The sequence below is a fragment of the Schistocerca cancellata genome, chromosome 3 (assembly GCF_023864275.1).
Source record: "Schistocerca cancellata isolate TAMUIC-IGC-003103 chromosome 3, iqSchCanc2.1, whole genome shotgun sequence".
NCBI classification, from domain to species: domain Eukaryota; kingdom Metazoa; phylum Arthropoda; class Insecta; order Orthoptera; family Acrididae; genus Schistocerca; species Schistocerca cancellata.
Window position 1 is genome coordinate 536,385,043 of NC_064628.1, and position 72,089 is coordinate 536,457,131.

A 72,089-nucleotide genomic window follows, 5' to 3' on the forward strand; every position below is an offset into this window, starting at 1 on the left:
TGTTGCGAGACGACGTGGGATGGAGCCGACTAATGCCTGCAGTAGTGATGGAAGGTAATTGAAGCCATGAATGCTGCAGGGCTGTCCACAAATCCGTTAGAGCACAAAGGAGGGGGCTGGGGGTGGGGGAGGAGGACAGAGATCTCTTCTGAACAGCACGTTCCAAGGCATCCTAGATATGCTCAATAATGTTAATGTCTAGGATTTGGTAGCCAGCGGGAGTGTTTAAACACGTAAGAGTGTTCCTGGAGCGACTCTGTAGCAATTCTGGACCGGTGGGGTGTCGCATTATCTTGCTGGAACTGACCAAGTCCGTCTAAATGCACAATGGACACGAATGTTTCAAATGGTTCAAATGACTCTAAGCACTATGGGCTTAACATCTGAGGTCATCAGTCCCCTAGACTTAGAACTACTTAAACCTAACTAATCTAAGGACATCATACACATCCATGGTCGAGGCAGGATTTTAACCTGCGACCGTCGCAGCAGCGCGGTTCCGGAATGGAGCGCCTAGAACCGCTCGGCCACATCGGCCAGCGGACACGAATGGATGCGGGTGATCCGACAGGATCCTCACGTACAGGTGACTTATCAGAGTCGCATGTCACGCCAACTGCACACGCCCCATACCATTACAGTGCCTTCACCAGGTTGTACAATCCCCAACTAACACGCAGGTTTCATGGATTCATGACGTTGTCTACATACCCGTACACGTCCATTTGCTCGATACAATCCCAAACGAGACTGGTTCGACCAGGCAACACGTTTCCAGTCATCAACAGTCCAATGGCGTTGACGGGGCCAGGAGAGCGTACAGCTTTGTATCGTGCAGTCATTAGGGGTACACGGGTGGGCCTTCGGCTCCGAAAAACCCATATAGATTATGTTTCGTTGAATGGTTCAGACGCTGATAGTTGTTTATGACCCAGCAATGAAATATTCAGAAATTTGCTGAAAAGTCACACTTTTGTCTCGTTGAATGGTTCTCTTCAAGTTGTCGTTGGTCCCGTTCCTGCAGGATCTTTTTTCTGGCCGTAGCGATGTCGGAGATTTGATGTTTTGACGGATTCTTGATATTCACGGTACACTTGGGATGGTCGTACGGGGAAATCCCCACTTCATCTCTACCTCGGAAACGCTGTGTCCTATCACTCGTGCCGCGACTGTAACACGACATTCAACCCACTTACATCTTGATAACCTGCCATTGTAGCAAATCTAACAACTGCGCCAAACACTTGTTGTCTTGTGTAGGTGTTGCCGACCGCAGGGCCGTATTCTGTCTGTTTACATATCTCTGTATTTGAATAAGCATGCCTATATCAGTTTCTTTGGCGCTTCAATGTATATGCTGCAACTTATCTTGTCACCTCTACTTCGCGTTTAACGTTTTTGTTCTTAAATTATATATGTGGGTCTCGAAATAGTCTTCTAGTTATGTAGTTTCTACGAATTATGTAGGGCGGTTTTCGAAGAACTTGGGATAAACAAGGACCGTGATAATATTAATATTATTCAGAAATACTTAGGCAACCAGGATCTCTGCTTCATAATTTAAGCTGCATATATTGTTTCACTGCAGGAGGCAACACCATACAGAAAGTATTGGATAAATCACTGATATAAGTAGACCGACCCAACTTCAACAGGTAATCACAATAAATTTTCATTTGGTGCAAGGTATGCAACCATCGCCGTCGCTGTGCACGATTATCTGTCTCAAATCTCATCGAAAATCTGTAAACGAGTGATACAATTGTTTTAACTGTTCCATAATAGTTTCCGTATGCTTTGTTAATACTGTGAAACGTATTATACGCCCATGTGCTACTGGCTTCGAGAGAAACCTATGTGGTTAACTGATATGAACTGACCAATCTCAAAGTCGCAATGCAGTGAGTGTAGAGAATAAATGCCTGAAGTCTTCGATATAGGGCATGTTATGCTCAACAAAATCAGAAAAAGAAGCCTTGGTATAAATTTTCATTCGTCGCCTTAGTCTGCGTATATACATAATGGAGATTTGAGGCTTGAAAGATCTTTAGAACCATACAGTTTAATTTAAAAAAAGAGTTTCATGGGAGGAGCTTCCCAGTGGAAGCGTCAAGGGCAGTAGATACCATGTAGTTATTCTCTTGCAATCTTCAAGATACGAGCCACAAGTAAGACTTCCGGTGCTTCGTGATTAAAACCGACAGCGGGCGAAACTGTGCCTGCACAGACCTCGGAGTAGATACAATAACTGTTTTCGCCTTGTAAGCACGGTCACCGTCAGGTGGCGACTAGAACGAGAAATTAAAACAACCAACGATTTTCATGTGGCAACAATTTGCTCTGAGGCAGAGATTGCCTCTATTGTTTCAATGAAGAGAGAGATGGGTCCCATACAGAATTTAAGCGCAACCCTCTGTCGCTTTTTTCTATTCTCACAGCACTTACACAACGAGCAAAAAAGCTTACAAACGTCAGCTTATGAAAGAACATTCCCATTGTGGCTACAGCTTTAATCAGATGGTCAAAACCGTGGGATGTTCTCAAGTGAGAAGCGACCGGGGCATACATTCTGTCATCAGTTTGAACACTGTTGTACTGGCTCCAACAATCAGCCTTGAAGGAGAAGACCTCATTTCCATATTTTAACCCAAGGCTGTCCCCATCACATGCTACTAACGTAAGTATATATTTTATGCTAGGATGATGCTCGTATGTTAACGACTGAATGTTGATTAAGCTCATGTATCCAAACGCATCGCGGTAATCAGATTAAGAAATTCAGCAAATTTGAGATAGAAACAGCATGAAAAAAATTCCAATTAATTAAAAAAATAGTCTTTGATAAAAACATTAAATAAGCCTTTACAACGTGGAATCAACGAAAGGATTAAACATGAGTATCAATTGTTTAACAACTTAATTAAATGCACTGCATGCTGGCTTTGATACATAAGGAGATGAGGTATACGCAGTTGGAATTTGCTCATCGGATTAATGACAGAAGGGCAAGAAAGAAAGAAAGAAAGAAGGGAAAGCAGAAAGGTGGAAGGAGTATATAGAGGGTCTATACAAGCGTGATGTACTTGAGGACAATATTATGGAAATGGAAGAGGATGTAGATGAAGATGAAATGGGAGATACGATACTGCGTGAAGAGTTTGACAGAGCACTGAAAGACCTGAGTCGAAACAAGGCCCCAGGAGTAGACAACATTCCATTGGAACTACTGACGGCCTTGGGAGAGCCAGTCCTGACAAAACTCTACCATCTGGTGAGCAAGATGTATGAAACAGGCGAAATACCCTCAGACTTCCAGAAGAATATAATAATTCCAATCCCAAAGAAAGCAGGTGTTGACAGATGTGAAAATTACCGAACAATCAGTTTAATAAGCCACAGCTGCAAAATACTAACACGAATTCTTTACAGACGAATGGGAAAACTAGTAGAAGCTGACCTCGGGGATGATCAGTTTGGATTCCGTAGAAATGTTGGAACACGTGAGGCAATACTGACCTTACGACTTATCTTAAAAGAAAGATTAAGGAAAGGCAAACCTACGTTTCTAGCATTTGTAGACATAGAGAAAGATTTTGACAATGTTGACTGGAATACTCTCTTTCAAATTCTAAAGGTGGCAGGGGTAAAATACAGGGAGCGAAAGGCTATTTACAATTTGTACAGAAACCAGATGGCAGTTATAAGAGTCGAGGGACATGAAAGGGAAGCAGTAGTTGGGAAGGGAGTAAGACAGGGTTGTAGCCTATCCCCGATGTTATTCAATCTGTATATTGAGCAAGCAGTAAAGGAAACAAAAGAAAAATTCGGAGTAGGTATTAAAATCCATGGAGAAGAAATAAAAACTTTGAGGTTCGCCGATGACATTGTAATTCTATCAGAGACAGCAAAGGACTTGGAAGAGCAGTTGAACGGAATGGATGGTGTCTTGAAGGGAGGATATAAGATGAACATCAACAAAACCAAAACGAGGATAATGGAATGTAGTCGAATTAAGTCGGGTGACGTTGAGGGTATTAGATTAGGAAATGAGACACTTAAAGTAGTAAAGGAGTTTTGCTATTGGGGAGCAAAATAACCGATGATGGTCGAAGTAGAGAGGATATAAAATGCAGACTGGCAATGGCAAGGAAGGCGTTTCTGAAGAAGAGAAATTTGTTAACATCGAGTATAGATTTAAGTGTCAGGAAGTCGTTTCTGAAAATATTTGTATGGAGTGTAGCCATGTATGGAAGTGAAACATGGACGGTAAATAGTTTGGACAAGAAGAGAATAGAAGCTTTCGAAATGTGGTGCTACAAAAGAATGCTGAAGATTAAATGGGTAGACCAAATAACTAATGAGGAAGTATTGAATAGGATTGGGGAGAAGAGACGTTTGTGGCACAATTTGACCAGAAGAAGGGATCGGTTGGTAGGACATGTCTGAGGCATCAAGGGATCACCAATTTAGTATTGGAGGGCAGCGTGGAGGGTAAAAATCGTAGGGGGAGACCAAGAGATGATTACACTAAGCAGATTCAGAAGGATGTAGGTTGCAGTAGGTACTGGGAGTTGAAGAGTCTTGCACAGGATAGAATAGCATGGAGAGCTGCATCAAACCAGTCTCAGGACTGAGGACGAAACAACAACAACATTAATGACAGTTAGTGCCATGCGTAGGACAGCGTAAGAGTAGTATAGGTATAGGGCTTCCAAATCATTTCGTCCTTAAATGACACTGAAAAGTGCAAAATATGCCAGTCTGTTCATACCATCAGGGTCCATGGCCCTTCGCCCTCCCCTTTCCCCCTATCCCTCCCCCTCCTCCATATCTCCAGACAATCGTAGAGCAGTACTAAAAATGAAACAGCCAAATAAAAAAATCCAAGATGGTGGAACTAGCCCAATTGTACTACTGGGAAGTTAAAAAATCTCTCTGCCTCCCTCCTCCTCCACTTTCTCTTCCGTCAATCGTAGTGCTGAACTAAAATAAAACAATAAATTAAAAAAATATCTGAAACTTCCTGGCAGATTAAAACTGTGTTCCAGACCGGGACTGTGTACCTTTCGTGTGCCTTTCGTGGGCAAGTGATTCACCGACCCAGGCACAAGTCATGGCCCGTCTTCACAACTTTGCTTCCGCCAGTACCTCATCTCTCATGTCCGAAATTCAAAGAAATTCTCCTACGGATCTTGCAGGGCGAGTGCACCTGGAAAAAAAGGATATTCTGGAGACATGGCTTAGCCACAGCCTGAGGGATGTTTCCAGAATAAACCTTCACTCAGAAGCAGAGTGTGTGCTGAACTTCAACATCCCGGCTGATTCAGATTGCGTGCGGGACCGGGACTCGAAGACTCGAACCCGGGATCTTTGCCACTCATATACTTCCAGAAAAGTTAATACACTGGCCTCGGGACATTAGCACACTGAAAAAACGATGACTCTAAACAAATTAAATACCTGTAAATAATGTAAATACTTGAAAAAGTATAATGTGAATATTATAAATAATTGTAAAAAATTAAATTGTGTAAATGTATGAATAAATATTGAACATAAAATTATTATATGAAAAACAATTTTTAGAACACATTTTTTATGTAACTTGTTTTTTGTGTTTTCTTTTTCCTTGCTACTCCCTTTTAGTTTGAGTTCTTCACGCAACACACAACGTTTCCGAGTGTCTCTGTCCCTCAGCTGATCTGTGTCTGATCAGTATAGCTGAGATGTCCAGAACGTATTTCTCCCTCTCTTTCTGTCTGACTCGTAGCAGCAAGTGAATACGTGCACAGAAGCTCCCTAACATACACTATGTGGTTAAAATTATCCAGACACCCCGAAAAACATACGTTTTTCATATTTGGTGCATTGTGCGGCCATCTACTGCCAGGTACTACATATCAGCGACCTCAGTAGTCATTATACATCGTCAGAGAGCAGAATGGGGCGCTCCGAGGAACTCATGGACTTCGAACGTGATCAGGTGACCGGGTGTCACCTGTGTCATACGTCTGTACGCGAGATTTCCAACATCCCTAGGTACACCGATTCCGATGTGATATTGAAGTGGAAGGGACCCGAACAACACAAATGCGTACAGGCACATCTCGTCTGTTGGCTGACAGAGACCACCGACAGTTGAAGAGGGTCGTAATCTATCCAGACCACCAAACATAAATTCCAAACTGCATCAGGATCCACTGCAAGTACTATGACAGTTAGGTGGGAGGTGAGAAAACTTGGACTTCATGGTCGAGCGGCTGTTCAGAAGCCACACATCACGACGTCAAATGCCAAACGACGCCTCGTTTGGTGTAAGGAGAGTAAGCATTGGACGATTGAACAGTGAAAAAATGTTGTGTGAAGTGACGAATCATGGTACACAATTTGGTGATTCGATGGCAGGGTGTGGGTATGGCGAATGCCCGGTGAACGTCATCTGCCGGCTTGTGCAGTGGCAACGGTAAAATTCGGAGGCAGTGGTGCTATGGGGTGGTCGACTTTTTCATGGAGGGGCATGCAACCCGTGTTGTTTTGCGTGGCACTGTCACAGCACAGTCCTACATTGATGTTTTAAGCACCTTCTTGCTTCCCACTGTCGAAGAGCGGGAATGACGACAGCATCTTTCAACACGATCGTGCACCTGTTCATAATGCACGGCCTGTGACGGAATGGTTACACGACAGTAACATGCCTGTAATGGACTGGCCTGCACAGAGCCCTGACCTGAATCCTTAAGAGCACCTTTGGGATGTTTTGGAACGCCGACTTCGTGCCAACGCGCAAACATTTTAGTTCAAATAACGAGACAGTACGGAGATAATCTTTTGGGGATAGGGGCATTAAGTTGATACAGTTTGAGTGGTATAATCTGATACAGGTTTGGTGTGCTTGAGTGTGTGGGAGGGAAGAAATGATTACATTGTATGAGACGCGTCACGTGTATGTAGTGGGTTCAGTATGTATGAAATGTGAAATACATAAATGTGTATGTGTGTGTGTGTGTGTGTGTGTGAAGAGAGAGAGAGAGAGAGAGACAGAGAGAGAGAGAGAGAGAGAGAGAGAGAGAGAGAGAGAGAGAGAAAGAGGGTGAAGGACGGATCCATTAGAGGGATGAAAAGTGTATTTAAGAACTATTGTTTTTTTGACGTAAGAAATACAGAGAGAAATTATTACTTTGATTGAGAGAGGTTTTAAGGAGTACAGCGTTCGACATATAAAATACAGAGGAATCACATAGTTGCGAGGAGTACAGAATTTGTCATATCAAGTACACAGATAACTGTGTGCGCCATTTTACGTACATAATGCATATTTTTGACCTTGGAATCATTTTAGTATTACGCCAGAGCTAAGTATCTTGTGCACAGTCATCTTCGACTTTCAGGGAAGTAGTCTAACTTGACGCAATTTTTGCACATAGTAATAATAATAGTATTACACTGATTTAATACATATGTGTGTAGATATCTTTTGGAAATTATAAATGTCTTTCACTTTCTTGTAAACACTGTGTATCTTTGAATTTCAAGTTGAGGTTATGTGGTGAAATTTTTACATATCATTTTAAAACTACCCTCTGATTGGTTGAAACGAGAAGAGGGAGGGGATATAAAACACAACTGGTCTACTCCCATAACACAGAATTTTTTGATTGGTTCGAGATACAGAGGAGGGGAGGAGGAATGGTTTAGATTGATGTGGACGTAGAACGTCTTCCTGAAATAATGTAACCCGACATCATTTCTGATAGTCATTTTAATACCGTTATCTGAGTGGTAGGAAAGAAGAGGAGCTTCTAAATTTATCACTAACACAAATGGGATACGTCCAGTACCTTGGTAATACTGTGCTGTGATTGGCTGGAGGTAAGGAGGACGTGAGGGAGGAAGTTTTTAGTTTCCTAACAGCACAACTGATTTATAGGGTGGTTATATTTAAACTTCGCTACTTGAGAGGGCCCTCATTAAAAACGAGTAATGGTGGGACAAGTAAACCTTTTGGAAACTTTTGTAATGAGATGCGGAAGTTCAATACGAATAAGACATTAAAGGAAACACGTTTTAGTTCCCACATGGGAGGGTAATTCTTGTTAATTGCGTACCATGTTTACGTTCAGTGTTACAAACGTTGTTGAATGTGACGACTGTCTGTATTCATGACAACCTGGACTTGCCCTAGAGATTGCTCCACTGCTGCCGATACACCTCAGGTGGACCGTGGAATGCTTAGCTGTTGTGACACAGCTCATGCACTGCTTCAAGTCACACATTCCGTCAAACATTCTCAGCCATGGCAGCAGTAACTTCTTCAAAAATTTGTGGCGCAATTGGCCATGGGCCCCTCCCACGAACAGTTCCCGAATCTTCAATTAATTGTAACTTCCAAATCGTGTTCTGCAAAACAGGCGTGGAAAGAGAATCTCCCCGTATCCCTTTAATGTGTCGATACTCGTAAAGAGTAACAGCACTGTCTGCAAATGTAATACATACTGATGCTCGTGTTTCATTCAAACACTGATACTCTTTGCGAGTATCGACACATTAAACGGATACGTCGCCGTACCAGTACCCACGCCTAACGGCTATTCATTACGCTAACACTGCTAACAACAAAAATTATGTGGCACACAATCTGAATATCATACTTATTAATTTGGGTACCCATACGGGAAATATTTTTCCATCTACCATGTAGATAGATCAAGTAGCGATAGTTTATTTATAGCCACCCTGTAGTGGCACTACCATGGAATCTTTTATTGGTTTTTTCATGTTTAATACTGCAATATGACTGACTGGAAATAGGGTGAATGGGAAAGGGAAGGGTATGATTACGTCATGAGGTTACGGTCGAGGTCAAAGGTCACTGAACATGATTCTATGAGGAACCTGGTACACTGCACTTTTCAAGGCCATTTAAGTGCAAAGTGGCCTAGAGACCCTATACCTATACCACATCTAAGAGCAGATTTTAAATAATGTGAGCATTCCTCAACGCAAATACAAGGTTCGTTTCAGAAGCTGTAACATGGTAACGAATGGAACAGTGACCTGAAAATGAGGAATAAATTTCTTTTGTTTCACGTCTATGGTCACAAATTTGTGGGTCATCAGACTACCGGTTTGTGTTTGGCATTTGACGATGCCACTATGGATCCAGTATATGAGGACATGTTTCTATTAAACAGATCTGAAGACGATCATTGCTGACCGAAAGCGGTAGTCTGAGGACCAACACGTTTGTGACCATAGACGTGAAATAAAAGAAATTTATTCTACAAGGCTGGTTCCCCGTCTACACCTGAGGGAGATAAGATATGAACATTTGAAACACGATTACAAACGGAAGAAAATTTAAATTATCTACTGACAGATGTCTTTTATAACATTCGTGCCTTGTGATAACTGAAGTTTGTGGAGACAAGGCGGCGTGACTGGGCCTCGAACTGGAAACCTCACCAACCGAGGGCAACACTGTTGCTACCTGATCTATGCAGACCGACACACTACCAGTTCTTGTAGCCTCAATTCAACCAGTACCTCTCTCCTACATTGGAAACGTCATAAAGCTCTGCTTCATACCTTACTGGACTAGCATTCTTGGAAGAAAGGATGCTGCGTAGGAATGACTTGGTTCAGGCATAGGGGTTTGTTTCCAGAGCGTACCTTCAATCCTGCAGCGGTGTGTGTCCTGAAAGGCCTGCAGGTATGCAGGAAATATTCTGTGATGTTTGGGAAACAGAGGAGAGGTACTGATGGAATTGAAGCTGGGAGGACAAGTAGTTAGTTGTCTTAGAATAATTCAGTGGTTAAGATCGCTAGGCAACGTTAGCGTCCTAGTTCAGCGCATAGTTCCAGTAGGGCTGGCCGATCTAGTGCTGCCGATATGTCACCTCAGCGTGTTCGATGAGAGGCTGGCCACCCAATGTATTTTTAAAAACGTGAAACTCTCAGCTACGGCATTTAAGAAACGTTATCCGACATCCGAACAGAACTTTTGAAGGAAAAAAAAACCAAGAAATAGATCGAAATAAAGAAGACGGGAAAAAAAGTGGTAAAGTACGAGCATGGAGACAAGAAGGTCGCGGGGTCGAATCCTGGTCAGATCTTCCCAACTTTTCATTCAGGCTTTACGCTAGCCTTCAAAGTGGTCGGGTTCCGCGTTAAAGAGTAGATCCTCTTTCTCAGGTACGATCACGCGTTATATTAGGGTCGCGCAAGCTGCCGTAGTGGCGGACAGTTGTAACAGACTGTCCGTCTTGAGGGACTCCAAGTCAGTCATGCCATACGAATTTACCTTTTCTTTTTTACAGACACACATAATCGAAAACTTCACTCTTTTATTTTGAAACTCCCTGCAGAAAACAGAAACTGTATCTGAAGCATGTGTATACAATCATTTGCAATATGTTCCGGTAATCAGATTTAAAAAAAAAAAACTTTTTAACGACAAAATCGCTTATTTTCCATTTTTTCCGTAGCACTCCTGAGCAACGTGAGGATGAAGGCACGAATGCGCAGTGACATACCATCCATCAGATCGTGAAGAAAGCCCTGATCCAGTTTCTCACACTCTTTAATGACGATTCAGCGTTAGTCGCACTGAGTACGTGGTCACCGTCAACGTCAAAATAACAGCTGTTTCGATCCATCCTACACATGTTCGACAGGGTTCCCTGTCCGGAGAATAGGCAGGCCACTCCGTTCTGGTAACCTTAGCTTGCTGAAGGTATGTGTTCACGAGAATAGCATAAGAAACACGCGACCTGTTATCCATCAAGATGAAATGGTCGCTATAATGTTGGTTATATGGTGACACTAGTGGTTGCAGACTCTCGTCTGTGTACCAGAGAGCAGCGAGATTGTCCTCAACAATCACGAGAGGTGTACAGTGGCCCCATCTAATGCTACTCCGGAACCACTCCACAACCATCTTGTTGATTATCTGGGACACAGTGCTGGAGGCGTTCAACGTTACCGGATTGTCCGAAACATGTTGTCTGCGTTTATCATGGTACAAAAAGATTCGGGTTTCGTCTGTAAATAACACCCGACGGAAATACTGGGGCGTTCATTCTCCATGAATTCTTGCCCTTCTGTAGCGGAGTCCATGGTGTTGTGGTACGTAAAGTAATGCTCGCCATCGTCGTCCATAATGGAGATTCACATCACACAACCGTCTCCTAATAGTTTCGTGCGATACATGACGTCCTGTAGCCTTTTCGAACGTCGAATTCAACTCTGGAACACTCAGCTTACGGATCCTTTGACTCAAAAGTCGTAGATATCAATCATCCTGTGCACCTGTTGAAAGTAGACTACCTGTGCGGTATAAGTTCTCAATATTGCCACTCAATTCAACAGATTCCATGTCCGCACCAGGTCCTTCCTGTGCACACGTCGAGCAACTTCCCTGGTTGACAAGTCTTCTGCGTGTTACGTGATTACGCGGGTACGTATATTTGCAGCGATAGTCCTTCGAAGCATGATGGATGTTTATTCTCGTGACCCAGAGACGTCTCTGATGTGTACGTACTGGTGGTTTACTTCCAACCGAAATGCTGCAGTTCTACCGACAGGTAGCACTCATTGTAACTGTGTGTATGTTTGCAACGGCGGGGGCGACTCTCCGATAAGTACAGGAACAGTTAAAACAGCAATACACTTTCATGTCATATCGTGTTGATGCCACACTTTTGTTGATGTGTGTAGGTCTAATCTTCCAGGAAGTTTCAAAGTAAAGTCAACTGTCAAATAATGTTAGAGTGCTTGCTCAATATTAGCTGAGCGTTTCACAGACGAAACGGAGAAGATTGCGTTTCATACTTCTGAGAGCTGTACGAATTGAACCATCTAAGAATACCACCACTTGCAAAGTAGGTTAGAAATCAGATTAATAATGTTGCTCACGCAGTATATGTTCGCTTTATCGGGCAATAACAAAGTTATTGACTGTGGATGATATCGTCAGAATGAAAATAATGAAGTCACTGTAAAAAAGTCATTGATTTTGACACTTATCTTGAATGGATTCCCACGTAGATTTCGTCGAAGTTGTTATGGCTCATCTTGTTGATTCTAGGGTGATTCCACTTTGACTGCTAGAAGGTCCAGATCTGTATTTTAGCAATATTTGAAGACCTAAAAAATGCATTTTTCAGGAAATTCTTAATGATCAAACAATCCCAGATGACAACAATGGTATGGTATAAATAATTTTTGACTCTGTGTTTACGATCCACATTTTTATTAAACTTCTTGTAAATTCATCTATACTTCTTCTTAATTGTCACATCATCAAGAAAACAATTTTGTATCAATATTCACACATTTAATTCCCACTTTAACCAATCACAAGACTTGACTGTTCTTTTACAAAGCGAAATAACAACCTGACTTCTGCAACGTGAAACAAAGACTGCTCTGTGCGCATTCGCACAAAAACGGTTACAAGTAAGTCAAAGATTATGACAGTCTCACAGATATTAATACGCACAAGAACCATATCACTGTAATATATCGATACATCGGGGTACCTGTACATTAATAAAACCAAATGTGAATATTGTCACAAAAATATGTATGTTGCTTCGCAGAAAAGTAGTACGATATTACTGGTATCGAGAACTAGGGTTGGAGTGCCATAATGATCACGTAAACAAAGAACCCTTACAACCACCACAGTGGAATGTCCTTGTCTCGATCTCTGGCAAGCTACAAGTTTAACCAAGCTCCACTTTCTTTTTGTTCCGTATGTCTGTTCAGTCAAGCCTCTTAGCGAATGGATTAGTTGCTACTTCGCAGGGTAAGCTGGAGGTTGGCTGCTACCTACCATTGACCTAAAACTTTCTCCTCGGAGGTATACACAACTGTAAGAATGACATTCTAGGTCCGTTTGCTTACTTCGAATCACAGAAGTGAAACAACCGGTTTACTGTAGTTGGCTCTTTCGACTAAGATTTGAATAAAATCTCCGAAATGGGCTACAGCTCTTTATGAAATATTTTCTTCCTGAGCAAAGCTATTCTATTTTCCGACAGTTTGCACCTCATATTAAGGACACACAAGTAGACATTTTCACATGGCTTATCTTAGCCGAGCTTAAGAGCCGTGTTTGTGGTTTCTGGTTTCGGTGGCAACATCTTACACACAAAAGTGTTCGTTGGAATAGAGACGCGCGACCACAGGATTAGCGCGTTCAATGAGACGCGAGCTCGAAGCAAGCCAGGCGTGGCAGATGCTTCTGCTCCGCGGGCAGTCCTCATTGGAGCGTCACTGGGCCGCCCGACTAGTGACACGTCTCGGGAAAGCACAAAGCTCGAGGGTCCGCGAGTTCTGAATCAAACCCCCCATTGCTGCCGCCGTGACAGCTTCAAGGCCCCGCAGTACAATGCCGCGCAACCCTTCTTCTTCGGAACTGGGGCAAACAACCTCTTTCCCAGCGCCTCAGTCCGACGGGCCGCGGCAGCTCGCAGAATGTCATCGTCCGATGATGCGTATCGTGTCCCCCCAAGGAATAGTGCTGTGGGATGTCTCATCCGGTTCGAAGCATCTCGCTAACCTACGGCTTTTGTGGAATTTATAATCCATCATATCGTAGAGAATCCCCTTGACAGTGCACATACGGGATAGTAACGCGCCACGAAATCATCTCAGATGGCATTAATCTCTCTACCCAGTAGGGAAGAAGAGCCTTAAATGTTTTCTAAGGTTAAAAATAAATGTCACGAGATTGATGGTACCGCATATGAGACTCACAGTATGGAAAATACAGTGACGGGGGAGAAAAAGGCCGCAGCAGCAAGGATGAGTTGAGCGACATAAACGGAAGTTGGTAAGCGCGTTTAAACACCTGAAAGATGAAGTCTATTCAAATTTCGCGGCAGCCACGTAAGAGTAGGGTTAGTAGCGCCACTATAAGTTTCAAATGGCTCTCAGCACTATGGGACTTAACATCTGTGGTCATCAGTCCCCTAGAACTTAGAACTACTTAAACCTAACTAACCTAAGGACATCACACACATCCATGCCCGAGGCAGGATTCGAACCTGCGACCGTAGCAGTCGCGCGGTTCCGGACTGCGCGCCTAGAACCGCTAGACCACCGCGGCCGGCCCACTATAAGGATGCAAATCTCTAATGGTCGTGAGCTTTAGTTACTTTTGAGATTGAACGTGGTGAGTTGATGCCAGTCAACAACGCCTTTAAGGTGACTGAGACACCATTACCAACACCTCACTGAGTGTGAATGAAGTCGAATAATAGAGCTGCGAAAAGCTAGATGTTTCTTCAGTCATAATGCTGAAAGACTAAGGAATGTAGCCACGTGACACTACCGACCATCTTGTTTGGTGTATAACTCTGGCAGCAATCTGAGCAGCACTTGGAACCACAGTGATACAACGAACTGTTACAAATGCGTTGCTTCAAGGAGAGCATCGAGACACACGCCCTGTAACGTGCATTCTATTGATCCCAAATCACCACTATTTGTGACTTTTGTGGTGTCAGGCGAGAGCTCGTTGGAAGACAGGATGGAGGTCTGTACTGGTTTCTGATGAAAGCTGTTTCTGTCTCTGTGCCACTAATGACCGAGGGTTGGTTAGAAGGAGGCCAGTTGTGGGCCTGTACGGAGTGGCCGCGTGGTTTGAGGCGCCATGTCACGGATAGCGCGGCCCCTCCCACCGGAGGTTCGACTCCTCCCTCTGGCATTGATGTATGTCTTGTTCTTAGCATAAGTTAGTTTAAGTAGTGTGTTAGTCTAGGGACCGATGTCCACAGCAGTTCCCTTACGAATTCACACACATTTGTGGGCCTGTAACCAATCTGTCTGCGTACTAGACACACTGGACCTACACCTGGAGCTACGATCCGTCCTGCGATTCCGTATGACAGAAAGAGTGCTCTCGTGGCTATTCCACACACTCTGACTGCAAATTTGTACGTCAGTCTCGTGATTCGACCTATTATGCTGTCATGCATGAACAATGAGGGGATGTTTCCAACAGGATAATGCTCGCCCGCATACTCTGCATAGTGTCGACATGTTGCCTTGGCCTGATCGATCACCAGATCTGTTCAAATCAGGTATATTTGGGACATCATAGGACGACAACTCCAGCGACATCGACAACCAGCATTAACCGTCCTTGTATTGACCGAGCAAGTGCAACGGATATGAAACTCCCTCCCACAAACTAACATCCGCCACCTGTACAACATAACGCATAGGAGTTTGCAGGTTTGTATACAATTTTATGGCACTTACAGCTGTTTTTAGTGTACCAGTATTTCACATTTCCAATGGCTTTTCTCGTGCTTGTGTTTACTTGTGGACTTGTAATGTCAGTACTTAAATACGAGGACTATCCACAAAGTACATTACGTTTTGGAATTAAAAATAAATAAAGTATTGGAATTTTTTTTATTATATACAGATGAAAGCCACACTTAAATACTACTTTTCTACATAGTTGCCATTTAAATTAAGACACTTATCGTAGCGATGGACGAGCTTGGAAATTCCTTCGTCGTAAAATTCGGCCGCCTGCACCTTCAACCACGTGGTTACCTCTTCTTGAAGCTGTGCGTCGTCATCAAAACGCTGCATAGCCAACCACTTCTTCATTGCTGGGAATAAGTGAAAGTCGCTCGGTGCCAGGTTGGGACTGTGCGGCGGATGAAGAAACAACTCCCACTTAAAAGATTAGAGAACTTCACGAGTGGCATTTGCTGTGTGGGCCCGGGTGTTGTCGTGAATCAGCAAGATCTTTGAGCCCAACTTTCCCCTGCGCTTGTTTTGTATTGCTCTTCTGAGGTTGTGCAGAGTTTCACAATACCTTTGAGAGTTTATTGTAGTGCCTCTTTCCAGGAAGTCCACAAAAATAACATCTTTTCTGTCCCAAAATAAGAGGTAACCACGTGGTTGAAGGCGCAGGTGGCCGAATTTTACGACGAAGGAATTTCCAAGCTCGTCCATCGCTACGATAAGTGCCTTAATTTAAATGGCAACTATGTAGAAATTTCATTATTCTACATTAATTATTTTTTGGTGTTGCGATTTTTTTCCCGTCAGAGTAGATCGGCACATCCTTTTTTTTTTTTTTTTTTCTTATTTCCGACTTGCGGTAAGCAGTCACACATTTATAGTTGAGCGTATTAGTAGTGTTATTGTATAGTCCACTTGTCTGACAAAATCTGTCATGAAGTTAGTGAGGGTGAAATCAAGACCGCAAAGACAGTGCCATATGGAGAAATGAGAAGATGACGCAACCACATAATTATTCACGTTAATGAGTAGTAACAATAGCAGATAAATGCGAAAATCTTAACAGCCCATACATCCAAGATGCTGATAAGAATAACACGTAAGAGAACTGGAAAAATATCCAAGTTCCATAAGACGACGACCAGGAAAGTTAAAGGAACCTGACGCTGAGCTTGATACTGCAAGTAAGGCTTAAGAAAAAGCATGACGTCTTAATAGGATTTGTAAATGCGTAAAAACACTCACCAACTTAACATGGTGCTAAATAATCGAAATTGCCAGATTAAGAGGTATAAGTGTAGGGAAATAAGTTTAATATGCAGTGTGTACAAATATTAACAGGGAACAATAAGAGTGAAAGACCAAGGCAGAAATGCTCGGATTAAAAGGCCTTAAGGCAAGGATTCAGTCTTTCTCAGCTTCTGTTCAGTCTATGCAGCGAAGACGCAGCGATAGATATAAAGGTTCCTGAGTGGGGTTGATATTCAGGATCAAAAGCTGCCTATGCTAAGGTTCGCTGTTGTCAACGGCTGTCCTCAGTCAAAGTGAGGAAGTATTACAAGACCTGTTGACGGAACAAAAAGACTGATGATGATTTTTCTTAGTTGGTTACAACATTCATACACTTTATAAATGAAATCATTGCCGTAATTTGACTACACGTTATTTTATTTATTTACAATACTATCGTGATTTCGGCTGTAGGGACATTTTCAAGTACAGGGTGAGAACTGAAACCAATAAAAAGTATGAATAACAAAGTGCAAGGCATACTGCGACAGCATTTGATGAAACACAATTTATAGAGCAATAATTGCAAAGTCAATAAATATTAGACATCTCTGAATAACATTTCTGCCACGAAATATTACAGTACATAATATGTGGACACATTACCAATCGTCTCATCATAAGATCTTAATGCGAATTGTTAACAGTGATTATAGCTACCATTACGCAAGTACTATGATAACACTAACCAACACAGTGTTTGCTAAGCACGGACCATGTCCAAACATGAACTAACACGGAAATTCGTCAGTACAGTTTCAGAGATTATTATTTGGGCAACCGCTGAGCTAAGTCACCTTTGGAATACCAGTGCTACTACAATGAGGAAGAACAACAAGTTGTTTATTCCGCCTAGCGCTCACACACTCTTTCGAATTTATAATCATGTAAGTATCTCACAGAAACTTTTAGCTATCACTGTATATGTATGTATTGCTTGTTCCGTAATGTCATGCAATCTTGTGGTTATGTAAATTTCCATGAGGCACCACAATTTCTATTTCTATTTTACATATTAAGAGTGCATGAGTGCAGATGAGAGTAACATAGCAATACATTCCAAAGTCCAGTACTATTTACTAATGTTGTTTAGGGTCTTCAACTGCTTATATAGGGTACTGTAAACAAGTGCATTAATTCACTGTTTTTAAGACCATGTACAGAACGCATATATACCGAGTTTTTTAGCACAGCGGTTACAGATTTTCAGGAGATATAGAATACACATAGGCGATGGAAAATCGCATAGCAGTGCATCGTCCGAAACGCTTTTCTGGTGCGCTGTTGATGACAAAAACCACAAGAAGGCTAGGACACGAACAGGGTGAGAAAACATACTCGTATGCTTCGCACAGCAGAAGCCAAGGAATAAGAACAAAGATCGTCATCAAAGGAAGTGTTGGAAATTACGAGCCCGTATTCAGTACTCACAGGTCTGGTGCATGGACTTACTTAAACTTAACGTTCTTATCGCCATCACTGTCATCGCAGAAGAAGCTTTGACCTCTTCAGTTCATGACGTGATTCTCTTTGGGTACATATTTCGTGATTTAAATATAAAGGGCAGTCACATGAAAACGAGACATATGGAAAGAAAGTAACTACACTGTTTATCATTCCAAAGACAATCGCCGTAACTGTTAATCCATTTCTCCCATTGCGAGACGAGATAGTCAGTGCGTTCTTGAAAGAAAAAAGAAATATTTGCGATTGCCTACGAAGCCAAGATTGACCCCAGGCGTGCAGCTCTTGGTTCGATACAATGCCATGGCTACGAAAGCCTTCCTTCATGGCTCAAAAAATATGTAAATCACACTGGGAGAGATCGGGACTATATGGAGGATGTGTAACAGCTCCCCAGCCGAACTTCTGCAGTAAAGTAGAAACAACCATGGCAGCTTGTGGGTCACTTGCTTCGAGTTCGCTACAGAAGTTTCGCCAGAAAGATCTTACACATCCTCCATACAGTCCTTTAGACCATCGCAACTATTTTTCCATGAAGGCAACGAGCTTCTTGTCTCACAGCGAGAGAGGTGTATTAACAGTTATGACGATTACTTTTGAAATAATAAACTGTGTACTTACTTTTCTCCATTTGCCTAGTTTTCATTTCAGTTTCAGAAAAAGGGATGTTGTTTTCATCAACTGCCTGCAGATAGAATAAACCCTTGCCTGTGTGTGCACATAATTTAGCTTTTCGCAAAGTGTTACTTGAAATAAAGACGGGGAAACAATTCGATGTGAACATAAAGTGAAGCAGAGCATCTGAGATGAAAGCTCTTCAGCACTGTAATTAGTACAAGGCGAGTTTTTTTAAGTAAGTACCGTTTTGAAATTACAAGAAGACGTGCTAAGATATCTCAATAATTTTATTTTTACATGAAAGCCTGTACCCTAATCTATTTTTCTACATAATTTCCGTCAATATTGAGGCACTTGTCATAACGTTGTACTGGTTTTTGAGTACTCTCCTAATAGAAGTCTGCCGCCTGACTTGTTAACCATTGCATCACCACTGTTTTGACTTCGTCATCGTCCTGAAGACGTTGACCGCCCAGGTGTTTCTTCAAGTGCAGGAACAGATGGTAGTCACTGAGCGCAAGATCGGGGCTGTACGGAGGATGATCTAGAGTTTCCCATTGAAAAGATGTGATGAGATCTTTGGTCTGATTCGCCACATGCGAACGGGTATTGTCTTGCACCAAAACGATGCCTTTGCTCAACTTCCATGGACTGTTGAATAGATTCTGGTGTGACGTAGGGAAAAAAAGGGTTCAAATGGAGCACTATGCGACTTAACTTCTGAGGTCATCAGTCGCAGAACTTTGAACTAATTAAACCTAACTAACATAAGGACATCACACACATCCATGCCCAAGGCAGGATTTGAACCTGCGACCGTAGCGGTCTCTCGGCTCCAGACTGCAGCGCCTAGAACAGCCGGCAGCCCGTAACAATCTGGCTTAAGAAATCATCACAGTCGTTATGGTAACGCTCGAGGAAAGTCAATGCACTGTCTAAACGTTTGGTTTTGTGCACATCCGTCAACATTTTTGGTACCCAACGTGCGCACAATTTTCCGTAGTTCAAGTTCTCGGTCTCAGTGCCATACAAAACAGTACGAGAAACATTAGGAAAGTCATCCCGCAAAGGGTAAATCGTAAAGCGTCTGTTTTATCTCATCTTATTGTCCATTTCCGGCACCAAACTTTCATTAACGACCGAAGGACGCCCACTCCGTTGTTCATCATGCACATTTGTGCCGCCATCTTTAAATGCTCTCACCCGCTTTCTTACCATTCCATCACTCATAATGTTTTCTCCGTAAACTGCACAGATCTCACGATGAATATCGATCGCTTTTAGGCCTTTAGCACTAAGAAATCTTATACCAGCCCGTACTTCACAGTCGGCGGGACTCACGATTATCGGAGGCATCTTAAACACTCAGTACACAACTAAAACAAGGAAGAATCAGACAGTAATGGCGTCAGTGCGTAGATTAGGGCACAGGCTTTCATGTAAAAACAAAATTATTGAGATATCTTAGTACGTCATTTTTTTTAAATTTCAAAACCCCTCGTATTTTAGAGAAACATGCTCGTCATTTTCTCTTGATGTCACCAGATGTTCTCCAGTACCTACATCTATGCTTCGTAAGCCACCTTACGGTGTATCGTTGTTAGCGGAACCTGTGCTGGTCCCTAGAAAGGATATCTGCAGTCTCCAGAATGTTCTTAATTCGTTAGCACAAAATCCGTTGAAATATGCTAAAGCAGATGTCGGTCAACTCGTACTGGAAGCAACGACTGTGACGTTGTAACTGGTGTGGGATGTACGGAGAATTACAAGGTAGAGAATTCTGTCTGCCTTGCGGTGGAGTGTACGGCACTAATAGAGTGATGCTGTTCCATGAGGTATTAGCTGAATTTTTCGCAGGTCCCGTTATGCGCCACTGGGACCAGCCCTCCGCGGCCACACGGACAGTGAAGGGGAGGGGCAGCTGTGGCGGAGAAGCCGGCCATTCGCACCGCCCCCGAGTAAACGGAAGCTGAACGCCGGTCGCGGTTCCCACGGGAACCTGTCCGACGTCGCGGAAGTGACAATGAGCGCCTCGCGATTTCGGCTTCGCTATTCGCAGCGCCTAAAGTCACACGAATCCCAGCACGTCTCTGTAGGGTGCGTCTACCAATCACAGCTTGCAGGATCGTCGCACACGGTGGTCGAGGTACGAAATCGAAGTCAAATAATTAAAGCTGTTTTTCAATAAACTTTTTATTGGGAGTACCAACATTTTAATGGATCTCATTTCTCTACACAATCTCCCTCACCCTCTATGCATTTAATACGTCCCTTGGCAAGCTTCCCCATTCCGTCCTGGCAGAAGATTTGCGGCATCGTGCACATTCACTCTTGCAACGCCTCCATCACTTCGTGATACGACGAAATCAAGAATTTTAAAGTTACATGGAGCTAAATCTGGAGTGACAATGGAAGCTCCAGTAACTCTAACCCGACATGTTGAAGGCACTGGATCCTTTTCCCAGCTGTAGGGTTGTGGGAATTATCCTGAAGCAAAATGACATCTTCTGAGAGCTTCCCTTTCCTCTTCACTCTGATTTTGGATTTCAAATCTTCCAGTTGCTCGTAGTGCCTGTCACTGCTCACTGTTTGATATTTGGAATGTGGTCAATCAGCAGTGGACCTTTCACATCCGAAAACACAGTCACCATTAAGTTTTCTGCAGAATCTTCGCTTCTGAACTTTTTTGCTGTAGGTGGAGATGGATATTTTGGAGCCATGTTCGTCCGCTTACTGTGTATTTCGTAGTAAAGGACCCACGTCTTATCAACGGACGCTATGAAAATCAGAAAGTCCTCTTTGGTGTCATTACAACGTCTTGAACATGATTTCGACGTTTCTAATCGTTATTCTCTATTTCCGGAACGAATTTTTACTCTTCGGTGGAGTGCGTGACGATTTGAAACTTCTTGGCAGTTTAAAACTATGTTCTTAGAATTTTAAAATGATCACACAGTCCACTGAAGAGTGCACATTCATTCAGGAAAGGATATCTTAGGTTGTAGCTATGCCATCTCTTCGCAATATGATTCCAGCAATTATAGTTCCACAACACATGTAACAGATGTTCCGCGAAGTCTGGCAAATCACAGAGACTTACTGAGGAAGTGATATGAGTCGTGAGTTGTGCCAGGTTGGCTCAGTGGTAGGAGCATTGTCCGTAAAAGCGAAAAGCACTGGGTTCGAGACCTGGTTCGGCACACAGTCTTAATCTGCCAGGACGTTCCGCTTTGTGACTCTCCGTCTCTTAACGTAGCATCCAATGAGCACGAACTTTGGAATAGTTTAGAGGCTCATGGACGGCTGCAAATTCTAAGTACTGGCTAATGTTCAACTCATTATCAATATTAATTCTAGCATGACGATCGTCAAGAATCTTTCGCTCAGTTGTCTCGATGCTACTGTCCGCCTTCGAAGCGAATGGCCTATCCAGATGCTCTCCGTGGCAGAAAATACTGTTAAAAAATTTATCCACTCTAAATTTTTCTTTCACATAGCTGATAATCTTCATACAGCAGCTGCATTCTACGAAATGCAAGGCATAATGCGAATCATCTCCAGTCCTTTAGCCATTTTCAGAATGTAGAAAACGAACCACTCCTCTCAATTCTAGCTTGGTGCGCACGGACGAGGGACACTCATAGAATGTATGAAGATGGCACCTGTTCTTTCGGACATGTCCGAAAGAACAGGTACCATCATCATATAGTTAAGGCTAACCGGCATTGACCTTCTACTGTGAGGATGCACACGCATTGCCCGAACTCTTACGGCACTCGGTAAAATTGTTTGCCACGAGTAATGAGTATAATGGGCAGGGGCACTACGAATATAGTGTGTGGACATTAAGTTGGGAATGTGGGTCTCACGGGGAGCGTGCAAGGGATAAATCCCTGCAGTCGCAGTATCCTCTGTGCCCTCTGTGGCTCAGGTGGATAGTGCGTCTGCCATGCAAGCAGGAGATCCCTGTTTCGAGTCCCGGTGGGGGCACACATTTTCAACTGCCCCGTTGACGTATATCAACGCCCGTCGGCAGCTTAGCGTCTTTATTTAATTATCATTTCACTCACAGAATGCTTTGACATCGCTATCGATAGAGCTACTCACTAAGCCGAAGGAGCTAACTCATAATAAAAGCAAGGTCTTTTAAGCCTGGTATATTGAATCACTGCTATCAACCTATGAAGCAAAAAATTATTTTCCTTTACTTACTGCCCTGCTCTAGTATACAGGATATTTCTGATTAATGCTTAAAAACCTCCGAAGCTACGTAGATGACACTGAGACAAGTAATTTAATGTAAGACGCAGGGGGACCGCAAATGTAGGGAAATGCCCCAAAAGTGGATGACAAATGTTGAACATGGACCCCAAAGGAATGCGTACTAAAATAAGGAGATACGTAAACAGGCAGAATACGGCGCTGCGGTCGACAGGGCTTATAAATGTTCACATGTGTGTGAATTCCTAAGGGACCAAACTGCTAAGGTTGTCGGTCCCGAGACTACCAAACTAACTACTTAAACTAATGCTAAGAACAACACACACATCCATGCCCGAAGGAGGACTCGAACCTCCGGCGGGAGGGGCCGCACCATCAGTGACATGAGGCCTCTAATCGCGCGCACACTCGGCGCGGCGTATGGCCTATATAGGACAACAAGAGTGGGGCGCAGTTGTTAGATCGGTTACTGCTGCTAAAATGGAAGGTTATCAAGATTTACGTGTGTTTGAACGTGGTGTTATAGTCGGCGCACTAGCGATGTGACACACTCTCTCCGAGGTAGCGATGAAGTCGAGAACTTTTCCGTACGAGCATGTCACGAGTGTTCCGTGAATATCAGGAATCTGGTAAAAAATCAATATCCGACATCGCTGCGGCCAGAAAAAGATCCTGCAAGAACAGGACGACAGAAGAGAATCGCTCAGCGTGACAGAAGTGAAACCTTTCCGCACATTCCTGCAGATTTCAACAAGCGTGCGAACTATTCAACGAAACATCATCGATATGGACTTCGGCTCCGAAGGCCAACTCGTGTACCCTTGACAACTGCACGACACAAAGATTTACGCCTCGCCCTGGCCCGTCAACACCAACGTTGGATTATTGATGACTGGAAACATGTTGCCTGGTCGTAGAAGTCTCGTTCCAAATTGTATCGACCGGATGAACGTGTACGGGTATGGAGACAGTCTCATGAACTCATGGACCCTGCATGTCAGCAGGGGACTATTCAAGCTGGTAGAGCCTTGTCCTGCAAGATTCAAGATGTAAATTCCCCCTCTCCATTTCAGACGTTAGTCCAGTCCATGGGACGTCGTATTGCGGCACTTGTGCGTGTTCTCAGGGGCTCTACACGATAGGGTTGAGCTGTAACAGTGTCTTTGGCTCTTCAGTATATCAAGTTACCAGATGACATGTCTCGCCGCACTTGCAGCTGTTGGGCCTGTCGGTCTGTCGCACCTGATCATCAAAACCCAGGTATTCACGATGGTGTGGCGCCGACCTTCGTGCGCGATTTTACCGGTAGGAACTTAGGGATCGAGTCCTCAGCCTGACAGGCAGTATTTATTTGCCTTGTGAGCGACAATTATGTGCTTACTTTAGGGTAACTTCTATAATTTTATTTACAAGTCTCACTAACTCCGCTGGTTTATTGCAAAGTACAGTACAACAAAGACCTACCGTATCGCCTCACAAATAAATGGATGTAAACTTCCGCATTCCGTCGTTAACCGTAAATGACCAACGTTTTCTTGACTAAGTATTGACTGTAAATAATAAAAGAAGGGACAAAAGGATAGAAAATAGCACTTGCTTTGTTACAGTGAGGACAATAATTTTGTAACTCCTACGTGTACAAGAGATCACATTTACCGGAGGTGTTCGAAATTCGCACCGTTTGCCTGATTGCAAGTACTACATCGCTCAGTCATCCCTTCACCCGCATGCTCGAAAATACCCACCACAGCGGCAACAGCTACTTGGGCTGTGAGGTCCTTTTGTGACTCTAGCTCCTTCATAGGACCCAACAGTAAAAAATACCAGTGCGTTTAAGTCCGGGAATTCTGGACAAAAAGTTGTCCAAGTTGCCCAACCCATCTATAGGGATACATCTGATTTAAATAATTCCTCGTTGTGGTAGGATAGTGCCGCAGATCTACATCCTGCTGTAGCTACATGTTTGCTCTTACTCTTAGAGGAACATCTTCCAGCAGCTCTGGCAGAACCTCCATCAAAAAGATTGAGTAATTACGGCCGGTTAAATTATCAGGTAAAATGTACGGTCCTGTTATTTAGTTGCTTAAAATTCCCACCCTTTCATTAACCTAAAATATGTCTTCGCGGCCATGCTCGTACATTTGATGTGGGTTAGCACCGTCCCAGTAAATGTTACTTTTGATGTTGAAGATTCCTTCTTCATTAAATGTTGCTTCATCTGTAAACATAACCACGGAAGCAAAATTAATGTCCTATTGCTAAATCGCCCTGAACAAACAGGAGGAGGAGATTACTGTTTAAAGTCTCGGAGGTAACGAGGTCATTAGAGACGGAGCACAAGCTCTGATTACGGAAGGATGGAGAAGGAAAACGGCCGTGCCCTTTCGAATGAATGGTCCCCGTATTTGCCTTAAGCGACTTAGCGAAATTACGGAAAACATAAATCAGTATTGCCGGGCGCGACTTTGAACCGTCAACCTCCGGAATGGGAGGCCAATGTGCTAACGACTGCGCTTCCCCACTCGGTCGCACGAAACAATTCACAAAATTCCATACGAGTTGCGGAATCTCTTCCGTCCAACTAGTCCACCTTAGCCACTTTAAGGCCTTCTCCGTTCCATACACGCCATATATTTGACTGCGAGACACCCAATTGGCTCGTAATTTGTCGTGTACTCGTTTCATGGTTTTGTTGTACTTGCACCACAGCAGTTTCCTCCATTCGATCTCTTACACGCGGACTGGGCTCAACATTACCGGCACATGTGAGACGGTAGAAGGTTGAAGCTAATGATAAAGATCCAGATGCGACGGGAAACATCGATTTAAAAAACAATACTTTAAGCTACGGTATTCATTTACAAAACATAATTTTTAAGCGTTCACATAAAAACCTATGAATAAATTTCCTTTACTTCACGTCTATGATGACAAATTTTCATGTCATCAGGCATCTGTTTCAGTCTATAATCCCATCTTCAGATCTGTTTTGACGATGCCACTATGGCTTCAGAATATTAGGACATGCTTTTATGAAATAGATCTGAAGATGGTCATTATAGACCGAAACCGGTAGTCTGATGGCATAAAAATTTGTGACCATAGACGAGAAGTAAAGGAAATTTATTCTTTTTTTTTTGGGAGGGTCACTGTTCATTCCGGGACCATGTTGTAGCTTGTGAAAGACCTATGACGCAAACAGAAACAAAGTTGAAATAATTTCGTATGTTGGATCTTGTCTGATAATAATTAAACTTGATGTCACAACACTGCATGTCTGACAGCTGTGTTACCTACCCTCAATACGATTATTTGCATTACGCGCAGGGTCCTTGTTTCAAGCATTCGACGACCGACAGTAGCAAACGATATGTGACATCGCAAACCTGCGTAAATACGTTTTGGTGTAAGCGCCTTGGCATTAGCACCACTATAACACATATGCAAGTCTGTAAGCTCGTTAAATGTAAACCGATTCATCGTAGTCTTGTGCTGCCATTACCACTAGCACTACTGTATCACATCAGATAAGGCAGGAAGGGAAACAGTTTAGCCTAGCACAACAATGAGTAGCACTGCTTCCTATCGGCGAAGGTAGGATCGGTAAGCGCAACCACTGCACGTACAACAGTGTGCGTCATCCTGTGACGTCACATGTTCAACATTTGTCATTCACTTTTGTTGTATTTCCCGACATTTGCGGCCCCATGTGTCTTATATTAAATAACTTATCTCAGTCTCATCTACTTCACTTCGTCGGTTTTGAAACGTTTATAATAATCACCCAGTATACCGTAATATTGCCAAGGATGACATGTTGAATGTGGTATAATACTTGTTTGAAGATGTTGTATCTGACGCAGCCATCTCTCCCACCGTCGATGTAGAGTTTTCTCAAGTTCGGGGTAGAATATGTCCATTCTTTAAGCGTTACTTACCATGCAACGGTACGAACTGATTTATTAACCGACCGCTGAAATGTGCAGTAAATCGAATTTAAATGCGCACATGTACTCGAGAAGAGTATGGAACTGCATCCCAATGGCTCGTCGAGAACGGAAGGGATGCATCTAAATTCAAATATTATAAAAATCTAAATGTACAACGGGAAAAGCCTCGCAATTTGACGAAGCAGTAATTTACATTGCCTCCCGGTAACTACATACTTTCCGCTTGAGATGATGCATTGAAGATAGACACGGCAATGCACTGATACACACTACAGATCGTTTGTGTACAACGGTCTGCTGTTTTGCTCTTTTAGCAACGCGTGACGCTATCTGGTCTTCAAACTAACACTTTTTTTCTAATTCGTAGGTATCTCTTTACACACTATATAGGTCAGTGACGGTATATCCAACAGAACAGCAAAGTCATTATTCTGAAGCGTGGTGGACGAACCACAACGAGGATTACAAACAATATGAGACCCAGTAGCTAGAGAATAACAAGAAACTGTGATGTAGTAACAAATATGGAATTGTTATACAACGCAATTATTGTATACAAAAATAAACAAGTTTTACAGACCACTGAAGATGCTTCTCAAATAAAATGAACGAACTGCTTGTGGCACTATACATACAGCATCTCATGTATTTGATTTAGACTAACACATATCCAAGAACAAAGTCAACAGTGCAACTGACACAGCAATGGAATACGTAATACTCACTATACGCGTGGTTCTTGCTCTATGGGAAATTCTGTGTCAATAAAAACAATGACGTGCTTCCTATTAATTTTAAAGATCAGCACTGTCAGCTTGTGTTTTTGGGAATCTTCCTAAAACACCAGTGAAACACCCGTGAGAGTTCACCTCAAAAATTTAAAAATAATATCCGATAATGGATCGTCAGCCTCTAACAGTGAAGAAGTTGTTTGCAGGCATCACCAAATATATTAAAATGCGAATGAAAGCTGTAGTGGGACAATAACTCACAAAAACACCCTTTTTGGTTCTCAAGTCGTATGGCATGAATAACTGAGAGATCCCTAAGTGCAGGTTCAGCCACTAATCGAAAAGGTTTTTCCTATCGGTCCACCCTTTCCTTGGCGAATTATGAGAGCTGCTTGTGGAAATGTATCTGTTAAGTGTAGATGAACGTAATGTATGTGTGTGTGAGTGAGTGTGTGTGTCTGTGTTTGTGTGTAGCGTAGTGTCATATTCGGGTTGAAGATGATAAGGGAAGAGTGAAGGTGAAGCCTGGTGCCGGCAAATAGCCTACTCCTCTCTGAGAGCACCAGAGGGGCCGCCGGGATTAACGTCCCCAACCGACGGATGGATCACCGTCAGTGGTGTCGCATGCCTTATTTCACGAGACATCGTGGAGATGTTTGGGCCTTAAAGACACTGGCACAGAGTCTGGTGATCAGGAAATTTACGCCAACTTCTTTCCTGTGCCCTTTGCATTAAAGGAAAAGGGAAAATGGTTGACAGCACACGGCGTATACAGACGCTCACTCGCCCAAATACTGCCATAACTTTTGTGATGTTACGGGAATAGGTGTGTGCAGTTCGGCAGGGTGGTTGACATTTATTTGTTTCTCGTCTGCTCCTGCTGATGAGGTAAGGCCGAGGCAAACGAGCTGGAGGTATCTGTCGACATTATCCAGAAGTAGCAAAACCCAGTCAAACAAGTGTGACGTTTTTTCCAATGTCCGAGTGGAGACTAAGAACCGTCAGTATCGTGGTGGAATTGGATGATGGGAGCTTTCTCAGCCCTCGTTTATCGACCCACACCACACCATATGCAGCGTCACACGGTAATTGTTTCCGGCCAGTTCATCCATGCACTTCCACAGTCGGCTCTAGACTGACTCTGCTACAAACAGCAGAAAATGCTGCTTACGTCTGGACATCTACCATGAAATTAACATTTCCTTTATCTGCCTTCCACTGCCACCTACCAGGGATATCCGCAAAGTATTTATCATCACCTCAAATAGATCAACAGGGAACACGAAGCTTGGCGGTGATGTTATCTCTTCCTTACACATTAACCCCTTAGGGTAACACGTCTTTCCCACCGATGGGCAATTTGGTCGAGTTTGTGTTGTGGTTGTTCATAAAATGTTCCACATGGAAAATAACTACGTTGTTAATCCTGGAAATGCTGTACTCGTAATGGAGGAAGCAGTTACTGCATGCCTCGTCAGTAGACGATGCGTGGGGGTAAGCGGAAGGGGGGAGGGAGGCGAGCCGGGCAGTAGGGATGACAGTAGGGAGGAGGATGCAAAATTTACCCCAATGGAGCATCTGTGACCATGCCTCAAGCAGAATGAGCTGGGGCTTTATCATGGAGGATAACACCTTGACAGCCTCGAGCAGCCTCGCCGTTTTCGGTGTTCCACTGCCGCGTTGTACGGTACAGCGTAGTATACAATTATAAATTACAAAATCTCTGATGTAGCAATGGGTCACAGTACAGCACAGCAGCAACATGTGTCCTCTGGATTCCGGTTGAGCATATATCTGTCTGCTAGATGGCCAAGGGTAGTATGTAGATAATTTTGAGATGTTCCTTTCATTTTTATTTTCCTTAAACCCCTTAATCCTGAACTGCACGAGGCCCAGTCATGTTAATCTGACCAATGCTCACGCTGCACGTCAACAGGCAATAACCACTCACCGATGGTTGTTGGCAGGACTAGGTGGAGGGTATAGAAAGCGTGTCGTGGAACGCGAAAAACAGTGCAGACGTTATTTTAATACAGAAACAGAGTGATTTATCTGACGTCCAAAAAGGCATGGTCTTTTGCTTTCGGTCCAAGGGTGGAAGCATTTCTAAAACAGCTTAAGTTCGTAAACTGTTCACGTGCCGCCGTGGTCATAGTACAGTGAGATAACAAAAGTCATGGGATAGTGACATTCACATATAAAGATGGTGGTAGTATCGCGTACGCAAGGTATAAAAGGGCAGTGACATCGCGGAGCTGTCATTTGTACTGAGGTGATCTATGAGCAAATGGTTTCGACGTGATTATGGGCACAAGATGGGAATTAACGGTATCTCAACATGGAATAATAGTTGGAGCTAGACGCACGAGACATTCCAGTTCGGAAATCGTTAGGGAATTCAGTTTACCGAGATCCACAGCGTCAAGAGTATGCCGAGAAAACCCAATTTATGCATCACCTCTCACTACGGTCAAAGCAGTGGCCGTTAGCCTTCACCTATCGACCTTGAGCATTGACATGTGCGAAGAGCTGTCAGTGCTAACAGACAAGTAACATAGCGTCAAATAACCTCAGAAATCAGTGTAGGACGTACGACGAACGTATACGTTAGGACTGGGCGGGGAAATTTGGCGTCAGTGTTCTATGACAGCAGACGACCGACGCGAGTGCCTTTGCTAACAGCACAACGTTGCCTGCAGCACCTGGCGTGGGCTCGTGACTGTATCGGTTGGACCCTAGGGGACTTGAAAAACTTGGCCTGGTCAAGTGAGTCCATATTTCAGTCGGTAAGACCTGATGGTAGGGTACGGGTGTGGCACAGACCCCACGAGGCTATGGACTCAGGTTGTCGACAAGGCACTGTGTAAGCTGGTGGTGACTCCATAACGGTGTGGCCTGTGTTTACATGGTATGCACTGGGTCCTCTGGTCGAACATAACTGATCATTGACTGTAAATGGTTCTGTTCGGGTATTTAGAGATAATTCTCAGTCTTTCATGGACTTTATGTTCCCAAACAACGAAGCGGGTTTTTATGGATGACAATGCGCCGTGTCACCAGGTCACAATTGTTCGAGATTGTTTTGAAGAACGTTCTGGACTATTCGAGCATATGATTTGGCCAGCCACATCGACCGACATGAATATCATCGAACATTTGTGGAACACAATCGTGTGGTTTGTCAGTTCGTGCACAAAATTCTGCACCGTGAACACATTCGCTGTTATGGACGGCTACAGAGGCAACGTGGCTCAATATTTCTGCTGGGGACTTCTAACTACTTGTAGAGCCGCTGCCCTACGCAGGACAAAAACGAGATCCCACGCAGTGTTAGGAGCTACCTCATGGCTTGCTTCACCGCAGTGTTTCCTGTCCACGGCGCTATCCAAAACTGACACCTATGTAACGGTGGTGCACCACGGCCCATAGATGACAAGGGTGGAGGACGTCTGCGGATATGTGTACAGGCGACTAGGCGTGCAACTGTTGAGCAGGTGATCGCCTAGATGAACTAAGGCGCTACCAACATGGTTTCCTCAACGAGTGTTCATCGAACGTTGCTGTATATGGGCCTCTTTAGCAGGTGCATGGTTCATGCACCAGTGCTGACTGCTCTTCGTCGGTGACGAAGGCTGGAATTTGCACACCAGTACCGCAACTGTACGTTCACTGAGAGCTGAAAGATTGCCTTTTCAGATGAATCACGTTTTATGTTCCATCAGGCAGATGGCTGTTGGTTTGCATAGCGTGAAATATTTGAAACAACCGCCGACAAGGTCTAGTCCGGAGAGCATTCCCTGGGTGATCCCGTGGTTTCGGAAGGCACGATGAATCAACACACGTATACATTTATCCTTGAGAACCATGTCCACCCTTATGTGCAGCTTGTTTTTCCTCGGCACGATGGCATGCCTCTACTAGCAGGACATTGCAACGTGTCACACGTGCGTGGTTCGAAGAGCACCAGGATGAATTTAACGTATTTGCGTTTCCACTAAATTTGAACCCCACCATTCCAAATAGGAACCACTACGCCACTTCGCTCGCTTAAAAGTTGGTCGAAACTCCATATGATTGCATCCAGGGCGCAAGGTGGATTCCTCCGACAATACAGTGTAAAACTGGGCCTAAGCTTGCATAATCGAGTTCATGTCAGATACCTCAGGCCATGCTATTCGGTTGATTACCTTGGCTCCCTGAAAAAGACGCCAGTGAGGTGGCTCGAGCACTATCTTCTTGAAGGCCTTCCAGTTAAAGAAATATTGACAGTAGTACCAGGAAATTGTTTGGAGAATTCTGTCCCGACAATAATCAGCCCTCAAATTACACTCGACAGTAACGACGAACGTCCGATGTACAGGTTGCCTATTCGAGCTTCATTTCGTGTAAATTTTCTAAGGAAGATTTAGCTAAATCTCCTTATTTGCTTTGCCGAGCATGTTTGAGCAGATTAGACAGAAGAAACATTGTGAGTTAGCTCCAGTTCGAATAATTATGGACATTAGCGTGTTCCATTATAGAACGCTAGAAACAGTCAGAAAACTAACGTTTGGAGCATCTATTCAGGGTTTCTCTTTAATGTGTCTAAATATAAATAACTATGGCGACTCATCGGTATATGCATGATATTGGCCCCTGTTACGCAGGATGTCTCAGGGATATGACGGGAGCGATGGTTGGAAGCTAAACTCAGTTATATGCTCAGCAGTGACGTACTGCTCGGAAACATGGAGCGTGACTAAAAGAGAAAAGTAAAAGCTATTAAAATTTGAAAGAAAATATGAGGAAAATAGGGGGCCTGTTTTAGATAAAGGAGAGTGGAGAAGGAGCAAGAATGAGGAAATCAACGTCTTGAAGCAACAACCAAAAATACTACAGGATTTGAAGAGGTAAAGAATCCACTGGGCGGGCCATATAGCCTGTATGCCAGAAAGAAATAGGTGAAGAAAGCACTTGAGGAGAAATCAAACTCCAGACGCCCCATGGAACGACCAGGGCAGCGCTGGATGGACGACTCGGTGAAAGGACTCGATAGCCCTGGGGATTGAAGACACCTGGAGGAACCGAGCACAAAACAGAAAGGAATGGAGGCAGCACTTGGTCTGCAGGTCCTGTAATCGCTGGATATGTAGGCCTATGTACACATGTATGTATGTTATTCATATTTGCAAGCTGAGAGCGACAGTGAGCACTTTAGTTTCAAATAAAAAGAAGAAGTAAGTGAAGCTGTCATCAACCTGAAGGTTGGTTTGATCACCAAAACGTTTTGCTAGGCGTTGTTCTATTGGAGGTGGTACGCCTTTACCTTTCTCCGAGCTTTAACCTGACTTCTTCGAAGGCTAATTGGAAAGTAAGATCCGATCGATAACGAAATGGAAACTATTGTGAAAACCAAAAATATTTTATTTGCAACAGTTATCAACACCTTCCAGTTATTTCTCTGCACAGTTGCCTCTCCGATTTTGATATTTGTCTTAGCATTGTACCAAATTTCCAATACCCTCATCGTAGAAGGCAGCTGCATGTGTTTTCCGACAATTCTGTACGCTGGTCTTCAGCTCGTTGTCTGTGCCAAAAGGCTGTCTTCGTAGCCATCACTTCATGTCAGCACCGACGCGAGAGCCTTTGCTAACAGCACAACGTTGCCTGCAGCACCTGGCGTGGGCTCGTGACTGTATCGGTTGGACCCTAGGGGACTTGAAAAACTTGGCCTGGTCAAGTGAGTCCATATTTCAGTCGGTAAGACCTGATGGTAGGGTACGGGTGTGGCACAGACCCCACGAGGCTATGGACTCAGGTTGTCGACAAGGCACTGTGTAAGCTGGTGGTGACTCCATAACGGTGTGGCCTGTGTTTACATGGTATGCACTGGGTCCTCTGGTCGAACATAACTGATCATTGACTGTAAATGGTTCTGTTCGGGTATTTAGAGATAATTTTCAGTCTTTCATGGACTTTATGTTCCCAAACAACGAAGCGGGTTTTATGGATGACAATGCGCCGTGTCACCAGGTCACAATTGTTCGAGATTGTTTTGAAGAACGTTCTGGACTATTCGAGCATATGATTTGGCCAGCCACATCGACCGACATGAATCTGATCGAACATTTATGGAACACAGTCAGTTCGTGCACAAAATTCTACACCGTGAACACATTCGCTGTTATGGACGTGCATTGTCCTGTTGGAACAGCAAGTTCCCTTGCCGGTCTAGGAATGGTAGAACGATGGGTTCGATGACGGTTTGGATGTACCGTGCACTATTCAGTGTCCCCTCGACGATCACCAGTGGTGTACGGTCAGTGTAGGAGATCGCTCCCCACACCATGATGCCGGGTGTTGGCCCTGTGTGCCTCGGTCGTATGCAGTCCTGATTGTGGCGCTCACCTGCACGGCGCCAAACACGCATACGACCATCATTGGCACCAAGGCAGAAGCGACTCTCATCGCTGAAGACGACACGTCTCCATTCGTCCCTCCATTCACGCCTGTCGCGACACCACTGGAGGCGGGCTGCACGATGTTGGGGCGTGAGCGGAAGACGGCCTAACGGTGTGCGGGACCGTAGCCCAGCTTCATGGAGACGGTTGCGAATGGTCCTCGCCGATACCCCAGGAGCAACAGTGTCCCTAATTTGCTGGGAAGTGGCGGTGCGGTCCCCTACGGCACTGCGTAGGATCCTAAGGTCTTGGCGTGCATCCGTGCGGCGACAACATCGATGTACTGTGGAGACCTCACGCCCCACGTGTTGAGCAATTCGGCGGTACTTCCACCCGGCCTCCCGCATGCCCACTATACGCCCTCGCTCAAAGTCCGTCAACTGCACATACGGTTCACGTCCACGCTGTCGCGGCATGCTACCAGTGTTAAAGACTGCGATGGAGCTCCGTATGCCACGGCAAACTGGCTTACACTGACGGCGGCGGTGCACAAATGCTGCGCAGCTAGCGCCATTCGACGGCCAACACCGCGGTTCCTGGTGTGTCCGCTGTGCCGTGCGTGTGATCATTGCTTGTACAGCCCTCTCGCAGTGTCCGGAGCAAGTATGGTAGGTCTGACACACCGGTGTCAATGTGTTCTTTTTTCCATTTCCAGGAGTGTATAAAGTCAGTTAATGCTCACATAAATTATTTAGTGATTATCGACCGTTCCTGCGTCTTAACTTGGATCAGTTAATGCTCGAAATGTATTCGCAGTTGCGATTACAAACAACTATCATCTGTATAACAGAATAACGACAGTGAAAATTTGTGCCGGACCGGTACTCAAACCCGGATTTCCTGAGTTACGCGAAAAGTCACCTTAACCTCTTTTATGGATGTCAGAAGGAACATTGCATCGTTCTTATTAACAACATAGGCACTCCAGTATAGTACACTCCGCAAGGATCATTCCGATCAGTGTCTTATAATTCCCACTGCGCCAAACATTGTCTGGTAACAACGTGAACATAAACAGCCAATGCCTCGCCCGACCCGCACCAAATTGCTATTTTTTTCCCTAAACGATTGACCATCTGGAGCTTCCATTCCCGTCACTTCTATTTCTGACCACGACCTGTGTACTATAAATTTGGACCAAACCGGTGATGACGATAGGCACGGTCCTTTTGTAAGATTTCATATGATCTCTGATTACTCTGACAAACCTTTGGAGGCTCTTTACCGCATGTGGTAATCGTTCGCATTACGGTCGAGTGGACCGATGGCTGTGTCAGCGCATGCTAGGATTGAAAAATGGATCTTGAGTGTTCCATGTAGGTCCTCCAAAAAAGTAAGTTACACATGTCACACGAAGACTAACTCCATCGAACAACGTAAGTGGTGGATTGTCAGAAGAGAGTGCATGTTCCGTGTTTCCTGCAGAGACTGTTCTGCTGCGGTACGGAGAACAGTTGCATCACAGTGTGCGATTGTAACATCGTGGTAACTGAAAACGTACTCCAAAGCTGAAGTACTCGGGACGCCAGGATTCTTGTATGAAAAATATCTAAAGTGCATTCAGATTCATCGATAAATCCTGGTGGTATATGGGCCAAATAAAATACCGCGTCCAGCCGTAGTGAAATGGTGCTAACAATTTGACCCAGGCCGCACAGATGTGTGAAATGCTGATCGTGGAGTCCGGATCTTGTACCATACGATTTCATCTGCTCGGCAAGCTGAAAGAACAGCTGAGGGAAAGAGGACGTTCAGACAGCGGTTCTCGAATAGATTTGTGGCCAGGGAGAGGGTTTCTATCGTCGAGAATAGAACGAACCAGTCCTAGTTTACAGAGACTTGGTGAGTATTTTGAAAAGTATTGTCATATATCTGTGTCCCTTTAAAGTGTTGTGCAACATTTAATGAAACTTATATGGCTTTCCACAATAACGTGTTACTTGCAAGGGGCGTCCAATATGTTGCGGAACCCATTATTTTCCACTGCCAATTTTGGTTGAAAAAATGTTTAATTCGTCGTGGGACATGGTGGAATATTCCCGCTTCAGCCCCTATAGTTTCGTGAAGTTCCTATTGGCGCGTCTATACATAGCCTTGAAAATGCGTCCATAACGGAGGTGCGTCGGAAGGAGACAGCTGTCACTGAGTTTCTTTAGGCGGAAAACCGGAGCATCGCAGATATTCATAGGCGTTTGCAAAATGTCTACAGAGGCCTAACAGTGAACGAAACCACGGTCAGTCGCAATAAGCTCGCTCAAACCCGTCCGATCTCCCTCGAGCATATCTGCCCTACACAGCTGTGAAATTGAAGAAATGACTTTAGCGTGTTCGTCACCACAAAAATTCAAGCGAACTTCTCCTTCTCCTTGACAATGTGACGCCTCAAACAAGTCAGCGAATCGGAGAGGAGCTCGCAATGCCTCATTGGATTGTTCTTCCCCATCCACCCTACTGCCTGGATCTCGCACCTTCCGACTTCTATCATTGCGGCTCAATGAGAGACACATACGCGGGAACCATTACATGTATGATGGAGAGGTTATTGATGCAGCAAGACATTGTCTCCGACTTCAAAATGGTTCAAATGGCTCTGAGCACTATGGGACTTAACTACTGAGTCCTCAGTCCCCTAGAACTTAGAACTACTTAATCCTAACTAACCTAAGGACATCACACACATCCATGCCCGAGGCAGGATTCGAACCTGCGACCGTAGCGGTCGCGCGGTTCCATACTGTAGCGCCCAAAACCGCTCGGCCACCCCGGCCGGTTCTCCGACTTCGATCAGTGGAGTGGTACCATATGGGCAAACAGATCTCTACAACAAGATGGCGTAAGGTCGTCGTATTGAAGGAAGATTATGTTGAAAAGGGAGGCTTTGTAGCCAAAAGAGTGGGAAACACTATGATGTATTGCAATCCTGCTTTCAGGAAAAAAAAATGTTATGCATTATTTAATGAAAGCCTCTCGTATTGTAAACCCAGTTTACTCACCTCCACTGTGTTTTGCTTGAGAACCTGCTTTACATTTTCTGGTGAATTTTTTTCCATTTCAGGAATCGGTAAATCAGTAATAAGTGACATACGATCAAATTAAGGTTCCGAATCTACGCTATGCTCTTGACAGTACTTAATCGAAGTGTTCTGTTCATGAACAGGAAAGACTTGCTGCAGTCTTAAATTTCTGTAAAAAAAAAAAAAAATTAGAAACAAGTCCGCCACTCCACAATTGCCAGATTTTACCGCACAACCACTCAACTGCACACTCCGAAGAAAAGAGTTGCAATTTATATGCCACTGAACAAGTATCTGTCGTCGTACAGGGACTCCAGGTACAAGTAAATTAAATGTTCTTATGTGCTAAACTTCGGCGATAGCATACGCACTGTCAGTTTAGTAAAGGCTATCGCATGTTTATAGGCTGCATATTTTCCGTAACTTTGCTCCATTAAGTAGAGGGGTTGGAAAACTAGAGATAAATATCCCGGGTACAAGTAAATTAATTGTTTTTATGGGCTAAGGCTCTAGCGATAGCATACGCGCTGTCAATTTAGTAAAGGCTACCGGATGTTTATTGTTGTTGTGGTCTTCAGTCCTGAGACTGGTTTGATACAGCTCTCCATGCAACTCTATCCTGTGCAAGCCTCTTCATCTCCCAGTATCTACTGCAACCTACATCCTTCTGAATCTGCTTAATGTATTCATCTCTTGGTCTCCCTCTACGATTTTTACCCTCCACGCTGCCCTCCAATACTAAATTGGTGATGTATTGATGCCTCAGAACATGTCCTACCAACCGATCCCTTCTTCTTGACAAGTTGTGCCACAAATTTCTCTTCTCCCCAATCCTATTCAGTACCTCCCCATTAGTTATGTGATCTACCCATCTAATCTTCAGCATTCTTCTGTAGCACCACATTTCAAAAGCTTCTATTCTCTTCTTGTCCAAACTATTTATCGTCCATGTTTCAGTTCCATACATGGCTACACTCTATACAAATACTTTCAGAAATGTCTTCCTGACACTTAAATCTATACTCGATGTTAACAAATTTCTCTTCTTCAGAAACGCTTTCCTTGCTATTGCCAGTCTACATTTTATATCCTCTCTACTTCGACCATCATCAGTTATTTTGCACCCCAAATAGCAAAACTCATTTACTACTTTAAGTGTCTCATTTCCTAATCTACTTCCCTCAGCATCACCCGACTTAATTCGACTACATTCCATTATCCTCGTTTTGCTTTTGTTGATGTTCATCTTATATCCTCCTTTCAAGACACTATCCATTCCATTCAACTGCTCTTCCAAGTCCTTTGCTGTTTCTGACAGAATTACAATGTCATCGGCAAACCTCAAAGTTTTTATTACTTCTCCATGGATTTTAATACCTACTCCGAATTTCTCTTTTGTTTCCTTTACTGCTTGCTGAATAACATCGGGGAAAGGCTACAACTCTGTCTCACTCCCTTCCCAACCACTGCTTCCCTTTCATGTCCCTCTACTCTTATAACTACCATCTGGTTTCTGTACAAATCGTAAATAGCCTTTCGCTCCCTGTATTTTACCCCTGCCAACTTTAGAATTTGAAAGAGAGTATTCCAGTCAACAGTGTCAAAAGCTTTCTCTAAGTCTACAAATGCTAGAAACGTAGGGTTGCCTTTCCTTAATCTATCTTCTAAGATAAGTCGTAGGGTCAGTATTGCCTCACGTGTTACAGTATTTCTACGGAATCCAAACTGATCTTCCCCGAGGTCGGCTTCTACTAGTTTTTCCATTCGTCTGTAAAGAATTCGTGTTAGTATTTTGCAGCTGTGGCATATTAAACTAATTTTTCTGTAATTTTCACATCTGTCAACACCTGCTTTCTTTGGTATTGGAATTATTATATTCTTCTTGAAGTCTGAGGGTATTTCGCCTGTCTCATACATCTTGTTAACCAGATGGTAGAGTTTTGTCAGGACTGGCTCTCCCAAGGCCGTCAGTAGTTCCAATGGAATGTTGTCTACTCCGGGGGCCTTGTTTCGACTCAGGTCTTTCAGTGCTCTGTCAAACTCTTCACGCAGTATCATATCCCCCATTTCATCTTCATCTACATCCTCTTCTAGTTCCATATTATTGTCCTCAAGTACATCGCCCTCGTATAGACCCTCTATATACTCCTTCCACCTTTCTGCTTTCCCTTCTTTGCTTAGAACTGGGTTTCCATCTGAGCTCTTGATATTCATGCAAGTGGTTCTCTTTTCTCCAAAGGTCCCTTTAATTCTCCTGTAGGCAGTATCTCTCTTGCCCCTAGCGAGATAAGCCTCTACATCCTTACATTTGTCCTCTAGCCATCCCTGCTTAGCCATTTTGCACTTCCTGTCGATATCATTTTTGAGACGTTTGTATTCCTTTTTGCCTGCTTCATTTACTGCATTTTTATATTTCCTCCTTTCATCAATTAAATTCAATATTTCTTCTGTTACCCAAGGATTTCTACTAGCCCTCGTCTTTTTACCTACTTGATCCTCTGCTGCCTTCACTACTTCATCCCTCAAAGCTACCCAGTCTTCTTCTACTGTATTTCTTTCCCCCATTCCTGTCAATTGTTCCCTTATGCTCTTCCTGAAACTCTGTACAACCTCTGGTTCTTTCAGTTTATCCAGGACCCATCTCCTTAAATTTATATAAATTTATATAAATGTTTATAGGCAGCACCTTTTCCATAACATTGCTCCATTAAGTAGAGGGGTTGGAAAATTATAGATAATCAGCCTGGATCTGGTTTCCCACGAATCATTTACACCCGAGTGCTGTCAACGTGCTGAAAGAGCTGAATTCAGGGGTCCGGCGAGGGTGGCGTGCATGCAAATGCGGAAGCTGTGTGGGCGGCAGGTGGTGTGAGGCGTCGAAGCCGTCATTAGCGGCGTAGCGCAGCGCGGTCCGCCGGTGTCCAGGATACAGGTGTGTTCGCGGACAGGTAGCCCCCTGCCGCTCTTACTCCCAGCAAGTGGCGCTGCCGACCGGAACGCCATTGTCGCGAGCGGCGAACGTCACGCAGCCCTGAGGCCGCAACCGCAGCGGGGTAGCCGCCCCCGTCAGCACGGCGCGCCGCGGCCACAGGCCTGCCCATTACACAGACCGCGATCGGCTTTATCTGAAACAATAGCGTCTATGAAAAATCACGATAATTAACAACCAGTCTGGCGCTTTTAAATCTCCAATGAGAATGCGAACGAACCAGGAACAATAGCTGCATGTGTTCTGTGCTCGGAAGTTGCGGGAAACTGAAAACAATACGTCTGGAATCTGGTGTACGAATGACGACCTGCCATCTACTCGATTATAATGGGAATGATTACCAGATGGGGAAAAGAGCCTCCACACGATTTGTCAGAGACGTTAAAGCTCATACGGAGGCTTACAAGGAGATTGTGGCTACTCGTCATTACCGATTTCGTCCAGTTTTATGGGATATACAGGACTTCGCCAGAAATGAAAGTGACGGGAACGTGAGCTCCAGATGGCCAAGCCCTTAGGGAAAAGAGCAGCATTTTGACGCGAGTCGGGCGAGGGACTGGCCATTTATGGTAGCGTAGTTTCTAGGCGGCGGTTGAAGCGGCGGAAAGGTCTCTCAGTGATGGTAAGGAGATGTGTTGTTTTTAAATGTATGTTGTTGTGTTCCGTTCTGTACAACAAGTGGTGTACACATGTGCAATTCAGTAAATTGTTCGATTTGTACAGACATAAACGTATAGTTACACATGAAATGACGCATCACACACTTAAGTGACAACACAACTCATCAAGGGCAAACTACACAGTCTTTTTTATGCAAATATTATTTGAAGGTTTAATTTCCGCAGTATGAAACACGTAAATAACGGTGTGAAGCATTGCACTAGTTCATATGTTAACAAAATATCTCTGGTTCTTTTTGCATTACAATTTCATTCACATCAATACTGCTTTAATGTCATGGGTTCGCTTAGAGAAGTGTTACTGCGTAGCATGTTTCTCACTGATCATTTTGGAGTTAGTTAATTTCTGTGAATATACTTAGCTGATATAAAAGATAGCCGTTATGTGGCAACCACAAGAACGAATGACCTCCTATTAATCATTGCAAATAAATTAAAGTGCTACTGAAGTCAAATATTATAATTAAAATGCAATCTTTGTAAGGTATTTATCCAGCTGTGTGGCGCGTAATATTGGCAACATTCAAATAAACCATCGTGGCCGTGCAAATGGCCGACAAGTATCAACAATGGGCTTACGCCGTATTGCGCCTTCTGAGACTCTGAAAAATTACGTTAGTAGTTTCCTGACATTTAGGGAAGCTAAACACACATCAATGAAGGCCTTAAGAGCAAATAAACACATATATTCAACCAAATTGCAACGTAAGAACACTTACAATATCTCTCACGTCTATCCCCATCCAAGATGGAAGTGATTACATGAAATCATTCTACTGTTACACATGTACATACAACAAAGAATAATTTACATAATAAATTGATATCGTTTCTAAAAACAATTACGTTCAATGATAATTTTTTTTCTGTGCATTTTTATGTACTTCTTCCAAGAATCATAAAAGTATAAATTCACTGCAATATTCGTAATTCCAACTGAATAAATATTGCTTTCGCCAAGACAAGCAACACAGAGGATTCGTACTATAGATGCAGAAGTAGTTATACAATGCTGGACATCAAAATCGTAAAACAGTGCAGTCGACATACAACTAACGTCAAATTGCCGTGAAGAGTGCTGCATGATCGAAGTTCATACGATCGAGTCCACATGCGATATTTTTTTTATTTTTGGTTTTTATTTACTTAGGCTGCAAATTAACCGAAATAATGTTGACTACTTGTATTTTTTCATATTTTAATTGGAAGTATGAAAATGAAAGGCAAAGGGAAATTCGGAATTGCAAAGAAATTTCCAGGAAAGACTCTAGTTACAGCATCAAAATGTTTCAAATGGCTCTGAACACTATGGGACTTAACTTCCGAGGTCATCAGTCCCCTAGAACTTAGAACTACTTAAACCTAACTAACCTAAGGACATCACACACATCCATGCCCGAGGCAGGATTCGAACCTCCGACCTTTGCGGTCGCGCGGTTTCAGACTGTAGCGCCTATAACCGCTCGGCCACCACGGCCGGCAATTACAGCATCCACAAAGACTCTGCAGCTAACATCGCATGGAGTTTTTGTAATTAAAGCGTCCAGGACTTTGCAGTCTGTTAGTTTCATTTTGACCTTGGAGGAGAATCCATCAAATTACATTCCATTGTCCAACTATCCTCGGCAATGTTTTGTGAAATTTTGCGTTGTGCGGTACGCTGTCAAGCTGTGCGATAGAGGGGATATTTTATGAATGAAAACCTGTTTTGTTTTTCCATAGGAACTTGAAAACAACCATGTAATTGTAAGAATGCGGGGTATACAACGCGTGCAAAACGCCGGGAAAATTACTGTTTTGTCTTTTTTTACGATGAATATCACTCCAGCACGTGTACACCATCAGCTGTAAAATGATAAAAACATCGGCCGGCAGATGTGGCCGGGCGGCTCTGGGTGCTACAGTCTGGAACAGCACGACCGTTATGGTCGCTGGTTCGAATCCTGCCTCGGGCATGGATGTGTGTGATGTACTTAGGTTTGTTAGGTTTAAGTAATTCTATGTCCAGGGGACTGATGACCTCAGATGTTAAGTCCCATAATGCTCAGAGCCATTTGAACCATTTGATAAAAACATCTGGTTTTATATACAAAGTTCTAGTGTACGCATTACAATTGAAACGTCCCCTTTGAACAAATTATACAAGACTGTGCTTAAACTGACACACAATATTTTTTAGCGCAACGCAATATGACTATCAAAGATACCTGCAAAAGAATGGCCCTGAGTAACATTAAACTATACCTTTCAGAAATCACTTACCTCACAAAAATCCTCATTACTCGAACTACTGCAATACAGCGAGCGCCACTACTGCCAGCTAAATAAAAGATTCAAACTACTGAAGGCACTAACTACTGATAGGCATAGTTAGCAAATGAAAGATATTAATAGAGAACAAACAATGTATTTACCTTAATAATCATAATATATATAGCAGTTCATGACATCCATTTTTACAAATGTCAAAACTGCGCCATTTCTCTCCGCACATCCACCACTGCTGGCGGCTCACCTCCAACTGCGCAACGCTACGCGCTGTTCACATCCAGCTGCCGCTGCCCAACACTACAATGGCAGACAACAATGCAAACTAGCCACAGACTGCACACAGCACAGCCAGTGATTTTCATATAGAGCGCTATGTAACGTTGCCAATAAGAAAACATAAACAGCCTACTTACATAGCCCCCATGCTCCCCACAAAAAATTGTACAAATTGTTTTGGGCACTGGGCAATACATATTTGTTAAAATTTTTCATAATCGTAATTACAATAACAAAGAAATCAAATGCACACACTTATTGATACAATGTTGGTCAAAAGCTAAAATTTTCTCACCTTCCATAAAGATAGTCTTGATCATTCATCATAATAGTAATTACAGTTTTTTTTCACAAAGTCTCATTAGTAAGAGAAATTGCACACAGAAGTAGTGGATTTCCATGCAGTCTTGAAGAAGTAGTGTTGTCCTTCCAACGGAAAGACAGTGCTGACTCTTGACATGCAGACAGGTAATGGGCCACAACAGAGCAAACCCACAGCAGAGTCAGTCGAAGTTTTGAAGAATATTGGTAGGTAGGTCATCACAGAGTAGACCCATTGTAGTCCTGGTAGAGAGTATGGTATTGGTGGGCCACCAGAGGTGCAGACCCAATGTAGTCCTCGTAGAAATAATGGCATTGGTGGGTCATCAGAGATGCAGACTAACTGTAGTCCTTGTAGAGATGGCCAGCAGCCATCTGTTGCGACTATGCAGGTGCACAATCACCATCGAAGAGTCTTGCGGAGAATATAGCAAGTCCATAAACCACCACTTGTGCACTCACAAAGTTTTTGGAATTGTCCTTAGAACCAGCAATGGTGTTATCCAGTCCCTTGCTGAATTATCAACACACGTGCAAACACTAACAATCCCTACTTCTCACATATTGTCCATATACTATGACCAACAGAAACATGTGCAGTGAAATGTAACTTACAAGTTACTTAATTTGATGAACTGGTGTCAATTACAATTTTATATCATAAGAATATAATTACAAAGATACAGAAAACATCATTAAAGAACATAACAATACAGATAACATTTGTAGTACAAGCTTTACAAAAGAATCGAACTAACATATACACCAGTGTTACAGGAATTATGACATGAGTACATACATAAAAGATCAGAATAACTTTCGAAACATCAACATGATGAGCATTAAAACAAAACAGAATAAATAATGTCTAAACATCTTTACAAGGTAAATAACATATTATTAATGCCAATTATATTCGAGGATAACAGTATTCCTCATCATAGTTCATGTAGCTGAGTATTAGAAAAATTCTACAACATAAGTCGTATCAGATAAACATATAAATACAGGAAAAACATAAATACACAAGGGTACACAAACATATTGTGGGATAACACACAAGGAAAGGACAGGGTTCGTTTTCAGTGTAACATTTGGTACTGCAGTCCAACCCAAAACTTCATTCCATAGATTTTTCGTCTTATTTCAACATTTGTTTCCACCAAAAAAATCCTATCCAAGCATGCTTTCTGTATTTTTCTTGTATAACCTCTCAGTGCATTTCTTCAAATTCATCACAACTCATTCTCTTATAGGCTACCCCCTTCTTAAGCTAACTTAAATCTACTGAGATCAGATGCTAAACTAAGGAACGAGGCAATGCAGCAGCACAAAACAATTAACACAAACATCAATGACAAAAAAATTTAAATAGGCAAAGCAATTGCAATATTACAACTAATATAAGGCAATGTGCAGCAAACAAGAAAAATAAATCCGTGGTGTAACTGGCTTAACAGAGTAATACAAAGTGAAATTTAGTAGCACTATGCCTGGCAAACAGCAGTAACTTATACCTAAACATGACATAGCTCAAGCAAAAAAATATTACAGTAAAAACAATAATGCAGACAAGGGAAATGTATATTCACATCTTAATGTCTATGTAATTAAAGTGGTGCACCACAAATTATTCTACAAAAAATTACCAAGTACTTGAAAAGAAAATTATAGATGCAGTTACTGTTATTAGTCCCTTCTTATTGTTCTCTCCATTCCAAGAGCTCCTTTTTCGAAGAATGTGGATCAGAAAATAATTATTAAATAAATCTGTTGACAGAAGGTGTTCACATTAGCAGATGCATTTAAGTTTATTTTATAAAACCAATGCTGCAACACAGCTGGAAAACAGGTATCAAATGAAATAAGCAATTATGCAAACCAAAGCATAAAAACATCATTCAATAGCTATGTGGTATTTCGTAAGTCAGTAGCTCTCAACTCTCGTAGAAAGACACTTGTCATAATCAGGTGTGCAGATGTATGAATATTTCCCATCAATTCATAAGCATTTCAGTAATTAGCACAAAGTACGAGTAATCATATGTTTTCAAGTAATGAGTGTGTCATATTTGCGATGCTTTCTACAAAGGAATGTCAATAGCGAGGTTAATGGTCTCTTTTTTTTTTCTCCACCTCTGCCTCTGAAAGGCACACACACTAATGGCTTTCTTTTGTCAGACGACTACCTCTCAGCTGGGCGCCCAAAACGCATTACGTCAAGGTCACTTACCTTTCTTACTGAAATATTTATGACGGCAGTTTCCGCTACAGTGGCAGTCTCATATAAAAAAAATTCACAGGTCGAGAATTTGCGTTGCAAATGTGTAGAAACAAAATCCTATGAATATAACAGTGTTCAAAACGTTTTCGTCGGCATTGTGATGCATTTACGCATATACACACATTTCATAACTCTTAAATTATGATTCTTGGTTTCCAACAACCTTATTCACAAACCAGAGTCCCTAACCACTACTCATTATTCCTTCCCTTATGACATATATACATATTCGTCGACACTTCTTCAATATTTCATCACAACAGATATGTAGCATAATCAAATAACCCATATATCATCAGCTTATTGATCAGAAACATACCGAAACAGCATAATACACATAGTCATCGTAATAATAACATCATAACACCTCAGTCAAATCTCAAAATCGTCGTAGCTTCCTCCAATAATTTCAAAACCTAAAAAGAATTCTCTGCTCATTTAAATAGTGTCATCTACCTCAAACGTACTTTAAAAATCGTGATCCCATACCAAATATATCATTCAAAGCTCTCATAATATCACAATGGGTCCGAAAAAATGGGTACAGACAAAATACAATTTCGTAAGTGTGAAGTAATCCAACTCTGTAATTGCGTAAACATGTGTAAGTGACGTAATAAAATAAGTTTGTCTCTCTCAGTTAAATGATCAGATAGCTGTGTAATTTATGTGTTAGAGAAATATGGTACCGATGTGTAAAGTTGTATAAGCAAATACCATATTAGCTAGGGCTCCTTGTGCTTGCCAAACACATGGTACACAAAGTAAGTGTGTACCCCCCTGAGGATTAATGTAATTATACCCTCAGGTGTTACAGATTACAGCAATGGAATGAAATGTATAACGGAAAACCTTTGTACCATTGTACTTCAAATATCTTTAAAAATAAATGTTTTAAGTACAAAATTAATCACTCAAATACATGTCCTGTAGCGCTAAATGTGCGTCTTGCTGTAAGACAATCTCTGTGGAAGTGTCGTAGTTATTGTCCTCCGAAAGCTAAGTTCTGCAGAAGTCAACGTACTTACCTCATGATAAACAAAAGTGAAATGCTTTGCGTAGAGATATCTTAGTTATTACGCTTATTGTTGTGATGAAGAAATTACTGTGCTGCAACGTATTGTTGGGCCACGGAAAAGGCTGTCTCATTGTAGCTATACCACAAAAGTTACTACTAAAACATGTTTTACTTTCCAGAATAATACAGAAAAACTGCGCAGATATAAAACAGATTCACCGCAGAAGCAACATTGTAAATTGTCACTCATTAGTAGTGTCTTGATAAAATCGTGTAACTGTCACATAAACTAACCACTGTGTCATCTGGTATCTCACAGAAAGTACTTTAAATCCAGAATGTTTCTTCAAGTAAACCAAAATGTTGCATTAAAATCTCATTAGCAGTACCAGTATATGTCCTAAGTATGTAAGCCTGATAGTCGTTACGTAATCGTGGAACTAACAAGCAAGAATGTACACACACAATAACACTGTGTCGTCTGTTAGCAATAACAATGCGTTCGTAATTTCTGTTTAAATAAGTTCTCTTGGTTCTTGACTGGATATTTAACTTCAAACATTGTTGCATGGTAACAGTTTCTAAAGCATACTAGTAACGTGAAGTGAAACGTTTTATGGCAAAGAAAAAGTTAAAAAGCAGATTATCTTTCAATAAACGGTTTTACATGTGAAATGTGGTGCAATCCTTTACTCTTCCTAGTACGCAGAGTTTCAACTTCAACGCAATTATCATGTGGTATACGTCGGATTCTGTAAGGTCCATTGTAAACTAGAAAGAATTTGTGACTCAAGTGTTTCTTCTTATGTGACAATGAATGAGCTTTAATGAGAACTTTCTGACCAATACATAATTTCTTTGCATTTGCTTTACCGTGTAGTTTTCTCCTTTTGTCTGCTGCAGATTTTATATTTTTAAGACCCAAATCAATTATGTCTTTTTGTCGAAGTTTACGTGTATTCGGGAAAGGTACAAGCTCTCTGATTCTGTTCGGTGGTTCTTCATTCTTCAGTATAAGAGTAGATGGTAAAGCAGTGGAATCATGAGGCATTTCATTCAGCACATTTTGAAATAAGTGTAAATATCTGTCCCAATGCTGATGCTTTCTGTGACAATAAAGTCTGCAAAGCTTATTGATTTCTTTCATAATCCGTTCAGACGGGTTACAATGTGGTGAGTACAATGAAATAAAAACAGGTTTGATTTTATGATTCCGAAGCATGCGTGACCAAACAGCAGATTTGAACTGCGGTCCGTTATCTGAAATGACTTTAGCAACGTGGCCAACTTCACGTAAGAAATTTTTAACAAAGGCGTTGGATACAGACCGTCCAGTGGCTTTACGTAACGGCGTGAAAGAAACAAATTTTGAAGTAAGTTCAACAGCGACTAGAACGTACGCAAATCCATTAGATGTTCTGACAAGCGGTCCCAAGAGATCAACAGCAGCAAATTCTTTTAATTTAGAAGGAATGATAGGAAACAGCGGAGCACGATGGGAGATAGTAGATGGTTTCGCCTTTTGACAAAGTTTACAAATAGACAAGACTTTTCGAATTCTCTTTTCCATATTGTTAAAAGAATTCGAAGAATATGATAACATTTTCATGGGCCAAAATGTGCGTAGCTGAAATTAATGTACCAATTGAGCTTATTAACAAAATCGTCAGGAATGCACAGTACCCATAGCTTGTCATCAACAGTGCAGCGTTTGAACAGTATGTTGTTTCTAACCAGGTAATAATGCCGAATCTGAGTGTGTGTCTTTTCATGCCATTTACTTTTGATGTCTTTCCAAATCGGATCTTTATCTTGTTCATGAGCAATGTCCTTTAAAGATGTGGTGATGAAGTTTTCAAAGGCGGCTTTATGAATGTAAAGAATACTGAAATTTTTCTCGAGGTGCGCGTGACAGCGCGTCCGCAACAATGTTCTCCTTGCCGGGAATGTAGACTATTGTGAAGCGGAATTCTTGCAGAAACAATGCCCAACGTTTTAACTTGTCATGATTTAATTTTGAAGACATAAGAAATTGTAATGCACGATGATCACTGTATACTTTTACGTGCTTACCAGAAAGAAAGAAACGGAATTTGTTAAATGCCCAAACGATAGCTAAAGCTTCTAATTCAGTAACGGAATAATTTTTTTCAGATTTTGTTAGCACTTGGCTAGCAAAAGCAATGGTTTTCTGAATGGTAGTGTCATTTTCTATGGCTTCTTGAAATAAATGGGCACCAAGACCGACTTTAGAAGAATCTGTGCTAAGGCAGAAATCTTGTGACAGATCTGGATGAGCTAGTATTGGCGCGTTAAGCAGCGATTCTTTCAAAGAATTGAATTCCAACTCTGCTTGTTCGTCCCAGTTCCAAATAGTATTTTTTACAGTGAGAGAACAGAGTTTTGGTGTAACAAGAATTTGCATATTCAGAAAACGACGGTAAAAATTTACGAGACCTAGAAAACTGCGGACTTGTTTTTTTGCGGATGGAACTGGAATGGCTCTGATTGCTTCTGACTTTTCAGGATCCGGCTGAATGACTTCAGAAGAAATAATATGTCCCAAAAACCTCACCTTTGACCTACCGAATTCAGACTTTTCCAAGTTAACTGTAATTCTAGATTTTGCAAAAATACGTAACAAACTGTTGAGGATGCGATTATGTTGTTCCCATGAAGCTTCTGCTATTGGAATATCGTCCACATATAAGGTGATGTGACGTTTTAAGAACTCAGGTAATATGGAATTTAGCCCGCGAATGAATGCTGCTGAAGAAATGTTCAAACCAAAGGGAAGTTTCCGAAACTGATAACAAACGCCGAAACACAGGAAAACTGTGTATTTTCTACATTCTGGATGAAGTTCGATCTGATAAAAGCTGGATCTGAGATCAATGGAAGACAACACTTTTACACTATTAAAATTTTGAAGAAGTTCTTCCAACGTTTGCGGCCTGTCTGCTTCAGGAATGATGATAGTATTGATTTGTCTCGAATCTAAGACAAGCCTGATCGATCCATTTTTCTTCTCAACAACATGTAATGGATTGTTGTATGAGCTTACCGCAGGCTCAATAATGCCCTCGTCAAGCATAGATTGCATAGATTGCATTTCTGTTCTAACACAGTCCCTATAATGTGCTGGAATTACGTATGGTCTAACACAAAATTTAGTATGCTCACGAACACGAAATTGGTATTGAAATCCCTTGATTGTTCCTGTTTTGTGAGTAAAAACTGTGGAATGTGCTTGTGAAATCTCAAAAAGGTCCTGCCTATCAGTTTCATTACAATTCTCAATTGTTTGAATTTTATTCTGAATTAGCTCATTAGTTTCAAATATGCCATCGATATCATCCCTGCCAGTACTTGCAGAGTGATTGTTAGTGTCAAGTTCCGTCGAAAATTCTGAACTGTTGTCTAACAGGAGGTAAAGCCGATTAATTTCTTCGTCATGGTTTGAGAGCCAATCTTCAAATTTCAAAGCTACTGACTTACCTTCTTTCTCTAAGCTTATTTCAGCATCGTGAAAGCTTAAGTTTGCTTTGTATTCATTCAAAAAGTCTAGTCCCAGTATAATTTCCGTCGACAATAATGGAACAATAAGAAAGTTCGTAGAGAAGTTGTGGCTTTGACAAAAGAATTCTAAGTTGGTTTGTTGGCGTACATCTACACTTTTTCCAAAGATTGCACCTTGTAATTTAATCTTACGTAACGGAAGTGTGGGGCAATCGTTCGATTTGTTGCATTTGCTAAAGGCTGTTTCACTAATTACTGAAATGGGACTGCCAGAGTCAAGTATGCTGTAAATTTTACGTCATTTACAGTAATGTGAATCACAGGATATGCAATGTTCTTATGTTTTACATCGTGTTCCTGGAGTAAGATGTCCCTAATGTCTTCCATTTTTACGTAATTAGTAGCTACGGCAGCTGCGTCGTCAGTTAAATAAGTATGTTTTGTGGCTGCCAGCGGTGTGAGTCATTGCCTATTGTCTCTTTGTTGGCGCGCATCGTTATTGGGATTAGGAGACCTAACTTCCACAAATTCACGTTGTCGAGAGTGCTCTGCTCTGTTTGAATCCCGCCAGTTCTGATGCAATTCAGGTCTGTCGTTACGATCATATCGTCTGTCGTCAAGTCGTTAGATTCCATAGTTTCTTTCTTGTCGGTCACGTGGTGGAGAATTTCTCCCTGAATCGTAACTGTGCGCTGAACCGTTGCGTCTGAAGTTATTCTGTCTCCCGTGATAATAATTATTTTGGTTCCCATATTGTCTGTTTCTCTGATTGTCTCTGAGATAGTCACTACCGCGGAGAGGTGATCTTTCCCTGTAATTATTACTGCTCTGCCAACGGTTGTCATATGGGTGGTGTCTGTTTTGGTCACGATTTGTGTTGTGAGAATAACCTTGTCGTGTCCAGTTATTATTTCTTTCATCGCGGAATTGCGACAGATGTGACCTGTAGTTCTTGTGTTCCTGTTTTCGCGTTACGCGATTGTCAGTGTCAATTTCTAGTTCTTGTAAGAGTCCCTGAAAAGAATCAATGTCGTCTTTGCAACGTCCTGCTAAAATAATATGCCATAAATGTTCAGGTAATTTGATCAACCAAATGCGAATGAGTTCTGAGGGGCTGTATGGGTTTGACAGGTACTGATTCTTGTGCAACATGTCTTCAAAATATTTCTCAAGACTGGAAAATTCAGATTGTTCGAAATGTTTCATCATTATGATGCCATGTTTTACTCGGTCTTGTGTGGTGTGAGACCAATATGCTGAGAGGAAGGCATGGTAAAATTCTCCTTCACTGTGGCAATCCTGAATGACCAATCGCATTCTTACAGCTGGTTCATTCTCTAAGTAGCCACACATAAATTCTAATCGGTGTTCTAATGACCAGTTGGGAGGAAAACAATGAGAGAATTGATGGAGCCACGCTGTGGATGAATGTCATTGCCAGAATTCTTAAACGTTTTGAATTTACGTGTAGTAATGAACAGCTTATAGTCAAAATCATGATGTCGGCGAGTCGCATGTCGGTCATTGTTACGTCACTTCAGCGGTTCCATCTCAAAATTCGGTGCACATTGCCAATTTCTTTCATAACTTCCGAAGTGACCTGTGTTATTATTTTGTGGCTGTTCCGTATTTCTATGTCCCTCTTCCCGTATTGGAGCGCGAGTGTCCTCTGAAATACATAATTCTTGTATTACCTGTGTCAGCTGATCTTGTACTTCCCGGATTTCTCTTTGGTGTTGCGTATTAATTTGATTCAGATTTTGTTTCAGTTTCCTAATTTGTTCGCACTCTTCTGTGTCGTTAAAGACTACCGGTTTTGTGTCATTCAAATTATCATCTACCTTCGTAGATACATTATTTAGCTGATCCGAAAGTTCAACTACTTTCTCAGATAATGAACTAATTTCCTCCATGTGTCTTTCTGAACCAATTTTCAGAGTATCTACTGTGTCCTTTAGGTTTTCTTGAGTTTGTGAAAGTTGTGTAACCAAATCGGTAGATGCAACTGAGTCAATTTTAGCTTGCAAGGTCTCATGATTTTGATGAACAATAGTTTGCAGTTCTTTTATGGCTGCTTCGTGATTCTGTAATGCATTTTCATGCCGCGAAAAAATAGGTTGAAAATGCTCACAAATTTGTGTTTTTACGTCATTACAGACTTTTTGACATTTCGATTCAATGTTATGTAACTCAGTAGTTAAATCTTCACGTGTTTGTTCAAGCTTATGTTCCACTGAGTCTAACTTTTGAAGCTTTTGTTCCATTGTGTCTAACTGTTGCTGTGTTTGCCTCTGGTGTTGTTCCATTGAGTCTAACTTTTGAAGATTTTGTTCCATTGTGCTAACTTTTGAAGATTTTGTTCCATTGTGTCTAACTTTTGAAGATTTTGTCCCATTTGTTTCTGATTTTGTTCAAGCGTTGTGTCTAACTTTTGTAGCCTTTTTCCCATTTGTTGCATTAACTGTAATAACAGTGCACTGGTGTCTGAAACATGTTCCTCAGTGCTATTCGGCAACGCATTTGAACCGGCAATATTCGCAGTTTGAATAGCAGAAAGTGTGTCTTGAGTTATTTGAGAAAAGGGTGAGGACGCAAAACCTGAATCTACAGTATTTGCAAGATTGTGTCCTGTCATTTCGGATTCCTGAGGCAAGCTGTTGCCGACCGATCAATCGATAATGCTTCCCTGTTCACTAATTGATTCACTGTCTACACCATTGTTTGCAGCCCGATCCATTTCCCTATGTACAATTACCAAATTACTACTTTGAACATTAGTTAATTCATTACTCGGTGGCGCTAACACACTGCTTTCGTCTTCACTGTCATTTCTCAATTTACTTTGGAGCCTAGTATTACGTTTTTCACACGCCATTATTGCCACAATAATTCACACGACAACACAAAAAAGCACAATTTGAAGAGCAAAAATAAGAGAACACATTAACATAGTACTGAAAATAATATCTAGTTAATTGCAAGCGCAGCTGCGAAATACTTAGTGCAAATCTACATGCATGCCACAACTGTTTTACTGTGCAACAATGAAAAACCACAACTACCAAGGAAATTCTCTCCATAATTACGCGCTAGCAATAAACAAAAGCTACACTAAATACACAAACTACAAGAAAAAATCAGAAGATCCATTGAGGTATCCTAGGCTAAGGGTCGACATTTGAAACGTCCCTTTTGAACAAATTATACAAGACTGTGCTTAAACTGACACACCATATTTTTTAGCGCAACGCAATCTGACTATCAAAGATCCCTGCAAAAGAATGGCCCTGAGTAACATTAAACTATACCTTTCAGAAATCACTTACCTCACAAAAATCCTCATTACTCGAACTACTGCAATACAGCGAGCGCCACTACTGCCAGCTAAATAAAAGATTCAAACTACTGAAGGCACTAACTACTGATAGGCATAATTAGCAAATGAAAGATATTAATAGAGAACAAATAATGTATTTACCTTAATAGTCATAATATATATAGCAGTTCATGACAAATTACAAAACTCCGCCATCTCTCTCCCCACATCCACCACTGCTGGCGGCTCACCTCCAACTGCCAACGCTACGCGCTGTTCACATCCAGCTGCCGCTGCCCAACACTACAATGGCAGGCAACAATGCAAACTAGCCACAGACTGCACACAGCACAGCCAGTGATTTTCATATAGAGCGCTACGTAGCGTTGCCAATAAGAAAACATAAACAGCCTACTTACACAATCTCTTCATGGAAATTTATTGACAATGCCAAATTTCCCTTTGCCTTTTGGATTCACACTTTTAGAGTCAGTTTTTTAATCACTAGAATAACACCACACACCCTATCAAGGCGTGAAGTTTTATTTCATTTCCTCCTCCCTTCGGGTGCCACTCTTTTCTGGCAGGAAGTGTACTTGGCTAAGGGCAGTGCCTTTCCTTCACTTTCTTAGTACTTTGCAGAGACGAAGCCAATACTTAATGCAGCGTAGTAGCTACCACAAAAACATTTTGGTGTGTGCTCAACGAATGTATGTCAAAAATGGAGATGACTGGAAGAAGAACGTTTTGATCAGTGCCAGAGTCTTCCAAATTGTATCAGTGCGCTGAATAGCTTGTTCGTCAGAATTGAAACACTAACGAATAATCAATTACAAATCATACCACTCTGTTGTATTAATGGCATGTCGCGATGCTGAAGGGTTATTTGCGATGGTCGGGACCCGTGGTAACGGAAGAAATACTGACGGATGATTAATTCACTGTAAAAATTGAACACTGGATTTCATGCCTGTCGATACTAATGTATGATACTAATGATAGGCCTTTTTCCATATTATTCTGCATCGTACGAAGCGTTCCTTTTATCTAATTATTTTGTGAAACCATTCTCTAAAATATACTGATCAGTGTGAAGAAAAACCTTATTACAAATCAGTGGGTAAAAGCGATAGAGTGAGCATTTGTAATGACGTCAGAGGAATTTATTATCAAAAACTTGTTCACTAGCCATATCAAAAACGTATTTGATTTCTCGGACCTAAGGAGCTACTTACTTGAGACTAGCACGTTGAGTCGCTTGGAAGCAGTTACTTAAAGGTCCCCAGATGGTAATGCCCTCTAAGTGATCCCATTGTATCACTGTGGAAGTGTAACTCATACACGTTCCCAAATCTCGTCACAGTGGCTTAACAGGTAAAAGGGGGCGAGTACATTCTTTTACTTTTATTCTCACTGTATGAGTAAGTTTTAATTTTAATTCTCGAGGATCAACCTGGTTCTGTTTGATGATTTCATTCTTATCACTGAAACAAATAATTTATCATTTTAGCATAAGGCATAGGTAATAATAATCTACTAACTGAATGAATCAGAGTTGAATTTGATCGTCTCTTGATCTTCGAGCTATTGCGAACGGTTGCTTTAAATTATTGCACACTATTCTCAGTCGCATGTTGAAAGGAATATACTGATTACTTTTAGAAAATATAAGACTGAATGCATTACTGTTCAAGATAAACTATTTTTACTACACATTGATCTTCACGTACAATGTAAAGCAAGGACACAGCCAGAATAGGGACGCCATGGATACGTGAAAACTTTCCTCTGTTCTATTTATTATGGCAAGGGAAAACAGCAGGACAAGTACTACCAAGAGGAAACGGAATGGTTGAACGGAAACTAGACAAATAGTGTATCAACAGTTTTCAGTGTGACTCGAACGACTGTAGCGCAAATTTGTGAAATTATTTATTCGGCATTGTTAGCAGGTAGAGAATCCATATAACACGGGTGTAGAAGCACTCTATCTCGTAACTTGTCCATTGCGTAGTAGTTGCAAAATGACAACAGATAACTAAAAGCCAGTTCTTGTAGACAAAGACAAAGTAAATGTGTTTTGCAGAACGTATCGACGACGTACATAAACATAGCCTCTGGAGACTATAAGATATGTACGTGTTCTTTATAGAAGCTCCTATAATTATTTACAACATGAATACTGTAAATATTAAGCAAATTTCAGCACGCATAACAGTACTATGCGCTGAATTAGTTCCACCTGTAAAGATTAGGAGTTAATTGTGCATTGCTTTATACCGGTCATACAAATACGTTGTTTGGAAGCGTGCCTAGTCTGTCAACACTCCTGACGCACAATTCCAGTTGCTAGAGAAGAGAGAGAGAGAGAGACAGAGACAGAGAGAGAGAGCTTCGTTATTTAAGCAAATTGTCCGTACAATTACTGTCGGCTACTGGGAGCCGGGAATGACGTCATCCTCGGGAGACACCTCCGTCGGGCGCGTCAGCAGCCGTCTCGTCAGAGCGCCGGCCATAACGCGCTGCTCACTTCAGAGACGCTGCAAATAAGATTGCTTTTCCAAGCATTAAAAACCATCTAGGTACATTGATATACATTAATATAATCATTGAGACATACACTCGATATCGAAATCAGAATCATTTCTTTTTGATTTGACCCTGTGAAACGCTTTTGTCACTTTACATTCTGACGATAGGATATACAGTATCATTGATAACTTTTCTTCCACCAAGTGCAGGCTTAATCTATTGACCATCCGTGAATTATCTTGAGAACTGAAGCTGTACTAATCAAGCTTGTATTTACCCATTTTGGGATGCTTTTTAAGTATCTTGGAAGGAACGGAAGAATCAGCTAAATGTGTTGGAAAATTTGTGTAATAAATATGAAGAGTTATAGATCGCCAAAGTTCCATTTTTCTGTGTTTTGATAATAGTCTTTTGGCTATTGTCTTTTTAGAATACGTTCCAGCCTATGGACAGTTCACCAAGTGTAGACAATAACTCGCAGTGCTCATGTTTGTACCGGTAATGCAGTGTGTAACAATTGAGCGACGATCAACTTCAGTCAGCATGGTCGTCGTTCTTTTACTGACGAATATTTGCGTTCGACTTTCAATGTTTTCCACATTTTTTTATTTTTTGATGAATGTCGCTTCAGCTTATAAAGTTTTTGTCCAACCAGAATGTTCATACGAATAGATTTCACAATTGTAAACTGCAGAAAATCTTTCGAAACAAAAATTATGCATGCAGACTCGAAACTGGTTAATAAAGATTATGTGGGGAAGAGAAGCAAATGAAGTTACCTAGAAGGATGGTATGGGTATAGTAAAGCTGTTCTACGTTTGCAGTGTACCACAGGTCGGTAGTGGGAGCGAGAACTGGGTTAATAATGTGCGCAATGACTGCTTGACATTTGTTAATTCATAATGTTACAATGACGTACAAATCTAAATTTAAATAATTGTATACCACAGTAAATGAACTCTAGGCAACCCACTAGGGATAGCTTGTTTCACTTCTCTGAAATAATGTACGTTCACCGGTTACAGTCACCCAGCACTTAGGTTTGTTCGTAGCAACCCACAAAATGCTCATATCCGCAGATCTGCAAAGTACGTCACATTAGGATTTTTCCAAGACAATAGTTTACATACTAAGCCTTCACATGTGTGACAGGAAAATTACTCCTCCCCGCATAACTGAAATAGTTTATATCTTAATAACATACTTCAGGCTTGGAGTTTTAAGGAACGACAGGAAGCTATTCAACAATCAATTGAAATTTCAAAAGTTTTGCATCATCTTGTTTCCGAGAGTTCCGGAACCTGTATAAAAAATTGGAATAGAGATCAACACAAATGTCATTTCCGCCCTTTTTATTGCTCATGAAAACCACACATTGCATGTTGCACCATCATACTGCGAGACCTTCTGTATTCGTCGTGGCATACTATCCACAAGTTCATCAAGGCACTGTTGGTCCAGATTGTCCCCCTCCTCAACGGCGATTTGGCATAGATCTCTCAGAGTGGTTGATGGGTCACGCCGTCCATAAACCGCCCTTTTCAATCTATTCCGGGCATGTTCCATAGGGTTTATGTCTGAAGAACATGCTGCCCACTCTAGTCGAGCGATATCGTTATCCTGAAGGAAGTCCTTCACAAGATGTGCACGATGGGGGTGCGAATTGCCATCCATGAAGACGAGTGCCTCGCCAATATGCTGCCGATATGTTGCACTGTCGGTCGGAGGATGGCATTCACGTATCGTACAATTCCACCCCAAAACAGCAGGGAATCTCACTCGTTCGACAGTGCGTCTAAGGCGTTCAGCCTGACTGGGTTGCCTCCAAACACGTCTCCCACGGTTTTCTGGCTGGAGGCATATACGACACTCATCGGTAAAGAGAACGTGATGCCAATCTTGAGCGATCTATTCGGCATGTTTTTGGGTTCATCTGTACCGCGAAGCAGGGTGTCGTGGCTGCAAAGGTGGACCTCGTCATGGACGTGGGAAGTGAAGTTCCGTATCATGCAGCCTATTGCGCACGGTTTGTGTTGTAACACGACGTCCTGTGGCTGTACGAAAAGCATTCAACATGGTGGCGTTGCTGTCAGGGTTCATCCGAGCCGTAATCAGTAGGTAGCAGTCATCAGCTGCAGTAGGAGCCCTTGGGCACCTGAGGGGGGCCATTTCTTCGACAGTTCCTGTCTCTTTGTATCTCCCCCATGTCCGAACAACATCGCTTTGGTTCACACCGAGACGCCTGGTGGTAGAGCCCATCGTGGCGAGATAACAAATCTGCAAGTAGGCTATGATCCCCAAGGATACGTGCATACTTGTGTTGATCTATTGTGCTTTCCAGAATGACGAGACGTCTCCGGGAATGCTTCGGAAAGGTTCCCCAGACCATAAAGCTCCTTCCTGGTTGCAGGATGTTTGTTTTCAGAAGTATCATGCCGTACACGCCAATGGCCATCTGTCCGATCGAGCGTAACGTGCTTCTTCTTAAAAACCTTCTGTCGCGACTACACCGTCCAACTTCATATGCAGTACAATGACACTTCGGGCACAGCCTGGCAACTTCCGTAATTAGTTTACTGTCACATCAGATACGTCCTTTTCGTAAACCCACGACTACTCTACTCGTAGCCTCTCCGGCCTATACCTCCTCGGCCTCGGCACGCATGGGGCTCCAATGCAGGGAGCCAAAGATCACACGGTTCGCGTCAGCGACAACGTGTCGTGAAGTAAGACAAAAGTGAGGGAGGAGGAAGTTGCTACGGTAGTACTGTTGTGGGCGCTGATGGGCCCCGTAAGTGGTGAGTGGGACGACACCTCCTTACTCCATACATCTAGGAGGCTTGCATTAGGCTTACTTCCGGGAAGTCCAAAGGATTTTACTTTGCATATAAAATGAAAACAGTGTGGTCGTCCCGTAATCGGATGTTTCGATCATATGACGTATGTTATGAGTGCAGAAAATTCCATTACATTCGGCGAATTAAAGCAGCTTGATAATCTTCATGTTTCCAGAAGGCCAATATGTTTCAGAATGGAAATTACCATCGAAATGCAACATCATGCAAAAGTACAGGCAGTGTCCTTACAATGCTCGTAGCTCCGATGAGTCCGGAAACAATACAACTCTGAACAATGGGCAGAAGGAGATAATGCAGAACACAGAATGGCTTTGTTCCTGCAGTCCAGATTAGCACACTTCCCGTGAACCTGTGAATTCACGTGCGCTGAGACCTTATCGGTCAGAAAGCTAATCCTCTGAAATAACATATTCAGCAGTACCTCTACCAGGAAGTGAAAGACTGTAGCATGCTTTAACGGACGTGAGCTCGAACATAGAGTGTGTCTGGACCTCGCCAGCGACATTAACTCTTCGTCTGAATTTTTGTGGCAACGAAGATACTGAAGTTGTTTCCTCAGATTCCTGAGGGTAGCACAAGACACTTCAGAGCTGAACGTTGCACCTTTAGGGAGGACGTTAAACATAATAACCCCACCAGTCAGCCAGAAGACCGTCGCCATGACTTTATCGACTAAGGGTAGGTTTGAACTTTTTCTCCGGAGGAAATTCGGTGTGGCGCCACTCCATGGATTGCTGTTTTGTTTCGGTCAGATGTGATGAAAACATGTTTCATTGCCTGTGACGATGTTCGGTGAAAAATTGTCACCATCAGCCTCGTAACGTTCAAACAGTTCCGCACAGATGGTGCCTCGTTGCTCTTTGTGGTCTTCTGTTATGCGCTGAGGAACACAGCGGGCATGCACCGTTTATTACCACAAATGGTGGCCGAATGTGTCAGCACTACGAACAGAGACGTCCAGTTCAATAGCGAGATATCTGATTGTGGTCTGTCAAGGATAGTGTCTACACGTTCCAACAGCGAAGAAATCACAGCCGTGTGCAGACGGCCGGAACGCGGGAGATCGGAGAGGTTTGCTGCGATAATGACAGACGCCTCGCTCAACGACTCAGCGTGCTTTTTTCCGTGCGAGGATTCTGCAGGCATTCTGCAATTGCCTATAAATATCTGAGATGCTCCGTTTTTCCACCAAAAGAAATTAAATGACAACTCTCTGCTGACCTTCGTGACAGGCGGTATTTTGAAGGTATATCGGAAGTTTATGAAACTATAGGACGTGAAGCGAGAACGTTCCACCATGTTCCACAAAAAAGTCTGCCCTTTGTCAATCGAAACTTCCCGAGAAAAAATACGTTGCATTACTTATTGAACCCTCTCGTATATTGTAGCCAACAAAAGATACGTAACTTGGTGTTGCCGAGAACTTCGAGACTTCATGGTGCTCCTAAGTACTTATAGAGCGGCTATTGTATTTCAGGTTCATTTTTGAACAGGTGTTAGGGTCCAAAGAGTCACGTCACGTTGAATCAAAGTTTTGCGTAAAAAGGGGCATATTTTCAGATCATTGTCACTGACGTCCTGTCAGTTATGTTTTAAGTTGAGGTCGGAGGCTTTCAGACTGTACGGTACTCACTTGTCACATTACAATGTCGGCATCTCCTGTCAACGAATAATCAACATACAGTCCTACTACCATATAAATTGTAAGGAATGGGTATAGTTACTATACCAGCCAGTGCGTTAAAACTGTTCTAACTGCCAAGGGTAATAAAGAACATTACCACCGCTCTTTCATCCCAAAACGGTGTTCTGTACCTGTTTTTCCTACGGTTCGTTACTTTGCGTCTCCGGACGTGAGTTTCTATTCACGTCGTCATGTAGAAAGTGATTTCCTCAAGCCCTGACAGCCGCAGAGGGAGTTTCTTGTAAAAGAAAAATAAACTGAAACTCACTACTTTAATTTTTCCATAATCATGCCTTACGCACGCTAAATTCACCCAAATATTGAAGATAGAATATATGTTGTAGTTGACAGGTCGCAGGAAATGGAACAGTGTTTACAATGACAGAGATCTAGAGTAGCTACGCGTATTTCTTTTATTTACACAAGGATAGTTTCAGAGTATTTTGGAATAGGGATCTGTACCCCGATGGCTCATTATAGAGTAATTATGTAATTAATATTTTTAATTTCAGTTGTCTCCATCATTTCTTCTCGCAAAATTATATTTCCCATCTCATTTTCATGCAACATACACTGAAGAGCCAAAGAAACCGGTACAGTACACCTGCCTAATATCGTGTGGAGCCCCCCGGGCACGCAGAAATGTCGCAACACGACATGGCATGGACTCGACTAGTGACTGAAAGAAATTGACACCTTGACTCCTGCAGGGCTAACCATAAATCCGTAAGAGTGCGAGGGGGTGCAGATCTCTTCTGAACAGCTCGTTGCAAGGCATCCTAGATATGCTCAATAATGTTCATATTTGTGGAGTTTGGTGGCCAGCGGAAGTGTTTAAACTCAGAAGAGTGTTCCTGGAGCCACTCTGTGACAATTCTGGACCTGTGGGTTCGCATTGTCATGCTAGAATTGCCCAAGTCCGTCGAAATGCACAATGGACATGAAAGGATGCAGGTGAACAGACAGTCGTTTCTAGACGTATCAGGGGTCCCATATCAATCCAACTGCACACGTCCCACACCATTACAGAGCCTTCATCAGCTTGAAAGACCCCTACTGATGTGCAGGACCTGGATTCATGAGCTAGTCTCCAAATCCGTACACGTCAATTCTCTCGATACAACTTGAAAAGAAACTCGTCCGACCAGGCAACACGTTTCCAGTCGTCGACAGTCCAATGTCGGTGTTGACTGGCCCAGACGAGGCGTAAAGGTTTGTGTCGTGCAGTCATCAAGGGTATAAGAGTAGGCTTTCGCCTCCGAAAACCGATATCTATGAGTTCCGTTGAATGGTTCGCACGCTGACACTTGCTGATGGCCAAGCATTGAAATCTGCAGAAACTTGCGGAAGGGTTGCACTTCTATCTTGCTGAACGATTCTCTTCAGTCGTTGCAGGATCTTTTTTCGGCTGCAGCGATGTGGGAGATTTGATGTTTGACCTGATTCCTGATATTCACGGTACACTCGTGATATGATGGTAGAGGAAAATCTCCACTTCATCGCTACCTCGGAGATGCTGTGTCCCAGCGCTCCTACGCCGACTGTAACGCCACGTTCAGACTCGCTTTAATATTGATAACCTGCCATTGTAGCAGCAGTAATTGATCGAACAACTGCGCCAGATTCTTGTTGTCTTACATAGGCGTAGCCGATCGCAGCGCTGTATTCTGCCTGTTTACGTATCTCTGTATTTGAATACGCATGCCTACATATTTACGTATGCATACGTATTTTTTGGCTCGCGGACGATCATTACGGAAATGCTGTAAAGACATTTGAAGGTCAAATATTGCTGTTCGTTACCCTTGTACTAGTATGATTTCTAACGCTTATTTCCGTTCCTTCTACCGGTGTACGAAAAATTAATTCAGACATTGTTGCCAGTATCTCATCTGAATCATTGTGTTAGTGCCCCATTCGCTACGTTAGCTTATATTAGCGATCACTGATTGTGGTGAGTCCGCCTTTGTTTGGTCATCCTTGATTTCTTGTGCGCGGAGGCCATGGGGCGGTCCGGCCGCCGGCGGCAGCTGTGAGGAAGGGTTGGCCGCCTCAAGGGCACCCCGGCCCGGTCCTTCACCTCGGACCTCCTCCATCCCCCTCCCTACTTCTCCAGGCCTGCCGCTCTCCAGAGGGCGGCGCACCCTCGCAACCCTTTTGCGGGCCCGCGGCTGCTCGGCTCGCATTGAATCCTTCCGTGAGGCTGACAGCGGCCGACAGTGCAAACACCGACAGGGCAGGGCGCCCTCCTCCCCCGACACTCTGCCACGTGCTCGCGGCCGACGGGCAGCCAACAGGCCAATCAACGTCCGCGCTCTGCAAACTGTTGTGAAGTGGGTGGCAGAGTGCACTTGCCCTTGCACAATGTGTAAGTGTCTCTTTTCGGTCCATTTACGCATGGAACGAGCTAAGAACAACTGCTAAATTTCGACGTTATGATTAGTCGAATCATGAAGAAAAGCTCTCGAGTGTTCAACTGTACTGCAGTTTTAAAACACCGAGACGTTTCGAAGAGTGTCATACCGATCATCTTCAGGACTGAAGACGACAAATACAGTAAAACACCGGTTAACCGAACTCGGGTCAGCTAAAATTCGAGGGCTCCAAAAAGTGCAAATAAAAAAGATATTTGCACTCGTGGAAATAGTTTGAAGGGAAAACGCGCTGGACTGTGTTTAGTGGGGAGGGTGTACGCCTGGTTGAGTTGCTTCCTCACACACCGACTCACCACTCTAAAGAAAGCTACACTGCTAACAATAGTGAATTCTAGTGGCTGCTTCTGCACAATGCGCATATATTTTTGTGCTATGCTACAGTATACTGAACATGAATGTACTGTAACTTTAAGAACGTAATTTTCACTTTAATATAGAACATAACCGTAGTCTATAAAAAGACGTTTGATCTTCAAAACTTCGAAAAATGCTGTAGTACATGTTAAGTGTTCATGGTTTAGCCGAAAAAACTATTGTCCGAAACTCGTCTCTCCCTCATTTAATTCGATTAACCGGAACAGTACTGAAGGCCCCCATTAAACACCAAAACCTCCAGATGCCAGAGACTCGCTTCGGTACCAAACGTTGTATGTCAACTGTGTATTAAAAAAAATCAAATTTTATTCGTACTAGGCGCTGTCGTCCAGCAGGATGGGCACAAATGTTAAAGTAACATCAGAACTACAGAGGTCATGAAAATCATAAATGTGAGTAACTAATGGATGTTCCTTGCGTTGGGAAGTTGGTAGAGCGTTTGAAACTTTTACCAAAGATCCCAAGTTCAAACCCAAATAATAACAATTTTTTACCCTATTATGCGTGAAAGTGCTATATGGGGCAACCTGTTTGTGACATGTAAAAGGGCTATTTCGAGTTTATAGCAATGTCCTCTTGGCAGACTGTTTCCCTTCGTGTCTTTGAAAGTGGCAAACCTATAGAGTACATTTGTAGTTCCACAGAACAGAAAAATAAAGAAGTAATTGCATCACATGTGAGGAAGTAACAGTAATAATAGTAATTAATAATAAACAAAGTAATAAGATCAATATTAAGTAGATAACGTTCAACTAACGACACGAAAGCAGACTGCCAAACGACCATTGCTGCAAACTTCGAAAAGCCCTTTTAAACGTCAGGATAATGTTCTCCCATATAACAGTTTGACCCGTAAACAGTTAAAAAACTTGTCAGCAGTGATGACCGAACGTGGAACCTTTGGCACGACAACCGAACACGCTTCCTTCTTAGCCTCGCGAGATGTACAGTACATTCACTCACACATACTCTTCTCCTGTGGGCCGTAGTTCTGGTGTTACTTTTAATTACCGTTTACGCATGTTCTGCTGGACGACAGCACACAGCACGAACTAGATCGATGTTTTGGTTAATACTCTGTCCACATAGAACGTCTGGTACCGATCTAAGTGTCTGACATCTGAAGGTTTGGGTGTTAGAAGCGTCCCAGAATTTTAACACTGCCGCCCGCCTGGAAACCCGAAAACTTGGCATCAGTAGAATACGCTGGTGAAGTCTACGGTCACCCATAATTGACTCTTGTCTTCGCTGTCGATGTGGACGCGATTCTGGTTCTTCACATTCTGTTAGGAGACTTTCGCATGATTGTTCATATTTACCTTAGAGTGTCAGCCAGACAGGTTTCACAGCTTTTTCGTGAGTTCTTCCGTGAACCAAACAAATCTGTAGCTTTACGTGTTGCCATTTTTGTATGCTTCCCAGATTCCTGCTTAGAGTCTCTAATATTCGCTTTATGCAGTGTACTTATAAATTAGTTACACAAAAGTAACCTTTGTTTGCTGAAAAGGTAACTAACTTACAGAAATATCTGATAAAGGACTGAATGTAGTACACTTCGAGTTTTATTTACAAATGCTTAATGTGCCTACCTTTTCTAACACTACAAATGTCCCACCTGTAGTCAGTTTCCAGCAAAATCCTACAAGTAAGCCTTGCATTCAGACGAACCGCATGTACTCGTACTGTTCCTGAAGAGTGACTCGTGAGGAACGTGTTCCTAAATATAAGCTTAGCTGAAGACGTAGTGTACAGAATACAATAGTAGCATTGGAGTGTTACTGATTGGAGGACCCATACCACTGAAATCAGTTTGTAGCAGGAAATTACAACATTATGTTACAACATTATGAATTACCTCGAATGTAAGGGTCTATTGACACACTGTCAGTGCAAATTCAGAAAATAGCGTTCTTGTGTAACACAACTAACTCTGTATTCGCATGAAGTATGAGTGTTATCGATAGGGGATCTCAAATTGATTCCATATTTCTAGATTTCCAGAAGGCTTTTGACACCATTCCTCAGAAGAGACTTCTAAACAAATTGATTGACTAAAAAGTATTGCTTCAGTTGTGTGGATTCGACACTTCCTGTAGGTGAAAGGTGCGTATTAATCTATGGAAAGAAAGCCTTCGAGTAAAACAGTAGTGACATATAGCGTTCCTCCAGGAAGTGTTATACGCCTTCTGCTCTGCCTGATCTATATAAAAGACTTGGCGTATCTTCTCGGTTTAGTCTGCGTTGTGCCACGTTCGTTAATTAGAGTATATGATGTCATATCAACTTCTCTCGCCGGGAACGTTCCAGCTATTTGGTGGATGGTGCAAGACACTCAGTAGGTAATTTAAAAAAATGTTGGCCATGCTGTGAGCGGGCGAAGAACCGCTCATGGAAATAACACCAGAAATCAAGGAGGTGTTTGGACTCGTCACGGTAGAGATATTTCACGGCCTGGCTGCAGATCCACAAGACTGTGTTCGCCAAGCCGTGGGGTAGAAGTACCAGTCAGTAGAAGAATCATGTGTGTGCCGATATAGAGGGGCGTTGGACGTACGATGTACGCTAAAATCTGGCGCACAGAGTACCATGCCTGCCACGCGTCACCATAGCTGAGACGATGTTCTTCGGTGTCGGCTTTTTGGCATGTCGGGCAGGTGGGCGAATCCACCAGGGGGATATTACAGAAGCGTTCATGTCTCGCATACTTCCTGTTTATAGCCACATACCACTTGGTGTGTGCGTCAGGGTCACGTAAGGGATGGTGTACCTGTAACACTACTACCGATATTACCTGTAATTGTTTTACCTAGCTTCTTTGTCTGCTTTTACATAATGTGACTTCTGTAGAATCATGCTCTTTGATGTAACGTCGATATAAATGTTTTGTTCATTATTTATCATAATTTATATAATATGTAATTAATCTATGGAAGTAATTTCAAAAGTAATGTGCTGTAAAGAATGTAAAAGTTAAAACTTTAATTGTAATATTGTTCCTTGCGTAGGGAAAGTAGGTTTGTAATCATGTAACTTGGAGGGAAGTTCCTCCGCAGCAAATCTTGCCAGGCGGCAACAGAAACGGTGAATCTGTCGGTCGAACTGCAAAGCTCCTTTGTGGCTTGAGTCGCTTGGTGGCTAGCAGGCATACAGTGCGCATCTTGTGAAGTGAAAGATGAGAGAAGAATTGCAAGATTACATAATACTACCTAGGATGCGGAAATAATTCTGCTTATTGGTCATGGCGTTCTTTGCTAACCTCTGTACTACGGTAATCCGATGCTAAGAAAATAATTTTCATAGCTTGTTACACAGGAAGAGCCATGGATACTTCTGCAACCTTTTTTTGTATAGCACAGGAGATCGACGTTGCCACCACATTCATCTCAAATTATCATTTGAATACTGTATAATTGGATGGACCAATTATGTGGTTTCGTTTACAATAAAAATTTTGTGTTCTGTATATTGGTGTTAGCCACTATATTTTTTCTTTAGTCGTTCACCTAGACTGGGTTCTGTCAGAAGTGCTACGATGAATCCAAACATCCTATTTTTCTTACTTAAGAAAAGTTAATAAACTTTGTGGAGTTGTAAAGTACATAACTATTTAGTGAGTATAAATCTTTAAATACTCCACGTAGTTTTCATAAATGGACAGTTAAAGTTCCATTAAAGTATAATTACTAAGAGAAAATTTAAAGTATTCGGATCAAAAATTTTTCCTATTGAAATAATAATGTTTACAATTTCATACGTTATGTGATTTGAAATGTTTCCCATATTGTATTGTGACTAAAGTGTTCAGCTTCGATCTGAGTCTACTGATAGATTACTTTCTGGGTCCACTTGCTAATCATTGAACCCAGATTTAAATGGTGTATTACAGTAACAGCAATCAAGAATAAGCAACTATACTACATCCCAGTATCATATGTTCCACTTAAAATAAATGATATCAGAAAGCGAATGGTCCTTGAGAATGCAAATAATAATCAGTACAAATAATACATTTACTTCATAACTGTTTCAACAATGTAATTTCCAATAATTAAACTGACAAAAGAACCTCTTTTCCAAGTGAGCAGTGCTCCATCATCAGTAATCATTTACTTGTAAGTATCATTATCTTCCCACTGTAATATACAGATAGTAAGTGTTATTGAGGGCCAGTTATTGCCTAAACGAATTAATACTCCTCCTGTTTAGTTCAAGTCAAATCAACGGTATATTGCTTGCTAAATTGTGCAATTGTATTGTATCTTATCATCAAAATAGTTCACAATGTTAGTACTGGGCACAACTTGGCCTATTTGAGCTGGCCTCTGTTTCCTTTTACATAGTTGTAGTTTGCTTAGTTACTAATAGACCCTTGCTTTGATTCCCGTTTATCTTGCTACTGCTTACTTCAATATAAATCTTTAGGGAAACAAAATTAGTCCGATATCTTACCATAACACACCGTCACTGTCACAAAGTAAAACTCCTTTTGCAGGAATAACTTCAGGGGCATATTACTATTTTTATGGTGCCCGGTACTGTTGTGTGCCGTTATCTACACCACACGTCACCCCGTGTCAGAATATTTGGATCCGATCACGTTACGCCGGTGATATCGCTGTAGTTCATCATAGAATCATTTTACCGACGCCAAAAGTGGGGTTGGGGTCACTTAGCATAGATAACTGAGGTACAAACACAATCACCCAAGGTGACTGAAGAGAGCCGTAGGTATCCTAACGTAATCGGTGGATCGAGAGAGACCGGTTCCACTGCTATCAGTATCAACTTTGCAAGACTCAACGGATATCTATGCTGCAGCGTTAGGGGAGGGGGCACTGACATAGAGGGCCCGAGCCCCCACTCTGTCCTTGGGTAAGGTGAGGGAGTCGCATCTAATTTTCAACAACTTACCTCTGCTGGCAAAGGAGCCACAAACGGCCATAGTGCTACGAGCAGGCGTGTGTGTGATGGGTATAGTTTGTGCAACGTGTGAAAGCTGTGATACTAAGTACAGATTGATACAATTTATTCGCTGTGCGATATTTAGGAACTGTAAGCTTTGATTCACTATGCTGCCCCATGTTTGTTGCAATAGACATCCATTGTTCAATGTTACTGTGCTCTGTATGCCGCTGTGCAGTCCAATCGTAGGCATTGTAGAGCGTCGGTAAGTCAAAAGGGGGCTACACACTCTCGTGACAAACCTGACTCTATAGGCAGCAAGAGCGATTTGTCGACGTTGAGTTTAGTTTACGATGCCACTCCATATGTGGCCACTTCATATATGGCCTCTGTCATGTCATCGGCTCCACAGATGATGAGCATCACATAATCAGCGTACGCTGTGCATTGGTAAGCTCGATCGCCAAATGGGAGTCCTGTTAATTGTTGGCGCAGGCCACACAGCATAGGTTCCCAGGCCAAAGCATGAAGCACACTGGGTAAAGGACAGACCCAGAGAACTGAACGATTGATGTGGAGGGTCACTGTCAGAAGGTCATCGACAAGTACCTGTGATGGCGCCCTATGTAGGAGGTGATGGTTTGCATCAATAAAGGTACCCGGATATCGCATATTGCGCGGTACTGCACTGACATAGGTGTGGTTGACACGATGAAGCACCTGACAAAAATCCAGTAAGGCCATTGCGCATGAGAGGCACTGGACCTGTGTAGTGAGATGAAGTCCCTATATTGGCACAGAGCAGACATGACGTTGTATGGATCTTCTAGGGAAGTTTAGTCTGTGGAGTTGGTGTGGTGGATTGAACATAGTATATGGTTTGCCATCAACTATGTGAGAATTTTTAAGTCACTGTTAAGCATGATCAAAGGTTGATGGTCTTGTACTTTGTTTCCACCTTTAGGTTTTATGTATTGGTACTATCAGACGTTTGAGCGAAGCATCAGGTGGGCAGATGCTGTGGGACAGTAATTCTCTACAGATCTCAGTCCAACACGTTATCAACAGCAATTGGGAAGTCCCGTAAAACTACAATGGGGGGGGGGGGGGGGCTTTCGGGTCCTGACAGTTTGTTAGCACACCCTTTACAGATTGCGTCGAGAACTTCATCTTCCATCCTCCGTTCTCGGAGAACGGTATAATAGAAGTCGACCCTGTGTCGTCTCCATGTTACTGCATCCCTATCACACATCACCAGTGTCTGCCAGAGAGCAGGCTTGGCACATTTGATCCAACAAGCTAGTGGCGATCAGAAGTGAGCGCAATGGCCAACGGATTGCTGCCACGTGGTCTCTACTCCGTCCCTGCGTACGTGTGAGGTCAGATGGCTGGTGTTCAGTTTCCAGGGGAGTCGACTCCTCCATACGCAGAGGGGACAACAGCACAGATATATGCCATGTGCTAATTGAAATTGGAGGCCATACTTCCGCATCACTTATCGCCACCGTTAGGCTAAGTGCGATGTAAAACTGATTAATCCTGCTCGATGAGCTACTGGTAAGGTGGATGAATCTGGGAGCGTCACGATGTGTATGTCGCCATGTGTCGACAAGATGAAGGTCCCATATAAGGGCCTCGAGTTCTGGGCAAGATGAATTGTGCAGCAGCTGGTCGAAAGGTGCCTGTGTACAATTAAAGTCACCACCTATCCCCATGTCATCCAGTCGACACCGGTAGATTTGTGATATATCCTCCATTAAGGAATGCTAGTATACTCTCCATCGTCCCCTGCCAGAAGGAGTGTAGATGTTGATGAGCTACAAGGCACTGATCGTGACAGCCATGCCCCTGGCAGTTGGAAGGTATTGCACATAAGTGGACATCAAGACCTATGGAGAAGTATGACAGCCCCGCTCTCTGTGGGCAACATGTGTAAGACACGAGCTGTATATCCAAAAAAATCAGGGAAGCTTGATACATAGACTTGTTGTAAGAAGACAGTATTGACATCAGCTGCAACGAGCGTATGTTGCAGCAAGGGCAGCTTACGTCGCATTTGGGATGTATTGATGTCAATAGTGGCTAAACAGAAGGTCTGTTTTCTATGCCTGCTGGGTGGACGTGTTGTCATAGCATAAAAGTGGGAGAGAGGAAATCCCTGAACTTCTCAGTCTGCGATCTGGGTTAATGGGGCTTGTGGTCAGAGGTCACAGACGAAATGTCACAGCCTTCCACATCTCCCACCGCGTCATCATTGGCATCCTTAATTTCATCAGCCCATAGGACAAGAGCTGGTGTTGGTCTGAGCAGTGACTCGCCATTTGCTTCATCGTGGACAGCTGTGTAATTGGTTGGCGCTGTAAGATCGTCGTGCTGGTTGTCCGACGCCAGACATATGAAAAATGCATGTGTCAGAGGGAGTTCAACACCTTTATTTGTGGCGTGTGATCGTTGTTTACAGATATGGAAGTCCATATTTCTGTGTAGTGGACGTTCTGTTGGTACCTCATTATTTGTAAGACAGGGAGAAGTTGACACAACCCAAGCATACACGCCCATCTTCACCTGAGATGCATCCACTGCCATCTGTTGGCCTGTAGATGCGGTAGACATGGTCAGAGTTGTCGAAATCCCTGACATTGTGGCGTCCTGCCCTCCTGCAGCTAATGTTCCCTCTATCACATCGCTCCTTTGCCGTCTGCTGAGACTAGTGTGGAACGCTCGACGTAATGTAGGGGGAGAATAGTGATCTCTATGGGTATGGCGACATACTGTGTGGACAGCTGATAAGACAACACTGAAGGCAGGCCGACTTAACATGGCCTTCTAGTTTACAGCCATAATATGTTTAAGGATGGTCATCGTACATGATGGTGGCACAACATCCACCCATGTCAGATATGACAGAACATGCTTTGAGAGGTCGATTTTCTCCTGATGCACTCCATTGTATGCATTGTATGTCTCAAAAGTTTGCCATTTTTTCACCATATAGCTCATCACATACCTATACAGTCGGAAAGCTGCCTTGACAACGTCTTCTGGCACCTCAAAAGGAAGCTCAAATACTCGCAATGTCTGCAGCCTAAGTCCCATGTCGTCCACTGTGTCTTCTACATGACTGTTTGAACTTAGTGGTGTTGGCATGCTTGTTGACCATGTCAGTGCATGTGACCACAGATGTCATCTTTACATAAATGAAATTGCCGTGATGGAAAAATGTATACCCATAATGAGCGATGGATCCAGTCTGAGCTCTATTTCATAGGCATACGGCCAGGTATCGTCCAGTTGAAAACTGATCTTTACTGTGTCCTGGCTTCAGGAATGGGCCATAGTGCGCTGAATGTAAAAACAAAACTAACCTGTAAGCATTGAGGAAACAGATATAAACAACTCAAATATTCGTAGTACCCATGGCCCAAGTCTGTATATGTGCGCGTGTGGATTATGGATTATCGGTTCTTCTCACTCGCTGTCCCAGCATTCCTCTCTCATTCCCTGTTGAGTAATATTGGCCAGAGCAACTCTCCAGTGCTTCACAATCCCGACATTCCTGTCCCATTCCCACTACTGTTATCCCTTGTGTGTCACTTGGGTTAAACTACAAATGTTTCCCAACATTTTAATT